Source organism: Cupressus sempervirens, chromosome 2 (assembly GCF_028749045.1).
Source record: "Cupressus sempervirens isolate cs-2001-9-10 chromosome 2, ASM2874904v1, whole genome shotgun sequence".
NCBI lineage: Eukaryota > Viridiplantae > Streptophyta > Pinopsida > Cupressales > Cupressaceae > Cupressus > Cupressus sempervirens.
In genome coordinates, this window is record NC_143119.1 from 9414852 (window position 1) to 9486940 (window position 72089).

The following is a 72089-nucleotide window of genomic DNA, read 5'->3' on the forward strand; positions in this document are numbered from 1 at the left end:
GTACTCAAATCAACTAAAAAATTGTCTCTCCAACTAGTAGTAGGTTTGACATTAGTGACAAAATAATGATTGAAACACATTCTCATACATGTATCAATCTTTGATCAACACTACATTTTTGCATCATTTCTTCCTTGATCTCATCTTGTATGACTAAATATTCTTCGTCTAGCTTCATAGCTTTCCTTTTACTACATCTTTCCTCCAAGTTTTCAATATTTATTCCCCATGATAATTGGTAAAAGGATTTTGAATTTATAGAATTGTCATCAGATAAGAATTCATGGCTCACCTATTCTATCAACACACTCATTCGTGGCCTTTAATATTAAGAAAATGTTAACTATTCACATCAATATCTAGATTAATGGTTTTATGTTAAACATTTTCTTGACCTTGATCAAAAAATGTTATGCAAGCAACTATGGTTGGTAGAGATGTGAAATTTTTATAGAAGCACAGGTCAAAAATAATTAGCTCTATGGCCAAGAAGCTTATCAAGTAAATCAAACAAAATTTAAAATTACCAACATGTTCTCTAATTCACTAAAGTTGTAGAAAGTGAGATAGATGGAAGCTATTTGATATTCATAACATCTTTAATCTAAAAAGATTGAAAGGTTTATAATTGTGTTGCTTTACTTGTATGGTGCATTGCACTTTGTCGAAGATGGAGACAAGTTGTAGATGAATAGTTGAAAAGTGATGAATGGCTGCAACTACAGGTGTGCTCTCAAACTAATTAATTTTTCTTCCTTTCATTTTTTTCTCTTTTCATTCTATTTGGAGTAACATGCATAAATTGTTTCCTATTTCTAGTTCAATTACAAGTCCAGGTAGAAGATGAAATTTATTTGAAAGTAGATGGGAGTGAGCCAAAAATTGAGAGAAATGTGTTGGTGTTTAAAAGGAATGCTCAAAATCAATTTTTACTAACACACTCATTCATGGCCTTTAATATTAAGAAAATGTTAACTATTCACATCAATATCTAGATTAATAGTTTTATGTTAAACATTTGCTTGACCGTGATCAAAAAATGTTGTAGAGGAAACTATGGTTGTCAGAGATGTGATGTTGTTGCAGAAACACATCTAAAAAACAATTAGTCATATGGCCAAGAAGCTTGTTAGATAAATCAAACAAAATTTAAAACTACAAACCTATTCTCTAGTTCACAAAAGTTGTAGAAAGTGAGATAGATGGAAGCTATTTGATACTCATAACATCTTTACTATGAAAAGTTTAAAAGGTTTATAATTGTATTTATCTACTTGTATGGTGCATTGCACTTTGCAAAAGATGGAGACAAGTTGTAGATGAATGGTTGAAAATGTAGAAGTTGTGAAAACCAACTTCACAGATCACCAAGAACACTTGCATGTAGATAACCTGTGCTAAAGAGAAACTAGAGAAGGAAAAAGAAGAGCTTGGAAAATTTCAACAGTGTGAGAGAAAAATTGTATTCCAAGTTATGAAAATGAAAAGTACAAAAGTTTAATCTTAAAGGTGAACAAAACCCTAAAGGGAAATAAAACTAGGTTTGCGCATTATAATTAATATAAAATATTAATTATATGCACCTAAGAGATAGCTTAAGTAGACTAGAGTAATACATGACTTAATTAATTAAATCAACATGATCTAATTAATAAGCGTAAATAAATAATTACTCTAACACCCCCCTTAAGAAAAGCTCAGGAGGCAAGCTAACCTAGCAAAGCTATGAAAGTAGGAAAATGAGTCCCAGCAACAAGGCCTAATCAAGTACCCAAAATAAGGAAATATCTATAAACTGGAGACAAAGGAGAAAAATCAGTGGAAAAAACCCCTCTCCAAAAAGAGATGGAACAAACATGCTGAAAAAACATGAAGGAAGGAAGGCATCAACAAGACCCCCAAGGACAACCTCTGTAACCCCAAGCATAGACCACAACTGAAGATATCATGGCAATGTAAAAGGTTTGGTGAAGATGTTAGCTACCTATGCATCAATGGGGACGTACTCCAAAGAGAAAACACTAGTTTGAATCTATTGATGGATGAAATGCATATGAAGCTCAATGTGCTTAGTACATTTATGCTCCATCAAGTTGCAAGAAATATGAATAGCACTCTGATTATCACACCACAAAATAGTAGGATGATCAAGAGGAAAATCAAACTCAGTCATCAACTGTCAAAGCTATAAGATCTCTTGATTGGCAAGCACTACTTCCCTATACTTAACCTCTGTAGATGAAAGTGCATGAGCCTGTTGCTTCTTGCATGACTAGGTGATAGGACTAGAGCCCAAACAAAAAAAAAAGCCAAAAGTAGACTTTCGATCATCAAGAATGGCCTAATTTGAGTCAGTGCATCCAAAAATGTGAGGAGCCCTTGAGGTGTAATGAATACCATACATAAGTGTGCCCTGAATGTATATCAAAATATAACATCACCAGCCTAATTTGAGTTAGTGTATTCAACAATGTGAGAAACCCCTAAGGTGTAATGAATACCATACATGAGTGTGCCTTGAATGTATCTCAAAATATGCTTGGCAGCTTTCCAGTGAGTTTCATGAGGCTCATGTGAAAACTAAGAGATAAGACCAACTATAAAGGAGAGATCAAGATGAGTGTAGTTAGGTACAACAAGTTGCCAACAAACTACCGGTACAAAGTTGGATCCACTGAAGGCGAAGTGCAAGAGGTAGAAAAAGTTACACCCAAATGAAAAGGTGTAGGAGCAAGCTTGTAATCAATCATTTCAAAGTGTTGAAGCAAGTCAAGAGCATAATTTTGCTGATAAATAAAAATCCTAGTAGAGGACTAAAAAATCTGTAGACCAAGAAAATAGTGTAACTGACCAAGATGATTCATCTCAAACTATTCCATCAATGCATGTTGAACATACTAAAGCATAGAGGATGAGCCACCAGTGAGGATAAGATCATCAACATATAGAACAAGGATCAAAACCTCAGCCTCAAGATGCTGAATGTACACAAGGGGATCAAAATGGTAGTGAGTGAAGCCTGTAGAAAGTAGAAAGGAGTCCATCTCCTCATACCAAGCCCGAGGGGCCTGTTTGAGACCATACAATGCACGTCAATGTCTCCAAACCAAGGAGGAATCCTCTGCAAATCCCTAGGGCTACTCCACGTAAGATCACCATGCAAGAATGCACTCTTCACATCCATCTGAAAAATGGGTCATCCCTATAAAGTTGCAAAGGATAAGACAAGGTGAATAGAGTTCATCTTGGTGATAGGGGCAAATGTCTCAATTTAGTCAATACCCTCAACCTGTGAAAAACCCTCTATGATAAGATGAGCCTTGTACTTATCAATTAAACCATCAACAGAAAACTTAGTATGATATAACCATTTGCAATGCACTAACTTTCTTCCCTTAGGAAAAGTATAAAGATCCTAAGTATGATTCTTCATCAAAGAAGAGTACTCCTCCTCCATGGCACAATCTCCCCTATAATGTCCTATCATAGCTGTAAATGTCTAAGGATCATCACAAATAGCATGGCTCAGAAGACTAGAACCCACAATATGAGACTGGGTGTGACGAAAAGTGCAAGGATCACCCACTAGAGATCTTGCAGCCTCAACTATAAAATGAGCCCATTTTGGCATCTATGGAGGATCCTATGGTGGAGGTAAATGGGGATCACAAAGATCATCATCCTCATCATCTAGAAAAGAAACTAGAAGGGATGAGGGAATAGTGCTAAGTGAAGTGGACTCTGGAGACAAGGTATCTACTACAGGAAGGCTATGATCAAACTGGACATCTCATCGAAATAGGACCTCTCTAAAATTAGGATCAAATAACCTGTAAGCATTAACATCCTTGCAGCGGCCAACAAAAATGAGGTGTCAGCTCTTCTGCTCCATTGTTCTCCTCTAAGCATCGAGTATGAATGTCCATGTTGCACTACCAAAAACTCAGAATGAAGATACATCAGGCTTGACATGAGACCAAGCCTCCTCAAGAATCATATGTCAAACTACCTTGTGAGGCATCTAATTCTAAATATAGTTGGCACAATTGACTACCTCTACCCAAAAACATGAATCCATGGACTTGGACTAAATCATACAATTTTCCATCTCTCAAAGTTTTCAATTCTTTCTCTCTATCACACCATTCTACTAAGGGGTGTAGGGCACTAAAAATTGATGTTGAAGACCATGTTTAGAGAAAAATTCCCTGAAAGATTGGTTCACATACTCCCCCCATTATTTGTGTGTATCTACCAAATAGAAAGACTACATTGCTTCTCCACAAATTTCTTGAAGACTCAAAATGAATCAAAGACATGGGACTTGTACTTCAAAAAGTACACCCATTTGTGTATGGAGAAGTCATCAATGAAAGTAAGCACATATCTGGCACTAGAAAAAGGAGTGTGAAATGACATGAGGTGGCTATGAATCAACTCCAAGGGTGCCAAAGCACGAGTAGCTTGTCCATGTGGAAAAGGATCCCTATGTTGTTTTCTAAGAGCACAACCTTGACGAACACCATCTATGCAAGAAATTTGGGGAAGCCCAAGAACAAGTGCTTGTGTGCTCATCTACTAAAGATATCTATAATTGACATGGTCTAAATGCTCATTTCAAAGTTTACTTACTAAATTTTCATGTGCTACAAGACATGAACCTATGTCATTAGAAGACTTTCAAATTCATCAAATTTGTAGAGACGAGATGCAAAGTCAACACTCCTAGTAGCCACAATCATCTCAAAATCATGTAAGTCCCAGATAACCATATCATGTGGTGAGAACTCAATTGTCTTACCAGAGCCAAAGTGGAAAATTTTAAAAATATATAATAGCTTCGTTGAAATTTTCGTGACAAAAAGAACATCCTGAAGAGAACCCCAAGCTAACGCAATAGAACCATAACCCAAGATTGAAATATGTGATGAGTTCCCAATAGTAATCTATGAAGTACCACAAGGAGAAAGTGAGGTGACCAAATTTTGAGTATTTTTCATATGGTGAGAGGCACTAGAATCAAGAATCTAGGTAGGCCTAGACGTCATAGCTCGACCAGTAAGAATTTGACCTTTCCTTCTAGGGGGGATGATGACTTAGGAGCTGAAATGTGATGCTCCTACATGGCTTCCTCTAAAGCCTCCAAACATTTCCACAACCTAGAAATAGGATGTACATCCTTTCTACAAAAATTGCAGGTCTCAATTGATTTCTTCTTAGTCTTGGAGATAGACTCGGTAGACTTCGAAAAAGGTTTACCCTTGGAAAGGTTAGCTAGAGGTTTAGAATCATTTTTTGGTGTATCTTTCTTTAGTTTTTATTTCTATTTTAGTTTCCCCTAAGAAGACTAAGCAACCAATTCTTGGTTGGAAGAGCCAGAGGCATCCACCTATTGGATCTTTGCCTGTTCCCATGTCAACTGATCACAAAATGTCTCAAAAGAAGGAATCTGATGTCTATTACCCAAGGCATCCCTAATGGAGTAGAAAGTGGAAGAAAAGATTTGACACTATCCTTAGAACTTTGAGAGTATCAAAAAAATACACTCATCATCTATTTTATTTTTCCCACATCCTTGCAGAATAGAATATAGAGATTTGAACTTCATCAAGAAGTCCTTAATGGTGGGGAAGTTGGTAGGTGTCAAAGAAGTCAACTCTACATCAAACTGAAGTGCCCAAAACTCATTCACTATTCTAAACAAGTTGTAAAACTTGAACCAAATAGCTTGAGGAGTTGTCAAACCATCCAAGTGAAATAGGAGACTATCTAAAATATTTAGTGCAATCAAACCCATGGCTTCATCCATTTTGTTCCTATGTTGAAGAAACTCAAAAGGGCACTACATAATAGCTTGATTCTCATCCAGACATGACCATAAGCCATGTGACATAAGAAGTTGATTCATGTATGCTTTCCAATTGTGATAGTTTGTGGTGTTAGCTGGGCCATAGAGGGGTTTGACATTGAGGGAAGAAGATGAAAATAGAAGGGTCAATTTTGAAGTAAATTATAGAAAAGAAAATGCTCCCCCCCACAACATATATATCCCTTGAAAACCAAAGAAACAACTACTAAAAGCATAAAATTTGAGAAAAAAACTTGGACGCCAAATGCAAACAGGGAGGAAACTGAAGCCTCTACTTCAACACCAAAAATAGGAGCTCAAATAGCCTTGAAAGAAAATTAAACATGCATCATCATCTCCATCTTGTGACCAACTTTTTGATGCTTCTTTCGGATCAAAAAAAGACCTTTGTATGCTCAAGTTATGGCCAAAAAATGAACTGCTCCTCCAAAATTGAGCTCACTAGAAAAATACAGTCATGGAAAAAAATTAGACTAAAATCCCATCGCCAAAAAAAACTAGCTGCCAAAAAGATGATTTTAGTAGCTAGAAAGGTGACATTAGTAGCCAAAAAAAGACATTAGTGCATCCAAAAATGATGTCAGCAGGAGTGAAAAATGGTGGCAAAAATGTAACATTAGTCATCGACAAGGTGATGTTGATAGTCAAAAAGGTGACCTCGATAGTCAGAGGATGATGTCACTATATCATGTTCCTACATAAGCTGGCCAGGCAATGGCCAGCTTCTAACAATGGTTGCCAAGTGGAGCTGCAGTGGTAGCGGTGGTTGTCGAGTAGTGATAAACTAGCAGAGGTGGTTGGAGGGCACCCCACCAATGGTGGCAAGCCCACTGACATTGCACTAGCCGTGATGGAGCTCTAGTCAGGCATGGGTGATGCTCTGATGGCCACTCGATGGAGCAGTTAAAAATGGATTTATTTTTTTAAAAATTATTTTTACATCCGTACAACCTTCCAAGAAGCCAAAAAATATTCGAGAAGCTACAGTGTCCAAAAATCAAACTTTTATATGATTTTTGATAGTACCAGGCCTTCTAAGCATGATGGCAGTGTCCATTTTTGCCCAAGGTGCATCAAAAAAGTATGCCTCCTCCGATTGAAGAAAAAACCTCAAAAAAGTGAGGGTTTCTATCTCTAAATCATGGCTTCAAAATCTCCAAACCAAGAAGCAGCAGGGACGGTATGATACCATGTAGGAGTTGTGAAAACCAACTTCACAGATTGCCAAGAACACCTGCATCCAAATAACCTGTGCTAAAGAGAAACCAGAGAAGAAAAAAAACCAAGATTGGTAAATCTCAACAGTTTGAGAGTAAAATTGTATTCCAAGCTATGAAAATGAAAAGTACAAAAGTTCAACCTTAAAGATGAACGAAACCCTAAAGGGAAATACAACTAGGTTTGTGCATTATAATTAATATAAAATATTAATTATATGTACCTAAAAGATAGCTTAAGTAGACTAGAGTAATACATGACTTAATTAATTAAATCAACATGATCTAATTAATAAGCATAAATAAATAATTATTCTAATAGAAAAGTGATGAAATGGCTACAGGTGTAGATGTGCTCTCAAACTAATTAATTCTTCTTCCTTTCATTTTTTCTCTCTCCTTTCTATTTGGAGTAACATGTATAAATTGTTTCCTATTTCTAGTGTAATTACAAGTCTAGGAAGAAGATGAAATTTATTTGAAAGTAGATGGGAGTGAGGTAAAAACTGAGGGAAGTGTGTTGGTGTTTAAAAGGAATGCTCAAAATAAATTTTTATTCAATCACAAGTAGAGTAATACAATTATAAACCTTATAAACTTTTCATATTAAAGATGTTTTGAATATCAAAAAGCTTCCATCTTTATCACTTTCTATAGCTTTAGTGAATTAGAGAACATGATGATAATTTTAAATCTTGTTTGATTTACCTAACAAGCTTCTTGGCCATATAACTAATTATTTTTTACCAATGCATCGACCAACACTAGTGGAACTTTCAACCAATCTTGATGGAAATTTTGACCAATGTATTCACTAGAATGTATTGAAAAAATAGTTCAATTTCAACCAATAAATCATTGACATTTCAACCAATACAATATTTCATCAAATTTTTTATGACAAAAATAGTGACAAACCAATTGGTTGAATATTAGACCAACATGCATAAAAAATTCAACCAATTTTCATCAGAAAATGAATCAAGTTTTACTAGTGATGGTTTTCTAGATATTTTTGGTCGATACATGAACCTAACATTGAAAATTTGCAAGTTTTTTGTACACTTACAGGATCAAGTGAGATGCATTCATTTCAAAGTTCAAATATAGCATCACTAGCTATTTCTACTAGAAAGCTTGCATGCTTTTTATCTTTGTGTATGCATCATTTATGGGATGAATGTGAATCAAAAGAGTGGGTTGACCAATGATCTTGCAGACCTTTGCATCCAATTGATTCATATCAACTTCCTAAGTTACTATAACTCAACCAGATTGAAGCATCAATAGATGTTGAGCATGTATCTGACCTAGTCGAACCAAGTACTAAGTTATCAATTTAATACTTGGTTAAAATAGATTATTATCAATTTTACCATTAACTTATCCTTCTATTTAATGCAAGTCATGTATATGCAGTTATTGCATATCACAATAATGATGAACATATTACTTTCTATATCTCTATATTGAGCCCAAAAAGAAACTGATAGCTACAATCATTAGTGGTGAGGATATTAAGTACCCAATAGGATATGTCATTGTGATAGGCGCATGGCTTAGAAGGTAGTATATTTTTTGTCCACTGCCATGGAGATCTCTTTAAGTCAATTTGTCATGTATAATGTATCAATTTTGACTTTAAATTGTCTTTACAATTAAATGTAGGTACCCTATCAAGAATTCTACCACGTAGTTATTTGAGGATTTTGAGACACGTGGACATATTCTTCATTACTCTAACCTTATTGTTACAACAAATATTCAATTGATATTTGTTAGAAAGGTTAATCTTTCCTTGGATATATATTTTAATTGGGATATTCCAAGGGTCCCTACATGTAGTTTGTCCACTTGTACACATGTGGAGGACATGTCATTGTTTGTCCTTTATTCCACATGTAAGGACAACTCTTGTTTATTTATTTATTTAGTTTATCCTCCTTAAGAGGATTGCGACACTTTGCACACACCTATTATGAATGTGGCATTCATAGAAATGGGAGTTACAAATGCAACTCCTCTCTCATCTCTATATAAGAGATGCTCCTCCTTCTTTCTTCAACAACAACAACACTCTTAGCACTTGATGTTATTGTATTAAGCTACTTTTGCTCCAACACTCTCTCTCTCTCTCTTCTCTAGGCATTTTCCTTCATTCATAATACTCACAAGGGGTTTTCTTTTCTTTCCCCTTATAAATCCTTGTCTCCATTATTGAACCATCTTGGTGTATGCTCTTGAAGTTGCTTATCTTATGGTAACATTGTTTCACACTTAACTTACTTGGATTGTTTCTCGTTCCTTGCTCAACATTATCATTTCTTACATGGTATCAGAGCTTGGTTATCTAATCCTTGTTTTATGTTTTGTGGTGAAGGTTGCCATTCATTGGAGCACACCTTATTTGGAGACGTTATTGAGAGAAGAAGTTTGTGTTGTGATTTTAGCTCTTTTTAACAAATCTTGTGTATGCAGGTTTCATATTTTTTTTACTAACCCTCTTTGGAAGGCTTGCCACCAAAGGGTTTTCTTGTAAAGTTTCATATTTTTTACTAACCCTCTTTGGAAGGCTTTCCGCCAAAGGGTTTTCTTGTAAAGCTTCATATTTTTTTACTAACCCTCTTTGGAAGGCTTGCCGCCAAAGGGTTTTCTTGGTAAATTTCAATTTTTTTTGTTTTGGACGGCATGCCGCCAAAACAAAAAGTATTCCATTAGTAAAGTTTTATATAACTCTGTAATTATTTCTTACTTCATTTATAAAAAAAATAAAAATTTTTTACTCTTTAAAAAAAAAAATTTTAAAAAATATTCCAATATATTGTGTTTTTTGTTGTATGCTCTTGAAAATTTTTAACATACAACATAGATGTTATCATTTCTCTATTATCATTGCATCTTTTTATAAAAATAAAAAATAAAAAAATCTTGAATTTTGTTGGGCAGCCATGCCACCCGCGCGCCACCCCCGCGCCACCTCGCGCAACCGTCGCAAGTCTACAGAGCCGCCGCGCCGCTGTGCGAAACCCTCTTGCCGTCACGAGCCACTCGCACCGCTGCGCACCGCCACCAGTCTGCATCACGGCCGACGCCCTCTACACTACGTCATCGCTTGCCTCCGCCATGAGATTCGCCACTTCGCCACCGCCGCTTGTTCTCATCGTCGCCTAAACCCTGCAAATTCAATGTCGATGTTTGTTTATCCCTAAACGCCCCTTCCACCGCTTCTTGGCGTGGCCCACGTCCCAGACATGTGGCAACTACCGCCTGCGCAGGCAGAGCCCACATCCTTATCTTCGTGTTTTTTTAAATTCTCGAAACCCCACCTTTTTTTTCCACCGACCTCCACCAACAATCCAATTTTGCCAATTTTGCCATGCAGCAGTCGCCGCCAACGCTCCGCTCTTCATTCATATCTTCGCCCAACCTTTTTAAAATAAGAAAAATCTTATTTTATTTATTAAAACAAAACTTTTATAACGTTTCTTTTATCACATTTTTTTTTCTTCTTTATTTTTTTTAAACAAATAAAAATATTAATTCAAACAAAAAAAACAAAATATATTCTTAATCTTATATAAAACAAAAAAAAAAGAAAAACACCAAATTTTTTTCAATTAATAAAATTTAATTTTTTTTTTCTCATTTAACAATTTTTTTAATTAATCTAATTTTCAAATTAAGGAATTTTTTCAAAAAAAAGAACAATTTTTTTTCTTCATCATGTCAACATTAATTCCAAAAATCAAAATTAATTATTCTAATTATCATTCTTGGAAAACTCATATCTCATTTATTTTTCGTTTTAAACATATCTTCGAAATCGCCACTGACCCTTCTCTTGAACCCGGTTCAGCGGCTACTCAAGACGAGAAAGATACTTGGAAAGCTAAAAATGAAGAAGCTTTAGGGTTAATTGGTATTTCCATTATTCCAGATTTATATGTCTTAATTGCTCACTATTCTAAAGCTCATGATGCATGGTCCATCTTGAAAACCAAGTATGACAGTGGCAATGAATACCGCAAAATACAATTGCAAGATCAACTCGAAGATCTTAGGTATGCAGATTTTAAAAGTATGGATGAATTCCTCTTAAAATTTGATTCTCTTAAAAGTCAAATTATGGCTTTAGGTGTTCAATTAGAGGACATTCGTTTAATTTATCTTATTCTTAAAAAATGTCTTCCTAGACAGTTTCAACAGTTTATTACTAATATTCATGCACAGCTTGCTATTCCTACTTTAACTTCTCAGTTAACTTATGTTATTTTTCAAACTTTATTAAGACAGGAAGAAGCTAAGCTAATTCAGTTTGGTACCCTCAAATCAACTGAACATGCATTTGTGTCTAGAAATTCAACTAATAATTTTCATTCCAATAATAATAATTACAAACAATCTAATTCTAATTCAAATAACTCCAACAATAAATTTCATGCCAAATATAATAATAATACCAATCATCCTAATAATACTCGTAATACTAATAATCAAAGGAACCATTCCAGTTCCAAACCTCATTGTTCTTATTGTGGCAAAGATGGTCATCTTGTAAATAACTGTTTTAAAAAGAAAAATGATAAAAAAACCTATGAATCATAGGAACAATCATCAAACCTCAAACCATAAAAAAGGTAATTTGACTAGTTCTAATCCTCATCATGCTTTTACTTGTAGCTTTAATCTTTGTAGACCTTTAGAATGGATTGTTGATAGTGGTGCATCACAACATGTCACTTCTCATAAAGAAATTTTTGATTCTTTACAACCTGATATTGCTAACATTCCTATTCAGTTAGCTAATAATCAAACTTGTAAAGTTGAAGGACTAGGTGATGTTACTATTACTAATGGTAAATTGCATGATGTTTTATATGTACCTGACTTGAAAACTAATCTTCTTTTTGTTTCACAGTTATGTCAGAACTATAAAGTTGAATTCTACAAAGATACATGTTATATCATAGATCCTCAAACTCTCAAAGTGATTTCTCATGCTAAAATGGATAATGAAAATTTGTTTAAATTCCATGAATTTGCTAGTTCACGATATTCTTTACATACTTCTATTGATTTCAATATATGGCATGAAAGACTTGGTCATTTAAATTCTGATTATATTACTTTCATGCAAAAGCATAATATGGTTGATGGCTTGCCTCACATTATTCCTTCCAAGATTGCCTGTACAGGTTGTATGAGTGGTAAGATGCATAGGGAGCCCTTTCCAAGTGGAAAATCATGGCGAGCAACTCATAAGTTGCATCTTGTCCATAGTGATCTTTTGGGCCCCATGGAGAATACCTCCATCCAAGGTTCTCGGTATGCACTTACCTTTTTTGATGATTTTTCTAGACGAACTTGGATCTATTTTTTGCATAGCAAGGATCAAGTTCTTGATATATTTATTGAATTTCAATTATATGTTGAAAGGCAATCTGGGTATAAACTTAAAATTCTTAGAACTGATAATGGGAAGGAATATGTGAATAATGCTTTTAATTCTTATTTGAAATCATGTGGAATTAAGCACGAGCTTACTATTCCTTATACACCACAACAAAATGGTGTGGCAGAAAGAAAGCATCGGACCATTGTTGAAATGGCTAGAAGCATGTTGCATGCTAAGAATCTGCATTATAAATTTTGGGCTGAAGCCATGTTTTGTGCAACTTATATTCTTAATCGGACTCCTACCAAAGCTCTCAAGGCTATCACTCCAGAAGAGGCTTGGTCTGGTAGGAAACCGAATTTACATCATTTACAGATATTTGGTTCTATTGCTTATGTTCATACGCCTAAACAAAAAAAGCATAAATTAGATGCTAAGTCATCTCCTTATATGTTTGTTGGCTATGATGAAAACACTAAGGGTTATTGTGTTTATGATTCCACTACTAACAAAGTTCAAATTGCTAGAGATGTTTGTATTGCAAAAAATGGAGTTCATGATTGCTCTACTACACAGGATGAAGAATTCAGTGGCACTAAAATTGTTCTGGTGGAGGACCAACCTCCTTCTCTTAACCCTACTCTTTCTCTTAATCCTTCAAATCAAGTACCACCGATTATTTCTCCTCCTATATCTCATGATACTCAAGTAGATACTAATGATACTTTTATTACTCATGATTCTTCCTCTAGTGATAATTCCATTACAACTAAACGTAAACCTAAATGGGCTCAAAACCTAATCAATGAAGCTGATGATTATATTTCTAAATCTGGTGGAATTAAACATAGAAGGATTAATTATTGTAATTATGCTTTGATGACTGCTGTTATGAATTCTAACGATCCTAAGTCTTTTGATCAAGCTAACTCTCAACCTCATTGGCAGAAAGCCATGCAAGAAGAATATGATTCTTTACTTGCTAATCAAACTTGGGACTTAGTTAAATTACCTCCTGGCAAGAATCTAGTTTCATGTAAATGGTTATACAAAAAAAAATTGAATACTAATAATGAAATTAGTAAATTTAAGGCTAGACTAGTTGCTAGAGGTTTTTCCCAAATTGAAGGCTTAGACTATAATGAAACTTTTGCTCCTGTTGCTAAAATGCCTACTATCAAATTAGTTCTTGCTTTAGCATCTAAAATGAATTGGCCCATTCATCAAATGGATGTTAAAAGTGCCTTCTTAAATGGTGATTTACATGAAGAAATCTATATGGCTCAACCTCCTGGATTTGTTCAGAAAGGTAGTGAAAATCTAGTTTGCAAATTGAACAAATCTATTTATGGTCTTAAACAATCACCTAGAGAATGGTGTTCTAAAATTAATTCTTTCTTTATTTCTCAAGGTTTTACTAGAAGTAAAAATGATCCTAATTTGTATATTAAACATACTAACGATGATATTATCATTGTTATTGTTTATGTAGATGATCTAATACTCACTTCTAGTTCAGACGCTTTGATTTCTAATATCAAATTCCAACTTAAATAGAAATTTCAAATGACAGATTTAGGTATCTTACATTGTTCCTTAGGTATGCAAATTTTTCAAACTCCTAAAGGTATCTTTGTTTCTCAAAGCAAGTATGCTTATGATCTTTTAGAAAAATTTAAGATGAATGAATCTAACCATGTTTCAATTCCATGTGAATTAGGAACTAAATTAATGAATGATATGAATACTCCTTTTGTTGATGAAACTTTGTATAGACAGTTAGTAGGAAGTTTAAATTATTTAACTCTTACTAGACCTGATATTGCTTATAGTGTTGGTTTAGTTTCTCGATTTATGTCTAAACCTCAACAAACTCATTTTAAAGTTGCTAAACGCATCTTAAGGTACATTAAAGGAACTATTAATATGGGATTATTTTATGATGCAAACTCTGAATTTATTTTACATGGCTATACTGATTCTGATCTAGGTGGAGATCCCAATGATGGGAAATCCACTTGTGGTTATTTTTTCTTTCTTGGTTTAGGTCCAATTTCTTGGAAAAGCAAAAAAGAACACTCTATTTCCCTATGCTCAACTGAAGTTGAATACAAAGGTTGTACCAATGTTGCTAAGGAAGCTTTTTGGATTCGAAGACTTCTTGACGATTTGGGTCTACCTCAACAATCACCTACACCTATACATTGTGATAAGCAAAGTGCTATTGCCTTGGCAAAGAATCCAGTTTATCATGCACGCACCAAACATATTTCACTTCAACATCACTTCATTCGAGAAAAATTTGAAGACAATCAAATTATTCTTCTTTATTGTAAAGGAGAAGATCAAGTGGCTGATATTTTAACCAAACCACTTTCTAAAGAGAGATTTCAGTTCCATTGTAAAAATTTGGGTTTACAACCCGTTGAAGTAAACTCCCCAAGTAAAGATTAAGGGGGGGTGTTAGAAAGGTTAATCTTTCTTTGGATATATATTTTAATTGGGATATTCCAAGGGTCCCTACATGTAGTTTGTCCACTTGTACACATGTGGAGGACATGTCATTGTTTGTCCTTTATTCCACATGTAAGGACAACTCTTGTTTATTTCTTTATTTAGTTTATCCTCCTTAAGAGGATTGTGACACTTTGCACACACCTATTATGAATGTGGCATTCATAAAAATGGCAGTTACAAATGCTACTCCTCTCTCATCTCTATATAAGAGATGCTCCTCCTTCTTTCTTCAACAACAACAACACTCTTAGCACTTGATGTTATTGTATTGAGCTACTTTTGCTCCAACACTCTCTCTCTCTCTTCTCTAGGCATTTGCCTTCATTCATAATACTCACAAGGGGTTTTCTTTGCTTTCCTGATGCAGGAGCATCCAGAGGTATAAGGGCAATCCTGTGTCACCCAAAAAAATGTACTTAGACTTAGTTTCTATTTTATGTCTTTGCATTTTTGGATACCCATTTGGCTCAAATAAAGGTTCCAACTCTCATAGTTCAACTATCAGTGCATTTAAAAATCCCAAAAAAATAGGAGCATGCAATTTGACCATCATTTTGGTGACCTAGAAGGTGTGACTTGGCCAGATGAATGTAATCAAGATTTAGAGCATTCCAAAAAAAGAATCAAGTCAAAAGGCCCCACGGTTTGAAAGTTATTGCAGTTTTTCGGGTTTTGGAGACCCCCTAAGAATGCTTCAAAGTCAGGTTTGGGGCATTAAATGACCTTGAAAAGGGTCGAAAAATGGGGGACAAGTGTAGCTTGTCCATAGGGCTATAGAGCGCTTCGAGAGCTTTCCGAAAATGTAAACGGTTCGTCAATCGGAGTTACGGTTCAAAAGTTATGCCTCCCGGAAGTTCGGCTACCGTTTCTGGATTCTTCTAGAATTGCACCGACTTCTAACGCAGCTTCCGGAACCTTCTATTTTGTCGGTGGATGTCTACTAGCACTTTCTAGAATGTACTCCTAGTCCTTAACCCTTTGGGGTCTATTTAAGGAGATTTCTGGCATTGTAAAAGGCAGTTCGGATTGGAGCTTGAGAGGAGGTGCTAAAAGGAGAAATATTCTCCAGATTTATGCTATTGTAAGCCCGCAGGGCATGTTTTGAGTTTATTTTCTCTGCACTGTTTGTACCAGCTTATTCTCTCATTTAATATAATTTCCCCTTTCTATTGTGTCTATTCTGGTTGTTGGGTTGTGTCCCCATCATTTCCCCTTATAAATCCTTGTCTCCATTATTGAACCATCTTGGTGTATGCTCTTGGAGTTGCTTATCTTATGGTAACATTGTTTCATACTTAACTTACTTGGATTTTTTCTTGTTCCTTGCTCAACATTATCATTTCTTACAATATCATATCATGGTAGGCATCTTAACAAGAAATTTTGGAAAGTACGTAAATCTAATCATGAGGAAATACTTGATACAATAAGGGTTAGAGCTGATCCAGAAGGTTCCCTTGATTGAGTGTGTGATATATAGTTGAATCATTCTACATATGGTAGAATAATTTGTAAAATTATATATATATATATATATATATATATATATATATATATATATATATATATCTGTTATGTGAAATGTTGCAACTTCGCAGTGATGTGCATATGTAGATGCCAAATTATGTATATAAAAAAGAGAATTCATGTAACATGTGCATATTTATATGCCACAATTTGTATAAAAATTCAATAAGAGATGACATATGTGAATATTTAGATGCCAAATTTTGTATATAAAACTGATAAGACATGTAACATGTGCATATTTACATGCCATATTTTGTATAAAACTTTGATAAGAGATGTCACATGTGCATATTTAGATGCCAATTTTTTAATATAAAAAAGAGAAGACATGTAACATGTGCATATTTAGATGTCATATTTCGTACAAAAATCTGATAATAGATATCACATGTGAATATTTAGATGTCATATTTTGTATATAAAACTAATAAGAGATGTAAATATTGTGCATTTTTGTTATAAATTTATATCTTGAACTCTTTTTTGTGGGTTTGATGATATCCTTTAAAAAAAAAATCAATTAACTTCAACTTATATGGATTTAGATGGTTTTCCTCTTGCATTTTTTCTCCCACATTTCCCAAGATGTCAAGAAAATAAATGATATATTTGGCTACCCCTTTGGCTTCTCTACAACATATGCAAAGCTTGGATAGGGGCTTTTTAGACCGCATCCTTGCTGTCACACTATGTCACCCCTTTTATGCTTAAAATGGCCCTCTGATTGGCACAAGGCATGATGATGAAATCATCATGAGTTCAATAGGGTCTACAATGCATTATGGTGAGGTTTTTACCATAGGTAAGGTATTTGGTTAAGTTTGAGATGATAGGACATTCGTTTGACCAAATTGGTGAAAAGTTGCAAAAAAATGTAAAAGTTGCATCGTGCAACTTTGTAGCTTTTAAAAGTTGCTTGAGAAACTTTTGGCAAGAAAGTTGCAAAGCATTGAAAAGGAGTCCTAAAGGGTGACTAACCACCCAACCACCCTATATAAATCATGATAAGAGCATTGATAGGTCAAATTGCATAATAGTGCAAAAAGTTGTTAAAAAGTTGCAAAGTAAATTTTTCATAAGTTGTCAAGAATGCACAACCAAGTGCAAATTTTTTTTGGGAAATGACCAAATGACCTAGAGGAGTTTATATGTGTTGGAGATAATGATGTAGAGGCTAATGGAGGATTTTCAAAATCTTCTTAGGAGAATGCTAATGTTTTCTTTTGTTTTGTAACAACACCTTATTCTTCCTTCCAAAAGAATAAACTCTAGGCCCTCAACCCACACTATAGACCTGTTAGTGGTCAATTTCATCATTTCATACCCCCACTAGACTCCACAACCTCAATCCTCTTCCTCTACTCCATATCCATCCATTCAACCCTTCCCCATGCTCTATGGTTGTCTACAAACCAATCAACCCAGCACCCCTCAATCTCTCTAGTAGGTGTTCCTAACTTCCAAATATCCTCAATACCTTCCAAATAACATATCCAATAATCCCCAAGTGATATTTTTGAATGGTTAATCAACCACAACAATATTGCCATCTTCTAGGACTATCCTACTAGCCCTACCCAACGAGAAATTTGTAGATTTCTCCAAATTTTCCCAAAAGAATTTCCAAAAATATTATAAATTCAAATACCCTTTTCCAATTTATTAAACATATGTAGAAATAAACCCCAGTTGTTTCACAACATCCCTTCCAAAATTTGTTGATTTACTTTTGGATTCTAGGCCTAATACCCCACATTTTTAAAGCAACCCTATCATGAGTGTACTCCTAGACCTGTCCACTTTCATAAATATCATGAAATGAATCTAACTATAGGAATATGCATCCAATTTGACTCTATGACACCTCTGGATATGAAAGCCCCAATTTGTATCCCAAAACCCCAAAATCTAGGGCTTGCTCAATGTCTAACCTCCCAACACCATGCTTGCAAAATGAAAGTTGTTACACCATCCTTAGACTATTCTAAGATGGACTCCATCATAAAAAAACCCCCTCCAATGGCTAGATCTTATGCTGCTACACCTAAATCTCCATTTCATGACCCCAAAAGCACTCCAAAACACCATCAAACTCTAACACTCTCCACCTATAAACTCTCATCCATTATTGTATTCACATTGTTATAATTCTATAATACAATGTTAGGATCCATCCCCAAGTGACAACATTTACAAAAAGGGGATGAAACATTCAATTTACATCTTGAACCAACACAAAACCTCTACCTTATTTCAAACTAGTCAATAGAAAATGCACAATCCCCATGAAATGAATACAATACTAATTCAAAAATAGATATTGTGAACATGTTTCAACTATCCAAGTTAGTGAATCTCAAAGACTCAATCAAAAACTCTAATGTAAGAAAACTAAATTTTTGTGTTCTTTCCTAGCAACTAGGGTTTTAAAGCTTCTAATGCATTCCTAGCAATCTACAATTGCTTTGTTAGCTCTGGTTGGTTGGGTTTAGGCTAGGAACAACCTCATTTCAAACACAACATACCTCTGACAGTAATGACCACACTGAACAAAAGCATCCCTAAGGGTCTCTAAGCACAATTGGGTTGTGATATTTGATCAGCCATTTCTCTGAGTTCGTGTGAGATATTGACAAACTGTCAGGTGCTATAGGATTGCATTTTCTAGGCCTACAAAAACCTGTCTTAGTTTTTAGAGATTTGAATTTTTTTTGTATTTGGCATCTATATCTCACCTATTGTCAAAAGTTACAATGTTGCTTAATTAAAATGAGCAAGGTTGTGTATATTTCAAACTGTTGGTCCTAGGATCAAATCATCTACTCTGTTAGCTCCAATTGATCGAGTTTAGGTTAGGAGCAACCTCATTTCAGCCATAATGTCCCTCTGACATTATCAATCACACTAAATAGAAGTGTCCCTAAGGGTCTCTAAGCACCATCAAGTTGCGACCTTTGATCGATCATTTCTCTGAGCTCGTATGAGGTATTGTTGAGCTATCAAGTGCTACAGGATCATGTTATCTAAGCCTACAACAACCTATCTCAATTTTTGGAGATTCGACGTGGTTTGGATTTGGCATATGTATCTCACCTATTACAAAAAATTTTAATGTTATTCAGTTAAAATGAAAAAGGTTGTATATATTTCAAACCATTGGTCCTAGGATCGAATCGCTTCTATGTTAGCTCTAGTTGGTCAGGTTTAGGCTAGGACCAACCTCATTTTAGCCACAATGTGTTAGAATATATAGTCCACTGAAATAACTAAGAGGGAGGATAAATTATTTATCCAACTACTATCACAATCATTAACCTTAAACAAAATTAACCATGTAAATAATATAAATTGGAACCAGAACAATAAACTCATACACAATTAACACTAGATACTTTAACTAGGGAAACTCTTGATCAAAGGGAAAACCCTGATGGGAATGGTACCCATAAGATGATGTACTAATATAAATATTCTTTGTTAGAGGATATACCCTATTAGGATTTTATTACAACATTCAATAGATATAAGTCCCTATTAGGAGACTTTGAATCCCTATTAGGAGATTCCAAACCTATTAGGAGTTGTGGAAGATACTGCCCAAATAGCTTCAAGGTTAAGATCACTGAGCCCACTATCCAAATGGTCTTTGTATTATTCCTTACAAAATAATAGAACTAAAATGTACTTCTTCCTCTAGATTTATCTTGTCAACCACACTTTTTCTCCTTCAAGTCTTGTAACCATATCTCATACTATGCATCCAATAATCCCTTGGATCGCTTACTCGCATCCTCCAAATGCACTTCTCATTTTCACACTTCACACTACTTCTCAGTGATTATCTTCAAACTTGGATACCCTTCCAATTAAGGAAAACATCTTTCCTTTATACCACATCTTCATAATAATTCCTTGAGTCACTCTTGAGGTTTTCACAATTAATTAGAATAAGATAGTTAATTAATTCATAATTACAATAGTATTGTTGTCTCACAGTCTATACAAAACTTCACACATGCAATACCAGGACTCACTAACATCACCACATGACTGTCCTCTATCATTGTGTGACTATGCATCTCTTCATTACATCTCAAATGAAAGATAGTGATAAATCATTAGAACACTATTTTCCAATACTTTGTTTCTTCACTACTCTCAGTAAATCAGGTGTAACTTCCGTATGTCATCAACTTAGACTTAATGCATTTAACCACATCATCAAGGTATAGTCTAGAGCATTTCCTTAACTGAGCATCACTTATACCTTTCATAGTTACTATTAGAAAATAAAGCTTAGAATATTTTTGTTTTTATCCATGCTTTATTTGATAAAGCTTCATTTCTTAGTATGTAAGCTCAGGAAGGAATACTTCTAATTTTTTCAGTTTTATTCTTGTTTCTCCTCTGCTTTATGCTTTGAGGAAGCCTATATTATTGTAATTCTTTCATTGTAATTAATGAGAACTTCCATTTTTCATCTTATTTTCTAAATTTTTTCTTTCTATAGCTACATATTTTGTTCTATCATTCTAGTTAGATTATTTGTTGGTTAAGCTAAAATTTTATAGGGCATCAGAGTTCATGGCCACTAGAAAGGAGAATGAATTTTTTTGTTACAGGTATTGAAGAAACTTAGAGCTTTTGAAGAATGGAGTTTTTTACCTTTGCTTTCTTGAAGCTATAATGGTATTTTAAATGGAATTCATAGAGTTTTCTTCAACTCAAAAGTAGAGACTTGCATGGAATAGTAATGACAACAAAGGTTGAACTGAATTCCATTGGCCCATCATAGATAGGCCAAGATCGTGCTCTTTTTGCATGGGTCTTGCCTTCATCTTTTTCTTAGTAATATACAATTTTAGTGGACCTGTCATGCCTTTCATTTGAATATTTTGTTGGGTTTCCTACTGTTCATATTGATGCTTCCTTGGTTCCATAGTTGATCAATTTTGTAAACAATTGGCACCTATATTTTCAACTAGCAATTTATTTTTGCATGGTTGAGTAGTCTCATTTGGATCACTCATATAGATTTATGTGTCATCTACATCCTTAACTAGTAGATGTTTTTTCTTTTTTCCCATCTATTCATTGTTTGGGGGCTTCTATGTAGATTATTGTCTTTTGTATCTTCAATTGACAGATGTTTTTCTTAGTTTTCCATCTACTCATTGTTCGAGTAGTGTTGTTGGGGGCACTCATGCAAATTGATCCTTATTTTCATCCTAGTTTCAAAGGAGGGTTTTTTAGCACTATGATAGTTATCATTTGATGGCCGTCCATAGTTTTCTTCTGTCTCAAAAGATGCTTTTCTAATGCATATTTTGAGGGGGGCTTTTATTCCTTCTGGGTTTTTCCTCTTTCCTATTCTTAGGCTTTTGTCTCCTTAGTTAGACTTAAGGGGGGTGTTAGAAAATAAATCTTAGCATGTTTTTTTTTTAATCCATGCTTTATGGGATAAAGCTTCTTTTCTTAGTATGTAAGCTAACTAAGGAATACTTCATATTTTTTCAGTTTATTCATCTTTTTCCTCTATTTTATGCTTTGAGGAAGCCTATATTATTGTAATTCTTTCATTGTAATTAATGAGAACTTCCATTTTTCATCTTATGTTCTAAATTTTTTCTTTCTACAGTTGCATATTTTGTTCTATCATTCTAGCTAGATTATTTGTTGGTTAAGCTAAAAATTTATAATCTCTATGCAACATAAGATCTCTGAGTACTATTCTTCCAGTCTTTAACAAAAACACTGCTATGTTGACATCAATGAAAAAATAGTCATGAATGCAATATATCAAGACTTTGAAATTCTTAGGATACTCTCCCAATGTAGTATCATTAGCATTCATGATGACACAACGTCCCTTTGATAGTATCGACCACACTGAATGGAAGTGTCCCTAAGAGTATTTAAGCACTATCGGGCTGTGATCTTTGTCACAAATACAAAAATCATGACATATTTTTACTTTTCATGTCTTATTACATCAAAATAAGTGACATATGATTACATGCTTTAATGAATTTGATAAACATGTTACATTTTTTGTATAAAATAATGAACGTTCATGTGTTTGATTAATTGCAAGAAAGTAACTGAAATAAAACTTTGTATGCACACATTGAACAAGTTGGATGGAATTACAAGTTTAATGTATATCAAAATGAACAATATATTATGTCATATCAATCATATAGTTACAAAAAGATGTTATGTTTGATCAGTGCAATACAAAAGTTGAATACCTGAAAAATGTCAAATGGGTACAATAGAAATGTTTAATGTGCACAATATAAATCTCGAATATATACAATACAAAAGTTGAATACCTGACAAATGTCGAATGTGTGCGATAGAAATGTTGACTGTGCACAATAAGAATCTCAAATATATACAATACAAAGGTCAAATATGTCAATATCATGTGATGACCACAACTAAATATGCATATCACTATCAATATCTATGACTATGTAGGACCATCAAAATTGAGCCTCTTTGACATAGTTTGTGGCTCGCCAGGTGTCTGCAGAAGAAAAATTATAATACACTATCAAATATCTTATCTATAAGTAATATGAAAATAACTAGAAATTGGGTTCTAAATTGTGGATAGTTGAGTTATTCATTACCTCATCCTTGTGTCCCATAGTTGGATTGAATGATAACAGTAATGGGCTCCTTCGTCGATGGGTGGGACTCCTAAAAAAATGATGAGGTAGAGTGACGATGGGAGACACAACTACCAATGAATCAGTGCTCATGAGAGGCACAACCACTAATGAATCAGTGTTGGTATGAGGCACAACCTGTATTGTAAGCAATGAAATTTTAGCATTATAGAGTGGTATTAGGGATTCCCAATAGACTTTAAAAATAAAAAATGTACTATAGCCTAAGATAGATCTCTCATACTAGTAGGAGGTATAACCATTGATGGATCAGGGCTGGTATGAGGTACACCATGTATGGTAAATGATAAGATGTTAGCATTATAGAGTGGCATTAGGGATTCCAAATAGAGTAAAAACAAAAAAAAATACTGCATCTTGAGCTCTATCTCCCATGCTAGTAGGAATTACAACCATTGATGAATCAATGTTGGTATGAGGCACATCCTATATGGTAAGTAATAAAATGTTAGAATTGTAGAGTAGGCGTTAGGGATTCTAAATAGAGCAAAAAAACAAAAAAATGTACTACAACCTGAGCTAGATCTCATGTGCTAGCAAGAGGTACAACCACTAATGAATTAGTCTTGGTATGAGGCACAACCTATATGGTAAGTGATAATATGTTAGTATTATAGAGTTGAATTAGGGAATCCAAATAGAGTAAAAAAAACAAAAAAACATATTACAGATTGAACTCAATCTCTTGTACTAGCAAGAGGCACAACCACTGATGAATCAAAGCTAGTATGAGGCATAGCCTATATGGTAAGCGATAAAACATTAGAATTGTAGACTAGGCATTAGAGATTTCTATCACACACGCAAGCAATCCAAATTGAGATCACAAGAGGGCTTCAACTAAGACTCTACATACATACCTCTGGCCTCTATTGTGTTTGACCCCATCTTTGACACTTGGGACTCCTAACAAAATGAAATGGGAAAGATTTTGCACAAAGTTTCAAAGAGTGTTGTAATAGGTAAAAGATAAATAACACATGTTAATAAGACAAATTATTGATAATTACTATCAAACTGATAAAAAAAATGTACTCCTTTGTAAATTTAACTATTTAATATGTATATAGAACAAATTCCTACTATAATCCAAAATTTATGAGAAGTAAAATATGAGATTTTACCTCTTTCATTGCCTCAACATTGGTAGTCTCAAGTGCATTCATCAACTCTACAAAACTCAATTGTTTCTACATATATTCAAAAAACAAGTCAACATGTATTCATCAATATTGAGTACATGTATATACATTCATTCATAATAAATTTCAAAATATAAACTTGACTTGTATTTAATACCTTTTATTGTTTCGGTGTTCTTGTTGATTTCCTTCCCTTTCCTCTAGACCTCAAGCTATGTGGAGTACCCTATAGAATAAACAAATATAACATAGGAGGAATCAATAAGACATGTCATGAGTTCAACTCAAATCATTAACTTGATAGGTATGCAAGTTATGATACCACATAGCTCACAAGGCCAAAGTTAAAAGCAAAAAACATGGCATAATCAATTTGAGAAATTTCAGCCCCCAACAAGCCCTCTAAAATAGTAGAGAGTATTGTTATAAATATGAGATAATTTTGTAAATGGAAAGAAGGAAAAATAACAACAAGAATATTGTAGGAGAGAAAGAAGACACAAGGACTTGAAGGAAAATATTGGAATGATAGTACAAGGCCTATATTGAAAACAAAGAGACCAAGAAGGAGAAAAGAGATGCAAATGAACTTTTGGCACCTTGTCAAGAAATAAAAGTGGAGATTCATGATCTCCACACTCCTACAAGACACCCTATGTGATATGGAGGTTCCTCTATGTGGATGGGTATATGGAGGATGAACTCATGAGGTTCATTAGATGGAGTTTGGGTATTCTAGGAGCAAGATATGTGGATGAGAATTGGATGGATTTGATGAATTTGGGAGGGTTTCAATGATTGTAGGAGATGTAAAGGTATTGTTTTACTTTTAAGAATACCGATTAAGAAACAATATTTCAAAGACAATGTATTATTGTACTTTTAAGAATATTTTAAAAATATTACCTCGAGTGTTCTTGCTCCTAGCCTTGCACCTCTAGAAGAATGAGTACTATGTGGTGCTCTTGTACCACTTGTTGCACCATGCATTGCATATTGTTTGAACATGTCAATCTAAAGTGCTCTATAAAATAAAATAAATATTTACTTTTAAGATATTTAGGTGATTAGATAATATCATGTCAAAACTCATGAGTTTCATTAGATGGGGTTTGGGTAGTGCTAGTGGATGGATTTGATGAATGGGAGGGTTTCAATGATGGTAGGAGATGGAAGAGGATCTATAAGTAGGTTGTTAGTGTCATAAAAATTAAGAAACAATACTTTAAAGCTAATGTATTATTGTACTTTTAAGAATATTTTAAAAATTTACCTTGGATGTTCTTGCTCCTAGCCTCACACCTCTAGTAGAATGAGTACTCTGTGGTGTTCTCATACTACTTTTTATACCCTGCATTGCATATTATTTGCATATCAATCCAGAGTTATCTATAAAATAATTATTTTTTTACTTTTATGATATTTAGGTGATTAAATAATATCAGGTCAAAACTCAAACAAAAAAACCTGTGTCCCCTACTCATTGAAGACCATTACCATCAAATCATCTATGAGTGTGAAATCCCCACCTTCATATGAATAAGTATGCCCACAATGTACACATGGATGAGATGACACTCCATCCTAAGATGCCTCCATATCCATCCCATCACACATGTTTTGATAGCTAAAACAAAAATGTTGATTGGGCCCCAAAGACTGTAATGATGCACATGATGATGATGTAGGTGGCACAAGTGAAGATGACACTAGTGGTGTAGGTGACACAATTGGAGATGACACTAGTGGTGTAGGTGACACAAGCAGAGGTGATACTGGTGGTGTAGGTGATGTTGATGGAGTTTTCATAGGCTTTGATGACTGAGGTGACATAGGTGATGATGATGGAGTTGTCACATGCTATGATAATACTAAAAGTGCATTTGATGATGGTCGAGGTGCCATAGGTGAAGGAAAACTACCTAACTATGAGTCATGCTCAATGATAACATCTATTGATGCAGCTGCATGAAGAGTATATAAATCAATAGACTCCTTTACAATTAGTGGGAGCACAATATGAGGCATGGGTTTTTGTTTCATACGTCTCCTCTCATGTTGTAGTACCACTGCACAAGCCCCAGGTCTATCTTGTGTAGAGCCTCTCCCTCTACCCTGGAATTGACAAATGTTAAAGTAATTTGGCTTCTCGCCAAGGATGAACTCACAATATAAATTTCTCAAAAAATAGAGGCACCTCATAATTATTACATGGTGGTAGGTCAAATACCATATACCATCTATCCCAAAAACATGTTCTCATCCTAGCATGAGTGCACCAATGAATATGAAATTTTTTGGTTGTGTGTAATAGGGAGTTCCCTGGTGTATGATCGGTGAAAAGAAAACATATAGTACCTTTATTTATGTCTTTATCTTTCATTTGTTGATATGATAACCCATTGACATAAAATGCACAGAACCTATCCCTTCATGTACCCCATTTCATAACCTTCCTGGACACCTCATTTGCATTTTGGGTCATCTATTCACTAGGGTTGAGTAGTGAGAAAGTGTAGATGGCGGCAACCTATTGACCATTTGGGTAATGTTAGCACTATTTTGTGCAAGGCAATTTATGAGGTCCTCTTGTGTAGTAGTTAAATGATGTAATTGTATGCACAGAGGGTTTATAGGAGGCAGTGGTTGTTGAGCAGGAATATTGAGAGGAGGTTTTTGTGGTTGTGTTACTATGGGTAGAGGGTTTTGTGGTTGTATCACTATAGGTGGAGTGTTTTCTGATTGTGTCATGATGGGTGGAGGGTTTGATTATGTAGGAGGTGATCTTAAATCTCTCCCTCATTTTCTTGGACTCCTTGATGCATCTATATTAGAAATAATTAAAAATAATTACAAAACTTATAAATTACAAAACCACATTACAAAATTTGACTAAAAAATACACAAATGACAAATAGAATGAAAACCTACCTCATTTGTGAGGTGCCATGGATGAAAGTGCAATTAAAATTGAATTTTATCTCAAAGTCGATCAAGTTTTGACCTTCTCCTCTGCACTCCATGTTGTTGCTATCATTTGAAGTTATAAAAAATCCCTCAAACATAGATAGCAGACAAAAATATATACTTCACAAAACTCAATCGAGTTTTGTAAAGTATAATGGCCAGGCTTGGATACCAAGCCTAGCCCAAGGTTATTGAAATTTTTTCTTTTTCTCTTTTGGGTGTCCACTTTTTTGTATATCAACTTGGTGCATTCACCCTCCAATGGATTAAAATTTACATAGTAGATATCCTTATATAGGAAGGGCGATAAGAGACAATGATAAGCAGAAGATAAGTTATCACCTACACAAGGTGGAATCACATATAGACCAAAGGTGGATCATCCTCCATTATACAATGAAGTATGTGCAATGATGAGGATGATAATGTGATATGTGCACTAAAGGTGGATTGAGATAACAACTATGTGTTGGAATTACAAGTAGGAAAGGTAAACTTCTAAAGGGGGGGGGGGGGGGGTGAATCAGGAGTTTAAAATTGAACCCATAAAACTTTCACCATTCACACATGCATCAACATACTAAAACAAAATGTAAAGATTATGTGTCAATTATGTAAACATATAAGCAAACACACACATAATACCAGATATGATTACTCAAAAACCCTCCAAATGAGAAGGTAAAATTAGGGTGGGGATGACACACATAAATCTTCACTACTACAGCAATAAAGTGTAGCCAATTAAGGTTACAATGGTTTGACCATGAATCATAGTTTGCCTTGTGAAAGGCCTACCCTATTAAAGGCTTACAAAAAATAGCTTACAAAGACTATTAAGTCCCACCTTGTTAGAGGATTTCAACACCTTGTTAGAAGTGTCTCTAGTTAGAGGACTTTAACTTAAAATTAAGCAAGCACCCTGTTAAAGGATTTAATACAGCCTGTTAGGACTACTTTGTTAAGAGATTTAATTGAAATTGCTTGCTAGAATGTCTTAGCATGGATCTTGTGATTGGCATTTTCTTTCCTGATAATAGATCACCTCTGCATAATTTTTTATTGATCCTTTACAATCTAATGTATCAATGTTGCATCCTTCTCTATCCTTTGTTCTTTACTATTTGATTCTGCAATACACTCTTACTACTAAGTCACCTTGAATGCTTTGCAAACTATCTTATTTGCTCCTTTAATTCTATCATTCACCCCTTTTACACTATGAAAATTTTAGGGCTTCGTCCTCCTTAAGAAGACTCTGGTGGCTTAGGGTTAGGTATGAATCTATGGCTTAGATCCATCCATATTATCATTTGAACCTTCCTATTTTCTGATTGGTTGCATGCAATTGCATAGGGAATCCAAATATAGATTCATCCTTATCTCTAAAAGATTGAGATCTATCCTTAAGTTGGATTGAAAAAGGTTTACATAGTTGATTGTGCCATTACAAACAAATATGTCCAAACTATGTCAGTCAGCATATGAAGTTACTGATGCTTGGCATGCATTGTATTTTTGCTTCTGACTTGGCACCTAAACTACTTGGCATCAATTTTTTACTCAACACTTGAATTAATCATCATGGTCTATCTACTCAGCACCTAAGTGACTCAACATTCATTGCAACTTGGCATGTTCTAATATTTATATGTTGTGTTTGGCATGTATTACTAGTTTGGCATGAACTAAGTAAATGGTTTAAAAGTGTTGACACTCACTTGTCAAAACCAATCTTAGATCAAAAATCTCCCCCTCTGACATGAGTGTAACACTTAAATATACATAATCAATCTTAGTTTCCTTGAGCATAATATATCCATGACTAGACATTTTATACAAAACTTCAAAATTTTCAAAATTCTGCAATAACCTATATACCTCAAAATGTATAACTCCCCCCAAGTTAATTTATCTATTTTGTATCCAAAATATGTGCTCCTCTCTGAATTCAATGTGTTGTATCTAATACTCTTTCATCTAATATGCTCTGTTACTTTCATTTGATGTGCTTTGCCATAGCTGTTATATGTATATGTTTACTGCCTTTGCTTTCCAAAAATAAATCTCAAAAATGTATATCAATGGGGTGCTCACATGGTTTCTTATATTATATCTCTTCCTTTCTTTTATTCTTTTCTCCCTCTTTGTTTATGCTCCCCCTTCTATATTTCTCTATTTCTGGCTCCCCTTACTTTTTATTCTCTCCTTGTTTCTTTATCTCTCCCCCATGGTTTATCTCTCCCCCTTTGATATTTCTCCCCCTTTTTTGACACTTATGTCAAATGTGTTATACATGTATAGTGTGTCCAAAAATGATTTATGGACTTCCATTATGGTTTTAAGAGTTGCATCCTAGTTTTCATATTCAACATCCAATGATTTGATATGGATAGCAAGCTCGATGGCAAGGTGTAATAGGCCATCTAGAGTAGAAAGATTGGGGTCTTTCTTCAGTAGAGTCTCTATGTAACCTAGTTCCTTGTGTAGTATTTCCATGTTTGGGGTGAGGGATGCCTGTATACTTGTCAATTTGGCTCTTATGTTAGCCTCTTCTACTGTTAACACAACTAATTGACTTTGTGTTTGAAGCAATGTAAGAAAATTCTTCTCACTCTAAGTTGTGTTTTGAGGTAGCTGAGTACCTAATATTTTTAGGTTTCTCTCCAGGCTTAGAATACAATGTCTAGTCTCTTGGGTGAAGAGTGTAGGGTCACATAATTTGGTGTAAAATGAGAATTTATTCTCAAGTACCTTCTTCACCTCTTCAATCTTAGTTGCCAATGCAACTTGAGTCAGTGTTATCTCACCGGATATTTTTTCATTCACTTTTCCTTGAAACTTTCTCTTAGACCATTCTAAAAGTTTTGCAATAGTATCAAGGTCTTCATTACTGACCTTTTCCACTATATCTATGAATTGATCTATCAGTGGCTTGGTTTCTTTAGTAGTTGGTAGGCTGAATGCATCTAAAAAGATGTCCTTAATGTCTTCAAGAGCTTGCTTTTGCCTATGCTCTCTCCTAAGCATTTCTTGATGCTTCTTTCTCTGAGACTTGTTGCAAAATTCCTATTTTCTCTATTGTCATTGTGTTATAGTCATATTTAGGAATCACTACTTCTTCATCTAGAGTGATATCTCCATAGTGAATTACCTTTTCAACTTTTGAAGAGCTAGAGCCTACCACTGAAATTTGCAATGGTATAGCTTATGTGCTCGACTTCTAAAGAACTTTTGTAGAAGTGTCGGATGTTGGTAGGGTTACCAATGCCTGGATGGATTTCTGCTACTTTACCTTAGGTGTTTTCTCATCTTCTTCAAATTTTCTCTTGTCTATCACAATGACTTGACTAGTATCTGGTCTTTGTACTTTAGGTGTAGAAGAATCTATCTATCATGTTTGCTCTATTGTTGTCCCTATTTCTTCTGTAGTCTACCTCTACTTAGTTGTTTCTACTTTAACAAATGTATCAACCTTAGTAGATGTATATAATGTTGTTTGATGCAAAGTTTTTACTTGAGTAACTAAAGGGATGGTAGAAGCTGGTTCTTGTGGATTCACCTTGTCCCTTGTGACCTCAGTTATTCCATTTTGAATTTCTTATACACTGACCAAAATTTGATTATTGCATAGCTTGGCTTGCAACATAGATTGGCCTAGAATCTTCTTCAAATCATCTACAGTCAGTGGATTGATGTTATGAGCTAATGCATTAGAAACATCCTTGATAATTATGGTCTCTATTACACGTGTATAATAAGGGGGACTAGCACTCGGCATTTGTGTGTCTTGTACACTCTGTTCATCTTGCTATTGTTTAGTTACTGTCATGTCATCATCTTTTTTTTTAGTTTCCTCCTCAACTCTATATTCTTCTTCTTTGTCATCATCATCATTCTTACCCTCAAAGGGGGTCCATTTCTCCTTATTTTATAGTGGTCAGCCCATAAATAAGTTTCCACATTTTTGTTGACTTTTTGACCACATCTTCAATGTTGTTTTGAAGAATGTTGAAGGCTCTATATTTTGGTGTGAACCTTCCTCCATATTTCTTATTTGCCTTAGAAATCTGCCCTTTTGTTAGCTCTAGCATTACTTGGGCTAATGTTGATTCTCTAATCTATTTTTCCAAATTTAAATCATAATGCCACTTTTGGTCAACAACATCATATAAACTCTTTGGTATAGTGTTGGAAAATTCAACTAGAGTGTTCTTAAATTTAGACATCATTGCATAAATTGCCTCATCCACTAGATTCTTCTCTTCTTTCCCAAGTTTCTCAAAATTAGTATGCTCTAAGCTAGATAAATCTGCATTATTCTTGACATTTTCACAAAAATTTTCAAGATCAGAGAGTGGTTTGTGACTTACCACTTTGAATTGGCTTATAGCATTTGATTTAGTCCTTTCTTCATCTAAGTCAATTTGTGCAACATATTTCCTTCTTTTTTTCTTTTGCACTTGGCCACCTTTCTCAGTTTTCTTGGTTTTCTCCTTGGCCTTCTATGTTGTGGCTTGTGTGGTTTCTCTGGTGGTAGGTGCACTCAGCTTGGCTAGGCTTGGTTTAATAGTTTTCTTTGCCTTATCCATTGGTTGTGCCTTATCCTTTTTCTTATTTGGCTCATCTTGAGTAGGTTATTCCTCAGCTTCTTCTCCCTTGGAATCTTATGTTTCCTCTTCTTCCCTATCCTCTCCCATGTCTTGAGTCAATGCAAGAGGTTCTTGAGTTTGTTCTTGTTCTTCCTTGTTGTACTCTCCCTATTCTTCCTCATCTGCACCTTCACCAAATTTTTCTTTATGCTTCTTCACCAACCTATCCTTCTTCTTGAGTGTAGAGGTTGTTTTCAATTCCATTTCAACCTATGATTTCACTACATCATAGTTTCCAAATATTTTTTCATTTTTGTCAACTTCCTCTACTAGGAGTTTTGTGATGATTGTCAAAGCTTCATCAACATTAATTTCATAACCTAGGGGTCTTAACCATCTAACCCATGGTGTGGCAGCTTGCACATATGTATAGTCAATGTCAACAAGAAAACATATGTCATTATAATATCTTTCAACTAAGGAAACAGTTATCTTGAGTCTCTACTTCATTGACTTCTTAAAGTCTTCAAAATAGCTAGTCATGATAGTTTCAAAATTTTCTCTCATCTATTAAATGTAGTCATTGATCTATACTATTATTGACCTATTTGTTTTCTAGGTTACTATACCAAAGGAGGGAAATGTATTATGCACATAAAAGAATATACAAACAATGATTGGACCAAATTTACATTGAGCACTCTTGGTTTTTTTGATTGCTCCAAGATTTTCCATCAATTGTTATAGTTCAAGCTCAGTAAAATCATAAGTATGATCTTTCTTCATAATCTTGTAACCAAAATTCACAGCAATACAGGGTACACTATTCAATCTTCTAGATTGATAGAATTTGTGAGAGATTAACCTAACAACAAAGTTCAAAAATGGATCAATAATAGTATCTATTGTCATGCCTCCTTTGTTCTATTTTTCTCTGGTGTTTTTCTCTATCACTTCCTTGGAATCACTCCTCAAAGTCTTGGACCAATCTAGGGTTGGGTAACCAGTAACCTTGTGAATTATTCTTTTGGTAATCTTAAACAGTCTACCTTCCATCCATAAAGAAGTGTCATGTATTCGACTCAATACAATTCTAATCCATTTAGTTTTAAATACATTGGAAAAATATAGGGCGCGTGTTAAACCCTTCTTCTCAATGATTTTGTACTCTTCCTTCAGATTACCATTTTCACATAACCTATCATATGCTTCTCTAATTTCCATGTCTCCTATTCCTCATATTTTGCAATTATAACATTTCCTAACATCTTGTACCATAATAACTTTTGGCAAGATCATTGACAAAGTGCTAGAAGGATCTTATTTGTAGTCTATGTTAGGGATGGCCTTAAATATTGGTTGTTTTACTTTGTTACTAACAAGTTGAACATTTAAAACCTCTTTTCTTTCTACATTTTTTGAGCTAGATGCCATTTTGTCAAACTACAATTTTTGTAAAATAAAACTGCATGGCTCAGCTTGTGATAAATACCTTTTGAAATCTAGAGAACTGGTGTTAGATCACTATGAAATTCTCTACGAATGCCATGAACAAGTTTCTAAATTGCCTTTCGCTATTCTCGCTCTTTTCTCAAATTTGAAGTGATGAATAATGAGTAGAAATCAATCAAATATCCTTCAAAAACCTTGCATTTAATGCTAAGTGTGTGTACAATTGTAAGTTTAGCATCAACATGTTTTTAGAATCACTCAACATTTATAGATATTACCATCACTCGGTAGCTACTATAGACTCGGCATCAACTAACTTAGTCTAGCAGCTCGGCATCAACTAGCATTCCACTCGACATACACAGGGAACATTTCATGCTTGGCAACAACATGAAAGACTTAAAGTTGTAACTTGAATTTTTAACAATATCTTGCATCTTTATTCATGCTAATGTAGTATTTTCAATATTGTCTCCTTTAGAACTGATGTAGGATATAACTCTTAAATATCAGTCCCACATACCTCTTGGTTGTCTAGTTCGATGAGGTGTGTTCACTTGCCTATTAGGTGAAGTGATCCCTTCTCCATTTGATGTGTTGCAAACATCTTTCTTTTTCCATGTCTTTTTCATTTCATCTCTAATGTGTTCAACATTTGCCTTGCTTTTTCCATTGTTGAATTCACAACTTGGTGGTTTTGACCTAGTTGGGCAATGCTTACTGATGTGACCAGTCTTCAAGTAGTAAAACATGTAGTTTGACTTAACAATCTACTATAGTTACCACTGAAGTGTGTCCTAACGCAATTCTCAGGAATATTTCCATATTCTTGACAATAATGACAACTTTTTCTTATGTTGTAATCCCAATTATAAAAGTTTCCATGGCTTCTTACCTTTGCTAATTTGTTTGATGACCATATGGATTTGGATCTACATTCAAAATCTCTATGTCCATACTTCTGACAATTGCAGCAATATCATTCAAATCTTGGTACATGCATGGTCCTAGTTCTACATTCATGTGCCTGATGACCTTGTTTGTTGCACTTATGATAGTGAGTCATGTTCTTAGGCTTGACATTTTGATTTGCATTATTTCTCCTACACACATTAGCATTATGTCCTTTCTTACCACAAAAACAATAGGTAGGTTTGGAGTCCTTACCTTTGATGTTCCTTTCTTCAGCAACTTTAGATGATTCTCCTTCTTCAGTGCTTATGTAGCCTAATCCTGATGCATCATTGTTAGATCTAAGGGATTTCAATAATTGCTCAAAGTATTTGATGGTTTCATTTGGCTTATTGAGACTTTCAACAATTTCTTTTTCTCTTTTCAAATCATTCTATAGTTGTTCATTCTGCAACTTCAATGTAGTTATCTCAATGTCTTTGACATTCAACTCATGATGAGCATTCATCATTTGGCTTAGAGCATCCAATTGCATGTTGGAGATCCTGGTTAGCTCTATTGACTTCTCTTCCAATCCATTGGCTAGATTTCTTTTGTCTTCCTCAATCATGGCTTTATCTTCATGGATTTCTTCTTTTGTTCAGTTTCCTCACATAGCATCATTGCTTGAGATTCTTGCTCTAGCTTGAGATTTCTTATTTCCTCAGCTTTTACTTTGTTCTTTTCCATTAGCTCTGCAATTGTTGCATCAAATTCATTGGAGTCACCATTGGAAAATAGCTTGGTAGTGTCAATTTCTCTGTATTGTGTGTCATTCTCTGCAATGGCAATTTCTTTCCTCCTCTTTAAGGATTTCCTTAATTCTTCTTTGGCTTCATCAAGTTGATGTAGAATGAGTTGTATCTCAATTCCTTGATTCTCAATAATCTTTCCCAATTTGTAGACTTCCATTTCAAGATATTTTCCTCAAAGCTATAAAGAATTTTCTTCTAAGAACTTAGCTCTGATACCAATTGTTTGAATTACAAGTAGGAAAGGTAAACTTTTGAGAGGGAGGGGTCAATCAAAAGTTTAAACTTGAACCCATAAAACTTTCACCATTCACACATGCATTAACATAATGCAACAACATGCAAAGCATATGTGCCAATCATGTAAACATATAAGAAAACACACACATAACATCAGATATAATTACACAGAAACCCTCCAAGTGAGAAGGTAAAACTGGGGTGGGGATGACACCCACAAATCTTCACTAGTGTAGCAATAAAGTGTAGCCAATTAAGGTTACAATGGTTTGACCATGAATCATGGTCTGCCCTATGAAAGGTCTACCCTGTTGAAAGCTTACAAAGACTGTTAATTCCCACCTTATTAGAGTATTTCAACACCTTATTAGAAGTGTGCTTGGTTAGAGGACTTTAACTTACAATTAAGTACGCACCATATTAAAGGATTAAATATAGCCTATTAGGACTACTTTGTTAAGAGATTTAACTAAAATCGACTGCTAGAATGTCTTAGAATAGATTTTGTGATTGGCATTTGCTTTCCTGATAATAGATCACCTCTACATAATTTGTTATTGATCCTTTATGATCTAATGTATCAATGTTGCATCCTTCTCTATCCTCTGTTCTTCACTAATTGATTTTGCAATTCACTCTTACTACTAAGTCACCTTGAATGTTCTACAAACTATCTTGTTTGCTCCTTCAATTCAATCATTCACCCCTTGTACACTATGAAAAGTTTAGGGCTTTGTCCTCCTTAAGAAGACTCTAGTGGCGTAGGGTTAGGTATGAATCTACGGCTGTGATTCATCCATATTATTGTTTGAACCTTCTTATTTTCTGATTGGTTGCATGAAATTACATAGGGAATCCAAATATAGATTCATCCTTATCTCTATGAGATTGAGATCTATCCGTAAGTCAGCTTGAAAATGGTTTACATAGTTGTTTGTACCATTACAAACAAATATGTCCAAACTGTGTCACTCAGCATATGAAGTTACTGATGCTTGGCATGCATTGTATTTCTGCTTCTAACTCAACACCTAAACTACTCAGTATCAATTGTTTACTCGGCACTTGAATTACTTAGCATGGTCTATCTACTTGGCACCTAAATGACTCAGCACTCATTACAACTCGGCATGGTCTAGTATTTACATGTTGTGCTTGGCATGTATTACTAGTTCAACATGAACTAAGTAAATAGTTTAAGTGTGTTGACACTCACTTGTCAAAACCAATCTGAGATCAACACTATGACCACCTAGAAAAGAATTCGCCTACAATATGTGCTTAATTGAGGTGCAAACTCCTAGGCATTTCAATGAAAAACTAATATGCAATGTATTATTGTAAGATTAAGTAAGTGTAATTAGTGAATATTTAATTACACCAACAAACATGATTTGTCATTATTATATTTTATCATATATTAAATGAATATATCTCTTCAAATAAGAGATGTAAGTCCATTGATTTTAATTGTATCTTCATATGATTCATTTTACTAAATTATTTTGACAAATCCTTTTGCAATTTTATCATTCATGACTAACAACTTAAGGATTTTTTTTATTAGATTATGCACACTATGTTTCTTACACAAATCATTCTTGATAACTCTAGACATCACAATTTCCATGGTATGTTGGTCCTTGTCATTAGGAAAAGATTAAGTTTTTAGTATGCATTTACCTATGAATGTAGGTTTTGGGAATTGTGCAAAAACAATTTAATCTAAGCTTCTTCTCCAGTTTTCTATTAAAGTGAACTTAAGATTTTCTATTTCTTTTTTTCATTGGATAATGTTATTTTTGGTGGTAGTCTTTTTAATTTTTGTTGAAATTTTTAAAGAATGTAGCATTTGGTTTTTAAGGTTGGTTTACCTAGCAACTACATACCCATGTGCCTTAACTATTATGCATCATTTTGCATTCATTTTGATGATCTCTATTATTGTTTTTTAGCTAATATTTTTTATTTAATTCAATAGATTGATAGTAGGAGAAGAGAAGAGTAGGAATAATGGGAACTTGATGTAGGAGCCTCCAGAGGTATAAGGGCAATCCTGTGTCACCCAAAAAAATGTACTTAGACTTAGTTTCTATTTTATGTCTTTACATTTTTGGATACCCATTTGGCTCAAATAAAGGTTCCAACTCTCATAGTTCAACTATCAGTGCATTTGAAAATCCCAAAAAAATAGGAGCATGCAATTTGACCATCATTTTGGTGACCTAGAAGGTGCGACTTGGCCAAATGAATGTAATTGAGATTTAGAGCATTCAAAAAAAAGAATCAGGTCAAAAGGCCCCACGATTTGAAAGTTATTGCAGTTTTTCGGGTTTTGGAGACCTCCTAAGAATACTTCAAAGTCAAGTTTGGGGCATTAAATGACCTTGAAAAGGGTCAAAAAATGGGGGACGAGTGAAGCTTTTCCATAGGGCTATAGAGTGCTTTGAGAGCTTTTCCAAAATGTAAACGGTTCGTCAATCAGAGTTACGGTTCAAAAGTTATGCCTCCCGAAAGTTCGGCTACCGTTTCTGGATTCTTCTAGAAGTGCACCGACTTCTAACGTAGCTTCCAAAACCTTCTATTTTGTTAGTGGATGCCTACTAGCACTTTCTAGAATGTACTCCTAGTCCTTAAGCTTCCGGGGTCTATTTAAGGAGATTTTTGGCATTGTAAAAGGCAGTTCGGATTGGAGCTTGAGAGGAGGTGCTAAAAGGAGAAATATTCTCCAGAGTTATGCTATTGTAAGCCCGTAGGGCATGTTTTGAAGTTTATTTTCTCTGCACTATTTGTACATGATTATTTTCTTAGTTAATATAATTCCCCTTTTCTATTGTGTCCATTCTGTTGTTGGGTTGTGTTCCCATCAAGTGGTATCAGAGCAGGTTTTCCTGAGTGTGTAGACAGAGCGCCGACTGTGAGGTAGTTTGCACCAGGACTGTGTGGTTGTGGGTTCGAGTTAGAAGATGCCTCCATGAAGAGAGCATGGCGGAAGGGCCAAAGCTATTGATCCTGAGGAGGTTAGAGCCCTCCAGAGACAGGTACAAGCATTGCAAGAGGAGCTTCGTAGAGGAGCAAATATTGCCGCAGATGACAATAGTGAGGATGACAATGAAGAGGAAGTAATGGAAGTTGACGGGGAAGTTCTGAATCCTATAGAGGAAAGGCTTTTTAGGGCCATTACTAGGTTTGGGAAAAGAGCTACAATTGAAGTGGGTATATTTTTGAGAAATTTGAAACCAGATGAGTTGATCGATTGGATCAATGAACTGGAAGAATACTTTGAGTATGAGGATATAAGGGACCCAGATAGGGTTAAGTTTGCAAAGGCCAAACTGAAAGGCCATGCCAAAATTTGGTGGCAAGAGATTCAACTGGAAAGACTTAGAAGAGGAAAGGAGAAGATCACAAGATGGGATCGCATGGTGGACAAATTGAAGAAGCAGTTCATTCCTGTGGACTACGAGCTTGATCTGTTTAAGAAGATGCATGGGTTAAAACAAGCAGGAAGATCAGTCCAAGAATATACAGAGGAGTTTTACTGACCCCTAATTAGAGCAGGTCATGCAGAAGCAAATAAGGAGAAGGTTGCTTGTTATATCAGTGGGTTACGACCTAGCATCCAGGAGGAACTAAGTCTGGTAAGAATGACCAGCATTGAAGAAGCATACCAGTTTGCCCTACGAGTTGAAGAGAAGCTGAGTAAAAGGTTTGAAGGAAGACAAAGAGGGCATAGTCAAGGAGGAAGGGGAAGCAGTAGATCATCTAGAGGCCGCAACAAAACTCAGAAAAAAAATGAAGATGAGGGTACTAGCAGGAACCAGAGGAATGAGGGTTTCAACCGCTCCCGTGATCAAGATTTTGGAAATCAAAGAGGAAGAGGACGTGGATAAGGAAGAGGAGGCTTCTGTGGTACCTATTTCCATTGCAATGAAGAAGGTCATCGTGCCTTTGAATGCCCCCAATGACAAGGAAGGATAGATAGGAGAGCTGAGGGCCAAGCTAGGGTTGCTCAAGTGGATGAGGATGCACAATCATCACATTCAGAGGATGCAGAAAGAGGAGAGACCTTGGTAAATGAAAGAGTCCTACTAAGTGGTGAAAATGAACCAGGACAACGGAGGAGTTTGTTCCATACCAGATGCAAGTGTGAGGATAAATGTTGTGATGTGATCATTGATGGTAGTAGCACTGATAACTTGGTATCCGAAGAGATGGTCTCTAAGCTGAAGCTCAAGAGGGAGAAACATCCCCAGCCCTATCGGATTTCTTGGGTAAAAGATGATCATAAGGTCCTGGTAAGTGAAAAATGTTTAGTAAAATTCAAAATTGGGAGTTACCATGATGAAGTTCTCTGTGATGTTATTTCGATGGATGTTTGCCATCTATTGTTGGGTAGACCATGGCAGTTTGATAGACATGCAATACATGATGGACATGCGAACACATACTCTCTGACAAAGGATGGAGTTCGCCACAAATTGAAGCCCATGAAAAAGGAAGGTGAAAAGGTATGTAGTAGTGCTAGGATTTGTCTTGTTGATGGAAGGAAGTTTTTAGATGGCATGAAACATCAGCGTATGTGCTATGCTTTGATTCCTAGGAAAGATAAAGAAGGTAGTAGTGAAATACCATTTGAAGTTTCAAATTTACTAGGAGAATTTGGAGATATTATCTCTGATAACATTCTAGATGGATTGCCACCAGTAAGGCAAATCAGTCATCAGATAGATCTGATTCCAAGAGCTAGTTTGCCTAACAAGGCTGCTCATAGGATGACTCCTACTGAAATAGAGGAGCTAAATAGACAGGTTTAGGAGCTGTTGAGGAAGGGCTTGATTCGAGAGAGCCTGAGTCGATGTGTAGTACCTGTAGTACTTGCACCAAAGAAGGATGGAGAGTGGAGGATGTGTACAGATTCTCAAGCTATAAATAGGATAACCATCAAGTACCGGTTTCCTTTACCAAGGATGGATGATCTTATGGACTACTTGAGTGGAGCTCAGTACTTCACAAAGATAGATCTGAAGAGTGGCTATCATCAGATATGAATTCGAGAAGGAGATGAGTGGAAAAAAGCCTTCAAAACCAAGGAGGGTCTTTATGAGTGGTTAGTCATGCCCTTTGGATTGATGAACGCCCCAAGCACCTTCATGCGGCTCATGAATGAGGTACTTAAGAAGTTCTTGGAAAAATTTGTTATTGTCTATTTGGATGATATTTTAATTTTCAGCAAGACTTTGGAAGAACATTTACTACATATTCATAGTGTCTTTGAAAGGCTAAGGGAAGAGAAACTGTTAATTAATCTAAAGAAGTGTGTCTTTGCAAAAAGGGAGTTAGTCTATTTGGGATTTTTTATATCACCTGAAGGTCTCAAAATGGATCCAAAGAAGGTAAAAGCCATCTTGGAATGGCCTACTCCAAGGTTTGCTACTGAGGTAAGATCATTTCATGGTCTGTGATAGTTTTTACAGGAAGTTTATTAAGAATTTTAGTGGCATATGTGCACCTCTAACTGATACAATAAGAGGGGATAGAAAAGAGTTCAAATGGACTGCAGCAGCCGTGAGAAGTTTTGAATTGCTGAAGAAGAAGGTGACTGAACAGCCTGTGTTGGCACTTCCAGATTTTAGAAAATTATTCCAGGTGGATTGTGATGCTAGTGGTAGCGCTATTGGGGCTCTATTAAGCCAAGAAGGTAAGCCTATTGCATATTTTAGTGAAAAATTGAATGATGCAAAGAAGAAGTATTCTGTTTATGATCAAGAGTTCTATGCAATAGTTCAGGCCTTAAAGAAATGGAGGCATTATTTATTGCCAAAGGAATTTGTTTTGTATACTGATCATCAGGCATTACAGTACCTAAATAGCCAAGGTAAATTGAATCAGAGGCATATGAAGTGGGTAGAATTCTTGCAGAGTTATACATTTGTGTTGAAGCATAGAAGTGGAAAATCTAACAGGGTTGCAGATGCATTAAGTAGGAGACAGTTGTTGCTTACAACAATGCAGGTTGAAGTAGTTGGGTTTGAAGAACTCAAGAATTTGTACCCCGAGGATCTTGATTTGCTAAAGCATGGAAAGCTTGTAAAGAAACTATTGCTATAGATAGAATCAAGTGGTTAGATTATTTGATTCAAGATGGCATGTTGTTCAAAGGTAGTCAATTGTGCATTCCAAGGAGTTCCATGAGGGAAAATCTGATTAAGGAGAAACACAGTGGAGGGATGGCAGGACATTTTGGTCAAGATAAGACCATTTCCATTCTTAGAGAACATTACATTTGGCCTCAAATTACACAGGATGTGAAGAATTTTGTACAGAGTTGCCAGGTTTGTCAAGTTGCTAAGGGGTTTAGTCAAAATACTGGCCTATATCAGCCATTGCCTATTCCATCAAGGCCATGGGAGGACATAAGTATGGATTTTGTTCTTGGATTGCCAAGGACACAAAGGGGTAATGACTCAGTATTCGTGGTGGTTGATAGGTTCTCCAAAATGGCACATTTCATTCCATGCCACAAAACTCATGATGCTATCCATATTGCAGACTTGTTTTTCAAAGAGGTGGTAAGACTACATGGTCTTCCAAGGAGTATAGTTTCTGACCGAGATACTAAATTTGTGGGGTATTTCTAGAGGACATTGTGGAAGAAGTTGAGAACAGACTTGAAATTTAGTTCCACGCATCACCCACAGACTGATGCCCAAACAAAAGTGGTAAATAGAAGTCTGGACAATTTTTTGAGATGTTTAGTTGGAGATAAGCCCAAGGGATGGGATTTGATTCTACCACAGGTAGAGTTTGCTTATAATAACTCTGTAAATAGGAGTATTGGAAAATCACCATTTCAAATTGTATATGGAAATAGCCCAAGGACTGCACCAGAATTGAGGAAGATAGAACAAGGAGAGAGAACAAGTGCTGAAGCTGAGGAATTTGCTGAACACATCAAGCATCTACATGAGGAGGTTCAAGCACACATTATCAAGATGAATCAAGAGTATAAAGCTAGGGCTGATGTAAGGAGAAGACATAAGGAATTCCAAGTAGGGGATCTTGTCATGGTGCACTTACGAAAAGAAAGATTTCTAGTTGGTACTTACAACAAGCTGAAAATGAAGAAATTTGGCCCCTGCAAAATTTTGAAGAAACATAACTCAGGAAATGCATATGAGGTGGAGCTGCCAGATGGTATTCACATTTCTCCCATTTTCAACATTGCAGATTTAACAGAGTATCATGATGATGGTGCAAATGAAGAGCTGGTTTTAGAGCCATGTCCAATTCCTGCTTCTAAGAAGGAGGAGATAGAAGACATTCTAGATCATCGTATGGGTAGGAGTACCAGAAACAGGCAGTATGAAGAGTATTTGGTCAAATGGAAAGGATGACCAATCGAGGACTCAACTTGGATTTTAGCATCTGAGGTTTCCCATTTGGGATTTCCTCTACCATCGATAAAGTGACAGGGTCACTTTTCAATCTACCCTGGGTGTCTGATGCAGGAGCATCCAGAGGTATAAGGGCAATCTTGTGTCACCCAAAAAAATGTACTTAGACTTAGTTTCTATTTTATGTCTTTACATTTTTGGATACCCATTTGGCTTAAATAAAGGTTCCAACTCTCATAGTTCAACTATCAGTGCATTTGAAAATCCTGAAAAAATAGGAGCATGCAATTTGACCATCATTTTGGTGACCTAGAAGGTGCGACTTGGCCAGATGAATGTAATTGAGATTTAGAGCATTCCAGAAAAAGAATCAGGTCAAAAGGCCCCACGGTTTGAAAGTTATTGCAGTTTTTCGGGTTTTGGAGACCTCCTAAGAATGCTTCAAAGTCAAGTTTGGGGCATTAAATGACCTCAAAAAGGGTCAAAAAATGGGGGACGAGCAAAGCTGGTCCATAGGGCTATAGAACGCTTCGAGAGCTTTCCAAAAATGTAAACGGTTTGTCAATCGGAGTTACAGTTCAAAAGTTATGCCTCCCGAAAGTTCGGCTACCATTTTTGGATTCTTCTAGAATTGCACCGACTTCTAACGCAGCTTTCGGAACCTTCTATTTTGTCGGTGGATGCCTACTAGCACTTTCTAGAATGTACTCCTAGTCCTTAACCCTTCGAGGTCTATTTAAGGAGATTTTTGGTATTGTAAAAGGCAGTTCGAATTGGAGCTTGAGAGAAGGTGCTAAAAGGAGAAATATTCTCCAGAGTTATGCTATTGTAAGCCCGTAGGGCATGTTTTGAAGTTTATTTTCTCTGCACTATTTGTACTAGCTTATTTTCTTAGTTAATATAATTCCCCTTTTCTATTGTGTCCATTCTATTGTTGGGTTGTGTTCCCATCAGAACTAGTAAAAACGTTTTGCAAAAAACACCAGCCCTTGTAAATATTTTAGATCCAAGTGTATAGTTCATATATAATTTGGGCAATATTTCTGGGATCCTGCAATTAGATTCAACTTGAATAAACAAACTAATAATCCAATATGGATACCTAGGATGAATTATTAGAGGTACGTAAGGTTTAGATTGAAAAGTTAGTGTTTCTCGAGTACACTTAGTCTCCAAAGGATTTTGTAGAATTCGTAGTGTTCATTGAGCTTCAGTTGGTTAACACTAGAAATCATTTTTGGAGCAGTGTCTACCATGCAGAGTTGGCCAATGAAGGATTTTATTATTTTAGGAAATAAAGTTTAATTATTTCATGTAATTATTGTAGCCGACTGATGTAATGATTATTGGCAAATGTAACTTGTAAATGAGCTAACTTTACAATTTATAAGGTATAAATAAAAGGTCAAGTTGTGAATTCAAAATTGTAATGAGCGAGCATGCAAGCGTGTTGATTATGTGAATAGGAAAGTGTGATAAAATTTTGAAGAAGGATCAAATATCCTTAAGGAGCAGAAAAGTTGTATTCGATCAGAGAGGATCTAGTGAAGCAGAACAGAGATCTATATCAGCAATTCAGTTGCATCTCATTCAGGTCAACTCATTATTACTTTCTCACCATTGTAGCAATGATTTCTAAATCTCTTAATAGATTTAGTTTAACAACCATTTTTTAAATCCTCTAACAAGGTGACAGTTCTATTGAATTTTTCTAAAGTCCTCTAGCAAGGCCACTCCTAGCAGGGTGATTAAATCCTCTAACAAGGTGACACCTAACAGTTTGTTTTGTAACCTTTAACAAGGTTGGCTCCTAATAGGGCTCACTTCAAAAGAGTGAAAATTAATAGCTAGTTACTTGGTGGTTTTTCCCATATTGAGTTTCTATGTTAAATTTGGTGTCTCTTGTGTTCATTTTATTTCTTTTACGCATGCATGTTATTCACTATGAATGTTTAAGATTTGTTAAAGATAGCATACACTACATCTACCAAGTTAGAGCATTTTTCTATATGTTTACCGAGTGACAGTAGTAACTATTTTATAAGACATCTAAGGGATCTGTGGATTTTTTTTTTGTGGTAAATGATCCACCCCCCCCCAGTTACTCCATCTATATTTCCAACAGAATAGAATATACTCGAATTGCATAGATAGGAAGCAATGTTCTGATAACTTTACTTCCAATAGTTTCATTCTTGATTTCTGCTCCAAATGCTCTGATTTCACTAACACTTGCTTTGATTCTTTCCACATATTTGGCAATATTTTCATCTTTTCTCATTCTCATCTGATCAAATTTTCCTCTAAGGCTTTCTACTTTAGCTCTCCTCACATTTTCATCACCACCATAGATTTCCTTTAGCTTGTTCCACATACCAAACATAGTTTTACAGTCCTTGATATTATCAAATTCATCATAGCTAAGAGTTGATGCAATATCAATCATCATGGTGTTATGGTTCTTTTTATTGGCAATATCTCCAACAGATAATGTACCAGTGGGAGATGTGTATTCTTCATCAAAGTATTTCAAGCCTAAATCACTAGTGTAAGCTAGATGGAGTCTTATGAGTCCTTTCCATGCTAAAAAGTTATCTCTATTAAGCTTTGGAATCTCTCTCTTGTAAGACATCTTGATCTTTAGCTTAGGTCCTTGAAACCTTTCCTACAAGAACCAAAAGCTCTGATACCAATTATTGAAAATATAGAAGGAGTAACTGAGAGGTGGGGGTGAATCATTTACTACTAAAATAAATCCTAGATCCCTTGGATGTTAGCAATAAAATCAAATTCTGTTGTTATTCGGTAAATACATAGAAACTGTTGTAACTCAGTAAATGTAGAGTGTGATTTACTTTTAACTAATCTTAAAACATTAGCAATGATTAATTTTCAAACATAAGAGAAATAACATGAACACATGAGATACTAGGATTTAACGTGGAAACCCAATATGGAAAAAACCACCAATGTAACTAGTTACTATTTTCACTCTTTTGAAGTGAGTGCTATTAGGAGTCAACTCGGTTAAATGTTACAAAACACACTATTAGGTGTGACCTTTTTAGAGGATTTAATCACCTTGTAAGGAGTGGCTTTGCAAGAGGTCTTAAAAAAATTCAATGGAACTATCACCTTGTTAGAGGATTTACAACTGGGTGTTAAACCAACTCTATTAAAAGATTTTAGATCACTACTACAATGGTAAGAAAGTAACAATGAAATGACATGATTGTGATGCAACTAAATTTCTGATTACAGATCTCTTTTCTGCTTCATACTTGATCCTTCCTAATTGAATAACACTTTTCTTCTCCACAAGTTACCTATTTATCCTTCAAGTTCACTCTTGCTCTTTCTTTCTCAATTCAATCAGCATATTCAAACACACACTAAAATATCAACTTGACCTTTCATTTATACCATCTAGATTGTCAAGTTAGCTCAATTATAAATTACAATAACCAATAATCATCACCATAGTCGGCTAGAAACAATACTTAAAATAATTAAGCTTCTTATGTCAAAACAACAAGATCCTTCATTGGTTGGCCCTGCTTGGTAAATATTGGTTTTGAGACAATTTATTGTGTTAACCAATAGAAGCTTGGTTAAAACTGTGAACTTGCAAAATCCTTTGGCAACCGAGTGAACTTAGTGAATGTTGACTCTGTCCAACTTTCCTTCACTAACCATGAGAACTCAGTTAACACTATTTCTTGCTAGAATTCCTTTGACACTTGAGTGAGCTCGATAGACACTGTCTTTGCAGAGTAATCTTCAAGAATGCTCAGTAGGCAAGGAAACTGTCTAGCTAACCAAGTGAGCTCGATAAGCACTAACTGACAACTGATATGGCATTTGTGTAACATCAAAGACAACATACAATTAGGCAATTGTATCCAACACTTTCCACATCTTGGAAATCTTCATAAAGAGAAGGATTGCAACAAGCCTCAGATGTGTGGGCATATGTCAAAAAATATTGGAAGATTACAGAATTGAAACTCTAACCCTATCGTTTCTTGTTGACCCTTTTCACCATCCTTGGAATATGGCACATGTCAACACTTGATTGGTTCAACCTCAAAATTTCTTGAAACTGGGCCATCTGCATTGCATGTCCCCCCTCTTGTTATGTCTCTTTGGGTAACCTTCTTGCTTCTTTGGTTAGTGACATAACGACAACCCTTCATCTACCTTCAATCTAATGGTGGAAACCAATAACTACAACATAACTATTTTGGGCCTAGTAGGACATGTGTCCTATTATTCCTATGCTTCCACCCAGTTATTTGGTGAACCATGTTAAATCTTTGTGTCATGTGTTCTCTTCTATGTGATTTATTATTTTTTGATATTGGTTATATTTGCATACAATTTTTATTTTCTATTTATTGTTAATCCTAACACTTAGGAGCCAATCTATAAACATCCTCCAAAACTGAGATAATCAATAGAAGAATTGTATTGAGATGAGGTGAGTACAAATGTATTAAGGGGATTGTTTATAAAGACATAAGTAGATATGTGTGGGTTGATGGAAAAGCATCTTGGGTGTAAGAACAATCTCACATCAACCAAAACTATTTCATTTTAGTTGTTTGAATAAGGCTTGTCTTAATACAGAGTTTCTATCTATGGGACCTTGCTACTTAGGAGGTCATTCATATGAGCTTAGAATGTCCAAATTTCAGAGGAGGATATTCATCTTGGATATATCAACCTACCACTTGAGGCTTAGTGCCATATCATGAGTATTTATGGATTTATTGCAAATTTTTAGTGTCTAATTTTGGTATAAAAACTTTAGGGTCACTAAAGGCCTAAATGTGTTTGAATGGGGTCCAAAAATGTGATGGATGGGTGCTTGCACCAATTTGGGTGTGCGTGCCAATTTCAGCTTATAGATTAGGAGGTGAGGATTTTGAAAAGTGGTTATAATAGCAAATCGAAGCAACATTTCAAAGTTACAACCTTCCAAAGTTGGCTAACCAAAAGTTCTTAAATAAATGTCAAAGATGTATTGGCTGACTCAATATGTATTGTAAGTGATGCAGGAGCATTTAGAGGTATAAGGGCAATCCTATGTCACCCAAAAAAATGTACTTAGACTTAGTTTCTATTTCATGTCTTTACATTTTTGGATACCCATTTGGCTCAAATAAAGGTTCCAACTCTCATAGTTCAACTATCAGTGCATTTGGAAATCTCAAAAAAATAGGAGCATGTATTTGGGCCATCATTTCGGTAAACTAGAAGGTGTGAATTGGCCAGATGAATGTAATCATGATTTAGAGAATTCCAAAAAAAGAATCAGGTCGATAGGCCCCACGGTTTGAAAGTTATTGCAGTTTTTCGAGTTTTGGAGACCTCCTAAGAATGCTACAAAGTCAGGTTTGGGGCATTAAATGACCTCAAAAAGGCTCAAAAAATGGGGGACAAGCAAAGCTTGTCCATAGGGCTATAGAGCGCTTCGAGAGCTTTCCAAAAATGTAAACGGTTCATCAATCAGAGTTACGGTTCAAAAGTTATGCCTCCCGGAAGTTCGGCTACCGTTTTTGGATTCTTCTAGAATTGCACTGACTTCTAACGCAGCTTTCGGAACCTTCTATTTTGTCGGTGGATGCCTACTAGCACTTTCTAGAATATACTCCTAGTCCTTAACCCTCCGGGGTCTATTTAAGGAGATTTCTGGCATTGTAAAAGGCAGTTCGGGGTGGAGTTGAGAGGAGGTGCTAAAGGGAGAAATATTCTCCAAATTTATGCTATTGTAAGCCTGTAGGGCATGTTTTGAAGTTTATTTTCTCTGCACTATTTGTACTAGCCTCTTTTCTCAGTTAATATAATTTCCCTTTTCTATTGTGTCCATTTTGTTGTTGGGTTGTGTCCCCATCAGTAAGGGCCTATTGGCCCTAGGTATTAAGTTTCAATCTCTAGAACCTTCCTGGGTAGCATGAAATTGCATATTTAAGAAATTCTCATACATTGTCTAAGGCAACACTGGGTGATAGTTTGCAACTTTGTCTTGCATATTTTTGTAATGAAGGCACCCATGAGGATTAGCATATTGTAATTATGAATTCTATAATTATGCATTTGTGGTGATAATACGAAGCCTATATTTTGTTCTCACAAATTGTTGTTAATTCCTTGTTTATGTTATGTGTTCGTGGTATTAAGGGGAGCACCCTTCATCATGGGTGTACCATTTGTGTCCTCTCATCTATGGGTTTTTATATGAACTATCTTGATCATCATTTTACTTAGTGATTTTATAGAATTATTCATTTTGTTAAAATATAATTATATTATCATTAAATAATACCTTAATATTAATTCATTATGATAGAATACAATTGAATATTATTGTTAATATTAATTTAATGTAACTTAATAGGCTAACTTGTCTCGTAAAAAGTTATATACTTGATAAATCAATTAGAATTAACTAGTACGACCCTAATTATTAATAATAATATATATTTTATTACTATTATCATTCTATCATTAATATTTCAATTAATTGCATCAACTCTTCAAAATTATAAAATTAATTTTAACTATTACTACATACATTAATAACTTTTATTTATAAATATATAAGAAAATATTAATTTGATAATTAATTTAATTTGTTTTTAAGTGAGAATTTTAATTTAACTTAATAATATTAAATAATAATAATAAAATATTTAATATTTCATCAATTGAATGCCAATTTTTGCAAATGACATTAAATATTAAAAATGAACAATTATTACATAAATGAGATTTTGAACGTATTTCTATGTTTTTAGTGGAGTTAGGTGGTTAGCCTTTTGGATGTTTCTAAATAGATAATAGAATCTTTCCTTTTGAATGGAGTTAGGTGACTAGTCTTTTGAATGTTTCTAAATAGATTATGGAATCTTTTCATAATGGTGCCATTTTGAATGGAGTTTAAGTGACTAGTCTTTTTGATGTTTCTAAATAGATTATGGAATCTTTCCATGATGGTGCCATTGCATGAGTCTATTTATTTGGATTTTTGTGTTTCAAATCTAAGGTAAAAAGAAAACAAAGCTTACCAAAGGAGAATTTTGAAGGCTGATTTCCAATTAGTGGTAGATTACAAGTTTTGAATCTATGAATTGAAGTAAATTAAAGGAGTTGCATGTTCTAGATTTTCCTTCTTACAATGGTTATGTTTATGATACTTTTTTTTAAAATATAAATTGTGCTTATTTAAAATATATTATAAAAAATAATAAGGAAAAATATTTAAGTTTTTACTCTTGTTACAAGAACTTATTATCTAAAAAATTCTTTGATTATTTATTGGTTTTTTTTTTTTTCAAATATTTATTTTAAATTAACTTATAATAACCACTCTTTATAGATTTATAATAGAAATTATCAAATTCTTTCTTTCTTTCTTTCTTTTTTCAAATATTTATTTTAAATTTTCTTTTAATAAACACTCTTTATAGATTTATAATAGAAATTTGTAGTTTAAATCTTAAAAAGCTAAAAAAGATCTTCTATAATATATTTTCTAAGAAGTTTTTGTAATTAAAACTGTTTTTTTATTTTAAATAGAAAATTCAACTTTAGCATGGGATATTATTTATTAAATTATTCTATTTTTCTAGTTACTTAAACATATATATTCTTTGAGTTTATACAATTAGTTTTCATGAAAAAATAGTATTATATATATTATTTTTATTATACCTTTTTATTAACTAATATTGTTTACAGTTAACATATATCATAGAAAAATAATATGCTAGATTTAAATTAATTTATAATAACATGGCTTGAAGAAATTTGTATTTTAAATCTTTATAAAACTAAAGTTTCTTCTTTTATTATATTTTTTCCAATGATATTTTATAATTAAAAATACATATCTATTTTAAATAAAAAGCTACTTTAACATATAATATTTGTTTATTGTTAATTATTGTCAAACATTATATGTTAAAAATAGTTATATACTTGGATTGACTTAAACATCTAATATTATTTGTTACAAATATTATGTCTTAAGTAAGTTATGTATTTGATTCTTTCATACTTATTACAAAATTGAGTTATTTATGCATTTTGCACTTAGTGCTATTATTTAAAAAAAATAAAAAATAAGTTTCATGTACTAATTAATAACTATCATAGATAAAGAGCCTACAAAACACAATGATTAATTTAAAAGAAATACAATTCACTTTTATTTGTTTGATGTCTTTCTTAATTAGATTAAGAATGGAAAAAAAATGATTATTATTTATTTATTTTTCAAAAAGTTAAGTAAAGAGCAATGAGATTTTTTTATTTAATTTAATTCCTTCAATTGATGTAAATTCAATTTCTTTGATTAATATGAATATGATGAGTGTATTAATCTTATTCATTTATAATTTATAAACAATAACTTGGAGTGATGACTCATAGAAATTCAATAAGGATGTTAGTGAAATTCAATCATTGATATATGAATAAATTAGAATGCTATTTGCTTTTTTTTTTTTACTTCTTGTTGTCTTTTTGTGTTATGACATTTGAAAGTTGATTTGTTTTGTAGGAAATTGATCATTCAAGAAGCTAAAGTTTGAACTCAATTATGACTTCCAATTTTAAGGTTTTGGAAGAGATAGATAAAGGTGGTAAGAGAACCACTGTTTCTAAAGGAACTTACGAGTATAGAAAGAATGTAGCTTTAAAGTACACGGAAAAGAAATATATTAATAATGTACAACAAGAGATTAGACTTTTATCTAGATTAGATAATCATCCAAATATTATAAGATATTATGGTTGTACAAAAGATGAAGATTTTATGTATATTGCATTGGAGGGGTGCAATTGTAATTTAGGAGAATTTATTAAAGTACAAAAAAGATATATATTTCTCGGTAAAGATATAAATGAAATAAAAGATGAGCTAAAGAGTAAAAAATTCGAATCAATAAGAAATTTATGTCAAAATAAATAAATTGAAATGCACATTATTGATGGAAGTTCAAAGAGAGTTCCTAGTGACCAAACGTTGAGTATACTGAGGTGAGTTCTAACAATTTTATAATATTTTGATTTTATGTTATTTAACTCTTAAATTAGTACTGATCAATTTTTTTAAAATTTAATATAGAGAAATAAAGGAGGGTCTTATTCACATACATAATGCATCTGTTATTCATGGAGATTTGACTCCCTCAAATATTTTATTAAAATTTGAGCACAATTATCTCCATGCGAAAATCGGAGACTTTAATTCTAATGGTAAGATCCATTACTTGAGTTCCTTTCTATTTATTAAACATTTTTTTTTTTAACAATAAGACTTCAAGCATTATGAGTTTCATAATATATTATCAATATAATTTATGTTTCATATATGTGCATTCATGAATTCTTAAATTTTATTAAACATATATTTATGATTATATTTAAATATAAAAATATATCAATTGTGATACTATATATTATGATATATCTACGTTATTTTGTAATAGGTTATGGAACATTTGGATGGAGAGCCCCACAACAAATTAATAGAAATTCACAAACTATATTAATAGACGCATTCACTTTTGGATGCATTGCTTTCAATTGCATTACTGGAGGACAACATCCTTATGGTAATAATCTTCAACAAAGAGAAAAAATTATAAAAAGTGGTGGTCACTTTGATCTTTCTTCTATTGAACATATTCCAGAAGCATATGACCTTGTGTCTCGACTTCTATCTGGGTAAGATTTTTTTATATGCAATACATATTTGAATTGATAAATATAAGTATTTCTAAATGTGTTTATTTATATTTTATTGAAAATTAATTATTGAAGTGTCTTAATTCTATTTCAGATCAACAATATATCAAGTGAATCGACATCCGTTCTTTTGGAATTCAAAAAAGCGTCTTGAATTTCTTTGTGCTACAAATAATCGAATATTTTTGGCACAAAAAAGGAGCTGCCTCTCTCGCCAATCGTCGGGCCCATCGAAAGGAAACATGTTTCATTTGGTTCGGGTGGACGTAAATATATTGAGTGGTTTTAGAAAAGCTATAATGAAAGTTTTAAAAGGAGTTGATTGGTATCAAATCTTAGATCCTATGATAATAGAGCAGCTTTACAACCCTGTAAATGACCATATTCCCAGTGGAGATGTAAATGCAGATGACCATATTGCCACTGGAGATGTAAATGCAGGACTAAAGTTAACTACTTTGCTTCGAGCAATTCGAAACTTGTCAAATCATTATGAAGAGTTTCCTGAAGATGCACAGGTATATAAAAATTTAAACTTATAATTATTATATATAATATTTGAACTATTCATATTTTCTTCTTTATCTATATTTTTCATAAATAAATTTATAACATGATTAAAATGGATGACAGCATCTTCTTGGTGCAAAAGATGATGGGATGCTGGAGTATTTTCGTTGTAGATTTCCAGATTTATTCTTCGAAGTTTATTGTATTATACATTATTGTTGTTCCACTAAAACTTCATTTCTTAAATATTTCAGACAATAACTTGAGCAAGAATTTTGCTACCTGTTAAATAAATAATAGCAAGTGATTTCTATTTGTATTTCTTGCTATATATTTACATACCATTTATCGTAATTTGCATAGAATTTAAAATATTATTTTTATACTTTGATTTATTTAAGTTTTTTAATGTAGTAAAAATAGAAAATATGTTTAGTTTAAAGTTAAAAGTCATATTATGAATAATCTAAAATATATATAAATCTTGTAAAGAGGGTCAATAATGGATATAAATTCTTTGCATGTATGAAAGGGAAAAAAAAAACAATTTTAGTTATGTAAGATATTATTGAAAAATTGTAAACTTTTTAAATTTTAATGTGTAAATTTTTTAATTTATTTTTTCTATTATTTATTTTAATTATCATCGGTTCACTTAATTTGATTCTATAGGATCCTCCTTTTTAATAAGATATACAATTATTATTAATTATAAATGAGAAATAATTTCCATTAAATGTCTTTTAAGTTACATCATATTTCTTCAATGCATTCTATCAAGCAATTCTATATGCTTTCACACTTGGATGGATTTTTGACCAAATTCTTTTCAAAAACCCCCATTTTAGAAACCAAGAGCATGTTGAACACATTATAGAATTTTTCTCAACTAATCGTAATTGATTATTTTTTAGATTAATTAAATAGTGTGGGCTCCTTAAAAATTTCTTGTTTTGACTGTATGTAATATGGTGGGAAGAATGTGTTGGGCCCAATGAATTTAAAAAATTTGTGGTATAAAATATTTAGGGTTTAAGATTTCTACATATTTATTAGGCAAGGTTAGATTTCTAAAAATTTAGATTTCTAAAAAATTAATCTAAATTTGGAAATTCTTATTTTAACTAGGGTTTAAGATTTCTAAATAGACTTTGAAATTAACAATGACACTATTTTAGATTTCTAAAGATAATCTACTTAGTTGTGGGCAAGGTTCTAAATATATTTGTAGATGTTAATGAGAGGGGTTCATAATATCAATAGACTCACCAAATCTAGAGATTAAAAGTCTAAAGGATTAAAATTAAAGGGTAATGGGAAGAAGGGTATTATGGGGAGTTAAGGAGGGTCAAAAATGAAGGTGCCATCAACTCATATATTAGCAAGGGAGTCTTCTTGGGTCTTTCCCTCTCTATAGATGTGGGTAATTTTATAGAGGGAAAAATGATCAAGTAAAACTAAGGCTCTATCCAACCTCCTATTCAAAATCCAATAGGGGAGGATTTCTTGCTTAAAGCATCGAGGAAAATATGAGAATACCCTTCAATGATAAGGATTTTCACATTAATCATTTTACATAACAAAAGACATTCCACCAAAACTTCTAATTTTGCTATGTTATTGAAGGTCATTCCGATTGGCTTAGCGATTTTCCCACAAATCTTTCCATCAAAATCATGAATAATACATTTAATTCTAACAAGGCTTGGATTACCTCTTGAGGCTCCATCAAAGTTGATCTTAAATTGATCAGGAGGGGGGGGGGAACCAGACACAATCCTATCATAATTGTTTTACATTGTTCCCACCAGATCCCACACAATGAGGATTGATAAGTCTAACCCATTCTTTCCTCATTCAAGCATCCCAATATGAAATAGTCCTTTAGGTTAGAAAATGGTCCTCAATTTATTGTTAATATTTTTTACTATACTGGCTTCAATTTCATTACAAAGAAATTCATGAGACATAGCAAGATTCTTGAAAATTCTTCTATTACGTTCTTTCCATAATTTTTGTATTTGCATAGCAAGGGTAATTAGCCAAAGAGGACTATAGGAGCTCTTGGGAGCACTAGTAGACTAATCTTGGAGGTCACTCAATAGGGTATTAGGGAGGGCCATGTGGATATGAATTTTGTTTCATAACCATACCTAGAATTTATTGGCATAGGGACAAGTGAGAAGGAGGTGGTCCATTGATTCCTCATTTTGTTTGTAAAGGTAACATCTAGATAGGCCAAAGAATTCAATTTTCTTAAACCATTATGTTGTGAGTGATTTTTTTGATATACTACCTAAAGGAACATGCCAGCTTTGGGAAAGCTGAACTTATTCCAACAAAGATTGAGAGGGTGAAATTGGTCTAGTGAACCAAAGAGTTATACCCTTCCTTAATATTTTAATGTCCTGACTTGGCCTTGGTCCATACTTTTCACAAATTGACATGTACATGTTGCAACTAGGTGGCTCACTCATTTTCAAGTTATAGTTAGGGTTTTTGGTTAAAGGAGTAATCATCAATTCTTTAACATTTTGTATTCAACCCATCTCCTCGAATATTGCTATCCAAATTTGAAATGATACCTTAATAGTTGGTTGAAGGTTCAACTTCATTGACATCGAGCATCAAGGAAGTAGTTTTTTTGATACTACATCATAAAATGATTGTAAGAAAATCAGCTTTGTTCAACCCTTGATGCTTGCATATATTAGGGTTTATTAGTGTTGAATGTTAAACTAATCAACTGGGTATGAATGTGAATTCTACATCTAAGGTAAGATTACATTAAAGGGTAATGCTTATTCAATATGCAAATGTATATTAGTCACACGCAATGAATATGAGTAATGCTTAGAACATCAAGCATTTTGAGTTGACAATTAAGTTGCAATACAAGCATGAAGGGCTCATTATTCTATTCAAATTGGAGCATAATAGTACAATCCATTGGGTAGATAACTATGACTATGCTCCTACATTTACAAATTCATTGATGAACTCAAGAACCTTTCCTTCCTAAAATTCACTATATAATTGGGTTGGATTGCTAGACCCTCCTATTTTTCCTAAGAACTACATTTACTAATATTTCTAGCTAAACATTCTTATGTTAAAATTCCCATGGTCGTATCCACTATAAGACTCCTTATTAAAGTAGCATCTTGAATATTGACTTACTAACACACATAATGGTATTATCACAAAACAACCCTCACATTTCAATATAATCACCTCTACACATCTATTTACTAAGTTATTTCCTATTAAGTCCTTAGTATTACATTTTGATAATTATTGAATTTTATTTTATTAAAAAAAACCTATGTTCTATCATGATCCTCTAACCATTCCATTACAAACATGGATATCCTATAATGACTTTATACTTTAACCACTCAATGTTAACTATCTCCCACAAACAACTAACAATCATGTTATATATATATATATATATATATATAGTTTGTCTGAGGGTGAGTGTCTTATGGTTTGATTCTAAGAACAATCAATAATGGCCTCCAAGGGAGTCCCTTGAGAGTGTTTCCACACTACTGTGATGGCCTCTAAGGGAGTTCCTTGAGAGTGCTTCCACACTAGGTTATCTTGGGAGTCCCAAGTGCATTATTCTTCATTATAGCCTCTAAATAGTGACCCATAGAGTGTCTGACCAGGACCTGATCCACACACATTGTCTCATGATCTTGGTTGTATTCCTCTTTATTGTTTGGTATGAGTGTTAGCCATGGACATTTTCTTTATGTGTGTTTGTGGTTGGATCACTATCTCCATCAACATGGCAGGATTGGACCTATGGGTTCCACATGGTTGAGAGGTGTAGCTACCTATTCCACTACTTAGGATTGATGTACAAAGATGGTTTACTATGCCAGTGCACCCGATGCTTGATGCTTCACTTAGTATTTTGGATTTTTGTAGTATGTTTCCTTGTGATTTATGCTTTACTGAAATGCTTGGATATCATGTTTAGATGATGTTTTTTTATTTTATGCATTCCTATTTTATGATGTCGAGCACATGGTTAGATGATGTGATTCAATTAGTTGGAGTATCTATTACTTTTTTGATTAGCATTTTAGATCTTTTTGTTCATATGATGTTATTACATTGTAGTAGTGATGCCCTCATAAGATAGCTCTGACTGTCTAGTTGGCAGTTTGGAATGTTACATGTGGGAGATGTCTAGGACCTTTGAGGTCTCACGATGTTATTACAATTAGGAGGAACCATGCAAGAGTTTAGCTATTTTTGTACATTGTGATGTTGCTTTTCACATGTTTTCATTTATTGCTATGGTTTAGATGGTTAATTGTGTTTTTGTCATGCTTCTCTTCTATTCAAGTGTCTAAGCCTCAATTTGGGTATTTGATACTCCCCAATGTGGAGGAATTACTTTTCCTTCTTTTTCATCCTTCATTTTCCTTGTTTACTATTTTACTTCCTCACATCATAGAAGTGTTTCCTCATGCGAGAACACATTCTCTCACACAAAGCATGGTGGAAGCTTACATGAGATTGTACTCACTTGTGTGAGATAGGGAACTTCCTCACATGGATTTGGGCATTCTCTCATGCAAAACTCAGAAGCAAAGCAAAGAGAATTTCTGGTTGATCTTGTCATTTCCTCATTTGGTAAGGTACTTCCTTGTGCAAGACTATGGGTGTATTTCTATTAGAGATAGATAATATTGAGAGGGGGGGTGAATCAGTATTTTCAATCTTTTTAACCACAACTGAATATTTTTAATTACTTTTCCATAGGTATAAGAAAGAGAACCAATAGTGCTAAAAAAAATAAGAAACCATATATAGAGAGACCTCATAACACCATATTTGGTTAACTAGGAAAACCCTGGTGGGAATGGAACCCACAAGATGATTCACTATATAAAGAATCTAGTTAAAGATATTGACCTTGTTAGGATTCTATGAAAAAATTTATAGTGTCTCGAGTCCCTATTAGGAGACTAGGCCTTGTTAGAATCCTCAACCCTATTAGGAATTGTTTCAACCCTATTAGGATTTGGTAGATCATATACAAATGTGTGCAAGAAAAGCCCACTGCACTAACATGCAACTATATAATTGAGTTCTTAAAGAGAATACATATATATACATAATTGGATCACTTGTTGTACTTCACAATTCTTCTGATTATCAGTAACTATGCATAACTAAATTACTTATTTTACTTCACAATTCTTCTAATTGTCAGTTCTTCATACAAGGGGTAATTGTGTATATATCAAATTTGCATCATAAGATTACTTCACATAGAATTTTTTTCATCATTCATGTTACACACTAACTTTGCAATTGAATTTATTTGCATATACCAAACACATTAATAATTTCTTCCTTCGTTAGCTCACATATCATCCTTAGAGTTGGATCAACAAGATTTAATAGTCAAAACAATTTTGAAAGTCATTTAAGTCAATTTGCTGACATGCTCTATTCTACACTATGAGGTATCTACATCAGTATTTCTTCCATAACTTGAACTTAGTTGATCATATAGACATGTACACTAGGATGCATCATTAGGATGACATCATGCATCTCTAGTTAACTACACAAGAGAATATTCCAAGGGAATATTCTACTATCAACAAATATTGTCATGCTGTTGTAACATTGTCTAATACTTAGACAATTTTCCTTCACAAGTAAACATGACTAAACTATAAAAAAATGTTGTCATAAATGACAACCCCATATCTCACCTTATTTGATTTATTGGTCATATTGCCAAAAAACTCCCCCTTTGGCATTAATGGCAACATTTTGGGAAAATTGGTTAAGTCCCAAACATGCTGTCATACCAATCAAAGTAAATAACCATAACATAGAAAAAGAACATTGTATTCATGTTTTGAAAGGATTACATCCCTTATAACTCTAATTACAAATTTTTCTTAAAGAAAAAATTACTACTATACTTCAAAATATAACTATATAATTTACAATTACAATTTTCCTTATTTCTCCCCCTTTGACATCAATGTAAAAGGTGTTAATAGAAGGGAAAATCTATTAGAATATGTTAGCTACATCAAAACTTGGAAAAAAAAATTACTGAAGTTAGTCTTTAACTATACAAGGTGTTTCTTCCAACTATCTTTTAGTGCATTAGACACATTGATTAACACACATAAAGCATATGCAACTAACTCTATTGTATTCAAATCTATATCCACAAACTTTTCATATGAGGACTTGGCAACTAAGTAGTCCTCCAACTAATTTTCTAGCACTGTAATTTGTGGGGATAAGTGATCTCTCAAAAGAGTGAATCTTTTCAGAACTTTCTCCTTCTCTGCTTGTGTATCCCTGATGCTATCATGGAGTGCTTGCATTTATGCTCAATGGTTTCTAACTTTTGATTCTATTTCATAAAGTTGTCAGTGAGCATCTGAAGCTTAGTTATCTTCCCTTTGATTTGATCATCAAAACCTTGATGGTAAAGGTATGCCAAGTTGCACTTACAATAACTCTATTTTCCTTCTTCTATACTTTTTCTCAATGCTTTAATGCATACATTCAAAGTTTCTATATCATTCCTTATATTTGTACACATGGTATTAAGAATTTTACCATTATGCTCAGTCTATGCTTGAATTGTAAAGACATTGGTAAGTGTTGTAGACTCATTATCAAAAGTTTTGCACAAAATTGTCTCTCTCTATTGGATATATGTAGGTGTGTCAATAGGACTTACTACCTTTTCCAATCTATCCAAAATTGAAGTTAGTGTCTTCTCAATAGACTTGATAGATTTCTTCTTTTCAAGAAATTTACTTAAAGATATGAGATTTTGTGCCTCATCTTCTTCATCTAACTGTACAACTACTTCTGAGATCAATATTGCTTGTGAAGGAGGTGTAGTGGGTGTTACTGCTATTGTTTCTAAGGGCACATTTGAAGTAGTTGTTTCAATGCTAGATTCAATTTTCTTAGAAGGTGCATCTTCTTCCTTAGGCTCCTGACCTTTTTTTTCATTAGATGAGCTTTTGTAATCAACACTATTGCCAACAATGTTGAAACCAAAATCTTTTAAAGGGTCCTTATTTTCATCCACTATCACATTGGTGTCATCCACTCACATAGATTTACACCAATGGTAATAAATGGTGAGTCAATTAGAACTAGTGTTTCAATTGGTTGCTCAAAACTGTGAGGTGGACTAACTATAGTAGGACTTGTTTCCTTTGTCTGAACACTCTTCTTAGACTCCTTAGGCACAGGGTTTCCCTTCTCTAGCTGCACACTCTCCTTTGGCATAGTAGACATATATGTGACTATTTCCTTTTGAGTTTCCACATTTACTTTCCTCCCACGAGGAGAATGGATCTCCTTTTATTCCTCAATAATGGTGCTATTCCCTTCAAAATTTATGTCATCTCTTCCTGATTATTTATAATACATAACTTTTTCACCATATTAATCCTTATTTACTTGTCTTCATCAATTGCTCTACTTTTTCTATTTAATATTCTATTGTGCAAATCTTTAGGTATCTAACTTCTTATACTATCAAACCTTTTATCTTTTAGGATCATATTTCTAACTACAACATTCTCTAGTTATCTCCTATCAATATTATTATACAATTCATAGTACTTATTTAGTTGCACAAAATTGTTTTCATTAATAACTTGAATGCTAAGATTCTTTACTTTTGGTTTCCATGCTTTTCTTCCCGTTGAAGTCTTTGCTTCCTGATCTGCTAGTTCTACTAGTCTATCACCAATTTCTTCTTCAAATTTAGAGGAACTATTGTATAGGGTTCTTCTCCTCTCGCTTGGGTCACTTGTAGTTTGTTTGACTCTCTTCTCAGGATGGGGTTTTCTCTTTTCAAGCCTTGTAGACTTCCTTGGTTATGGTGCTTCTTTTGTCTCCTTTGGATGCCTCTAAGGTTACTATTGTGCAACTACTACATAAGGCACTATAGATTCTTATGCACTTGACTATGCAATTGTGACCTCTTTAGTAGGTATGACCATTGTAATAGGTGTAGAGGTCAATAATTTAGATTGACCACTGGCTTTCATTTCCATGGCTATCCCTTTTACCTCTTCAAATTCCTTTCTTGTCATTCTTGATTCCTTTAAGATAGAATTAATCACTTTTTCTAACTTCTTCTTGGAGTCCTTGATTATTTGACTTAATTTAACTTCTCTAATCTTCTCAATATATGTCCTCCATCTAGGACATTCAAAATCAACTTCATACTATAGGATTATTTGCATATATCCTTCAATAAATTTCTCACTCATTTCATAACCCATAGGTTCAATGACCTTAACTTAAGGAACTACTGTCTCCATACATGTGAAATCCATTTCCACCATGAAGCATAGTTCACTATTATATTTTTCTACTAGTGCAGGAGGTATCCTATACCTTTGCTTCATTTTAGCTTAGAAATACCTCATCATTTTGCCAATATCATTGTCGCTGACTATTGCTAGGTTGGCTCTATATGCACGAGTGATAATCTAAATTGTGCACTCACTTCCATCCCAATTAGTGATACCATGAAACTTCTTTGTTGTGTAGAAGCATATATGTGTTAGTAGGGATTCAAACCTAAATATTGCACTCCTAGACTTCTTGATTCTTGATATGTTGTCCAAAAATTATGTTATGATAATGTCACATAGATTAACCTCTTCACCCTTTACTGCCATGTAAGCTGAAGGAAGAAATCTTGTAGGGATTGAATCTATCCTAGATCCATGGTTGAACTTGTATCTCAAAATTTTACTAATGAATCTGCCTCCATCATCTTGAATGGTGCTGAACTTCATGTTTTTTCCATCAAAACATGTGTTGAGATTTGTTTCAACTAACTTGCAAACATTCTTTATGTTTCCTAGATTGCATCCTTCATTACTAAAACCTATGACATTGTGAATTAGGTCATTATCAATATATATGATAGAATCTCCTAACCATAGAAGGTCATCATGAACTCAGCTCAGAATTATTCTTGTCCATTCATGATTATAAAAGTCCATGTAGAACATATGCTTAACTAGGTTAAGTTTTTCTAGGTATCCATATTCTAGTTTTAGTGACAAATCATTTTTGCACATTTTCTACAATTCCTTATGACTCTTTCTACCTCCTATGCTTTCAATTTTGCAGTGAATATAACCTCTTATATCTTCGACATGAAGAACATTTTCTAGAACTTGCAAAAATGCACGAATAGGTTCATCAAGCAAAGAGACAAATGGGTGTTTCTTGAAATTATATCTAGTTCTATTGCTTACATTAAACACTTCTTGTCTTGCCATTTCTAAAAAATATACATAAAAATTCAGAAAATACCTCAATTTTTTATTTTAGGGTTTCAGCGAATTAGCACTTCAAATTTTGCTTTGATCTCACACATAGGACTTCATATAAGAAAATGATTTTTGGAAATCAATTTGTGTCCTTTAAATATTTTGCAATCTATACTATGCATTAAATGCATATCTACCACTAGTTTTGTATATTGTCTCTATATAACAGAGAGGTTATTATTCTTATATATCCTTATCTTGATCATATTAAGCAACACACACTTTATTCTAGACTCCTCTCAATACCTAGTAGATATTTTTAACTACAAAACCTATGATATTCTCTCTAACATTAGTTACTGATAACTAATGTGTTGTTTCACTGAGAAAGCTTAATTCTAGTAGGATGAGTCACAGATAATAAGTGACTTTACTATCTTGTCAAGTACATATTTTAGAGCTTTATGAGAGCTTTCAGTTTCCTTGAATTCTTCTATCTACTCCTTCATTTCTTCCTTCAGACTATCATTATTTCTTCTATTGTTTCTTTTGTAATTCTAATTCATGTTTAGGTCTCTTTTATCCATTCTAAAAAATTTCACTATGTGTCCAAAGTTATTACACAATTGGTATATAGGTACATTCCTTCTTTGTTCATTCTACTGGTCATTACGTGCTCTACAATTCCTTGCAACGTGTCCAAGATTTTTGCATCTATAAAAAATAATTTGTCTTCTTTCTCCACTTTCACTATTGTTATATCTTCTTCTATTTCTTGCATGGTTAGTGTTCCTAAACATTCTACTATTTGTATTATTACTATCAAATTTATGTTTCTTACAATCTACTGCATAAAGTCCATATCTGTGACAATTATGACAATAAAATTTTGAAATAGGTTTGAAAGACTTACCTTTGCAATCATCTCCAATATGTTCAAGTTCATCACACTAGGCATGAGATTCCTTTCTTCTGTTATCCTCATCTTGATCAGATTCTTTAGATTTCTCAGAGTGAGTAACATTCTCTTTGTCTTTAGATGTATCATTTTTTTTTCTTAGATCCTTCTTGACTTCAAGAGTATCAAGTTATTTTCTTTCAATAGATTTCTTAGCAGATTGTCCATGGAAAAATCCAAGTCCGATTTTGTCATAACTAGGTCTTTGTACAGATATTTGTTCTTTAATCTTTTCACTACTGGTATATTATTTCTCAAGTTGTTGTTTAGTTTGCACCAACTCACCTTTAATAATAGTGTTGTATTTTTCTAATTTTGCATGTTCTAACTTGATAGAATCCAATTTAGATGTTACCTTGGTTAACTGGGATCTTAGATCTGCATTTTCATATCTTATTTCTAAGTCATTATTTTCTCCATTTTTCTTAAGACTTAGCTTGAGTTTAACTATTTTTAAATCATGTTTCAAGATCTCATTTTCTTTCTTTAGATCTTTAATATCATCATCACTGGTTTTCTTACTATGTCATTTTTTCTTTAGGTCATCTATCTTGTCGTTAAGTCACCAATGTAGGCTTTTGCATCTTTATATCTATCTTTTAGGCCATCTCTTTCATTAGTAAGGAGATTAATTTTCTCAAGAGATTCTTCAAGATTCTTCTTCAATTATTCCATATCCACAGGGATCTTATTCAAGTTTTTAAGCCTCTTTTGAATAAGTAGGATTTGATACCAATTATTAGAAATAGATAATACTGAGAGGGGGGGTGAATGAAAATTTTTAATCTTTTTACCCACAATTGAATATTTTTAATTAATTTTTGACAAGTATAAGAAAGAGAACCAATAGTGCTAAACAAAATAAGAAACCATACATAGATAGAGCTCAAATCACCATATTTTTTTAACTAGGGAAATCCTGGCCAAGGGAAAACCCTAGTGAGAATGGAACCCACAAGATGATTCACTATATAAAGAATCATGTTAAGGATATTGACATTGTTAGGAGTCTATGAAAAAATGTATAGTGTCTCAAGTCCCTATTAGTAGACTAGGCCTTGTTAGAAGCTTCAACCCTATTAGGAGTTGCTTCAACCCTATTAGTAGTTGGTAGATCATATATAAATGTGTGCAAGAAGAGCCCACTACCCTAACATGCAACTATACAATTGAGTTCTTCAAGAGAATAGATATACATACATAACTAGATCACTTGTTGTACTTTAAAAATCTTGTGATTATCAGTAACTTTGCATAACTGAATTACTTATGGTACTTCACAATTCTTCTGATTGTCAGTTCTTCATACAATGGGTAATTGCACGTATATCAAATTTGAATCATAACATTACTTCACATAGAATTTTTTTTCACCATTCATGTTATACACTAACTTCACAATTGAAGTTATTTATGTATACCAAAAAAATTAATAATTTCTTCCTTAGTCAGCTCAGATATCATCCTTAGAGTTGGCTCAACAAGATTTAATAGTCAAAACAATTCTACAAGTCATTCAAGTCAATTTGTTGACATGTTCTATTCTGCACTATAAGTTATCTACATCAGTATTTCTTTAATAACTTAAACTCAGTTGATCATACATACATGTGCACTGGTATGCATCATTAGGATGAAGTCATGCATCTTTGGTTAATTGTGCAAGAGAATATTCCAAGGAAATATTCTGCTATCAATAAATCTTGTCACGCTGCTATAACATTGTCTAATACTTAGATAATTTTCCTTCACAAGTAAACATGACTAAACTATAAAACAAATGTTTCCATAAATGAAAACCACATATCTCACCTTATTTGATTGATTGGTCATACTTCCATCAATTTCCTCATGCAAAAAAAGGGGGGTATCTCTGCTATTTTTTTAGAAACGTGTATTGGTGATTTGAGTACCCTTTTGGTTTTCTCATCATTCTAGGATTTGATAGGTTAGAGATTTTAGGTTTTTTTGTTGTCTCTTCTCTCATATTTCAATTTGAGTGTGTTAGTTTGGTAGTGGCACTCGAAGATTCATTGTCTACCTTGATTTTTGGTTAAGTGTTTCATTGTGATCTTTGTGATCCTTTTATGTTGATTGTTGTGTGCATCCATACTTGTTTAAAAAAAATTATCTTTTCTTTTATTTATCCTTGTTCCAAGGATCTTTTGGTGGGGCATTACATGTCATCTCCACATGGATAACACAAGTGTCAAGTGACATACTAAAACACATTACAATTCACAATGACACATCTCTAATTGATCATGAAATTAAATCCATCATACACATACAATTTACATTTACAAAATAAAACACATTACACTAGGTTAAAATCTTTCCAATTCAACCTTGGCTATGTCATGTTCACATGGGTTTGACCTTTGATTCCCCAATTAATCCATGGTTAATTTCCTACACACTAAAATCAGGTATCAATAGTCCAACAAAAATCATATTAAAATACATGTACATGTGCATGACAATTTAGTATTGCATAATTCACAGTAATTAGCATATTGAATTATCACATTGAACTTTCCTTTTTCTAATCATTTCATATAAAACATTAAAAATGTTAAACTATCAAATTATGCATATCCACATTATGTTGGTATACATTAGAATAATTTGGGGGGGCGGGGGGAGGGGGGGGTGCAGGGGTGTGAATTAGTTATCCAAGGTCTAGATGTATAAATGAAAAATTTCTTAGCTTAGTGAACCCATAAAAAAATTATACTCATGCATGCATCCATTGGATTATGCAATCATCTAAAACTTCCAAGTTACTATCAAGTCAACTTGTAGAAATGTAAAGCATGGAACATAAAAAATTCATCAACACACTTGACATAATGATTTACATGGAAACCCAATTTGGGAAAAACCACAAGTAACATGCTACTCTTTTCACTCTTTTGAAGTGATGCCCTATGAAAGGCCAACCTAGTTAAAGGTTACAATATGCACTATTAAATGTGATCCTATTAAAGGATTTCAATCACCTTGTTAGAAGTGAGCCTTGTTAGAGGTCTTTAGACCATTCACTTGGAATGTCACCTAGTTAAAGGATTTACAAATGACTATTAGGTCAACCTTAATCCAAAGGATTTACCCTAGACTAATACAATTGTTGGAGAGTAACAATAAGGCTTGATCTGATACAACTTACAACTTCATTTGTAGATTATAGATCATTGTTCAGTCCTCCATTCTACTTGGCCTTCATACATTGCAACTCTGATAGCTTGTTCTCTCTTCAAGAATTCATATCCTTAAGCCTTCTTGCTTAGCATGCCAATGTAGTCTCCTCTTAGGTCACTTGATGAAGAAGATCCCTTGAATATTTGTCTTCCTTAGGTTCTTGCACATGACTCTCTTGTTCATGACCAACCATCCCTATAAATAGGAAATTAAGATTTTTTTTGCACATTTTCCATTTTCCAATTTAGGGGTAGAATGGATTAGGTAGGATACAATGTATCTACCCCACATTCCATCTCTCTTCTAGAAACTTCTCCTTGAATCCTCATTAGATTTTCCTTATAATGGTTTACCTTCAATTCTATGCCACCAACTCATCATCCTTATCTTCCACCTAGTTCAAACAATCCAAGAAAAAAAGCTTGTTAGCTCAGATTCATTAAATCCACAATCTTTTAAATAATGCAGCAGCTCCAGATTATCAACCTTTTGATGCTTGGCACATATTATGTTTCTCAACATCCACTGTGAAATTACTCTACACTAACTAAAGTTTACTATTCTTGACATCAACTAAACTTTACTTGACATCCATTATTCTACTCGACATATATTAGAATGAACTTTTACTTGGCTCCAACTAATTTTCTACTCAACTTGCACTAAATTTTCTTGGCACCTACTATCCACTCGGTCAAGTTTGGTAGACAAACTTTGTGTAACTTGTTCTTCTAAACTTTCTTATTGTAACCAGCCTTTGTAAACTTATGTATATTATCAATGCATCATGTCATAACTATCCTAATTGATCCTTGTACTTTATTACATAATCATAACTCAACCTTTCCTCTAGGTGTCATTGTTACATCTTTTGATCAAATCCTCTTCATCAATCAAATAAGTGATAGTACTTAAATTTTATAAGTAGTCATCTTACTAGCAAATAGTAGGTTTGACATAAGTGAAAAAGAAATGATTGAAGCATACTTATATGTTCTCAACACTCTTCCTTTACAATCTCCCTCTTTGAGTGGATTCTTCAATCTATTTTCAACAATCTCCCTCTTTGGCATTGATGGCAAACCAAACTGATCAACCAAATCAACCAAGTGGTAAACACCTTGTTCAACCAAACTAACTAGGTTAAAATAGTAAGACAATACCAATAGCAAAAAGAAAATAATTCTTTGTATTGAAATCTCTCCCTTTATCAGCAACTTCCGTCTTCTAAAAAGGTTACAAAAATTCTTTCTTATAACTCCCTTTGATTATGATGTGTCTACCTCTTACTAGGTAGATGTTAGGATTTCTCCCTCTTTCATGCATTTGTCTCTATCTCCTTCATCATACAAGTATAAAAGTTCTCCTTTGATTATCAATATCATCAATTAAGTCCTTCTAAGATCAATAACACTCTCCATCTCTTTGAAAAAAATCTCTTGATATCTCCCTCTGATGATGACCAGTTTAATATTCTTTAACAAGTGATAGTACTTAAATTTTATAAGCAGTTGTCTCACCAATAAATAGTAGGTTTGACATCAGTAAAAAAACAAAGATTGAAGCATACTTGTATGTTCTCAACACTCTTCCTTTATAATCTCCCTCTTTGATTAGCTTCTTTAGTCTATTTTCAACAATCTCCCTCTTTGGCATTGATGGAAAACCAAACTAATCAACCAAATCAACCAAATGGTAAACACCTTGTTCAACCAAACAGACTAGGTTAAAATAGTAAGACAACATCAATACCAAAAAAAGAAATTCCTTGTATTGAAATCTCTCTCTTTATTAGCAACTTCCATCTCCTAAATAGTTTACAAAAATTCTTTCTTATAACTCCCTTTGATTATGATGTATCTACCTTTTAGGACTTCTCCCTCTTTTGTGCATTTGTCTCTATCTCCTTCAACATACAAGTATATGAGTTCTCCTTTGATTAAAAATATCATCAATTAGCTCCTTCTAAGATCAGTAAAACTCTCCATCTCTTTGACAACAATCTCTTGATATCTCCCTCTCATGATGACCAGTTTAATACTCCTTCTCCCTCTTTGGAGACAATGCCAAAAACTTGTCATCTTAAACATGTAGATATAGGATTTTTTTAGTTTCTTTAATTTCTCCCTCTATCACCCTTCTTGTGACTATTCTAAAATTTCAGCTCTTTGATTACTTTAGGCTATTCCTACAGTAAGATCCCCTGTGTCAATTTGTAACATATTGCAATCAACTTGTTTGATGTAGGGAACTCCTTCTATTACTTAGTTAGCCTTTGATAGGGGTATAACCCCTAGTTTATCTCTTAGATACTCATGAGCATCCTTAGGTAATGCTTTTGTGAAGATATCAACAATCTTCTCTTTTGTGTTAACATATTCCATCTTCACCTCTTTATCTTGAACTAATTCTCTCAAGTAATGATACTTGATTGCATTGTGCTTAGTCTTTGTGTGCATCATTGAATTCTTTGATATATTGATAGAACTTGTATTATCACAATAAAGTATCACTGGTTCTATGATTTTTTCCTTCATTCCTTTGAGTATCTATTTGATCCATACAATGTTTATGCAATTTAAAACAACAACAACATATTCAACTTTAGCAATAGATTGTGAGGTACAATTTTGTTTCTTGCTAGTCCATGTAACTAGCCTCTTGCCTAAGAAAAATGCTCCTCCACTAGTGCTTTTTCTATCATCAATGTTTCTAGCCCAATCTGTTGGCCTATTTTTTCACCCTTTGTGACAAATTATTCCTCACTATGAAAAACCCTAGATAAAATTCCCTAAAACTTCCATAAACTCTCATTTGTGTGCCCTAGCCCTCAAAAGTAATTAAATATAATTTTCAAATAAAATGCATAGGACATGCTTATCCTAAGTATTATTTGCTCCAAGGTCATTTTATTTTGTTCTACAACTTAAAACTTTTGTTAAGTATGCCCTAACCATGACAAATTATCTTTATGCCATTTGTGTAACATCTTGACTATGGTGTTTTGCTTTGATCAACCATTGATCTTTCTAAGACCAATGGTAGGCACATCCCTACAAGGTAAACTTGTTCAAACTTTAAGCAAAGTGAGCAAGTGCCTTTGTGACACCCATCCATTTGGTGACATGGATTGTGACTACATTACACAGACCCAATTTTGTTAGAACTTGTCAAAGCTTTTCATAATTGTTAATGCACATTCCATTTTCTTGCAATATCATTAGTTGTCCCATGCGATGGGGTTTTTTTGATGTCATGTTAGATGAGTTGTTGATCTTTTGAAGATCAAAGGTGGGCATATTACTGCTTTATGGAGATGTAAGGATTTTAACCAAAGTAGGGAAGCACCTTGGTGACACCTATCCAGGATGATGCCATGAAGGATGTTACACACAATTCAAAGAAAGAAACCTTTACATCATTGATCTTGATAAGATTTATGGGTAGCACATGCCCATAATCTAAAAGTCAAAGGGTTTTAACTAAAGTCTAAAAGCACCTCATTGACACTTGACATATGATGATGTCATGGACACAGTCCTTAAAGGGTATTCCATAGTCTGTACTAGTGGCAGAGTTTTGAGACATGTTGGCACAAATGTAATGCATTTATTGGTTGGTGTGGCTAACTCAGCATTAAAATCAATAATTTTACTACACCATTGATCTTGGATAGATCAATGAATGTTGTTTACCCGTAATACCAAGATGACTAAACTTTAAGCAAAGTGGGGAAATATCAGCATGCCATGTGGCATAGTGAGACCTGTTACTGAGAGATTTGTCAAGTCGTGCCAAGTTGGAAATAAAGATGCTATTTGGACAACATTTTAAGAAATCATTTTCAAGGTTATAATGGTTTTCCATGATTGTTGATCTTTGGAAGATCGATGATCGATGCTTCACTGCATTACAAAAGTGGTCAAAATTTAAGTAATGGGGGAATACGCCTATTTGATGCATAGCAAACTTCATAAAGTTTTAATACAACTTTTTAGATTTTAAAGAGGGTCATCTGATGCTTGAAGATCAATAGACAAAATTCAAATTTCATAGTATGGCACAAATTTGAACTGTGTAATATCAATCTTGATCAATGCTACTTCATGTGAGTTTAATACTATAGAATAATTTTAAATTTTCCACTATTGAGTCATACAATTGCAAATTGTCAAAGCACAAGGGTTTCCAGAGCTAGGGCACAAGTTTCTACAAGGGTTTCAATGATCTATAGAGCAATTCATAGAGAAAATAAAGCAAAAATCAATGGGTAAGTGGTCTATAACTTTTGAAAATTGAGAAATTATAGTTGTGCTAAGTCAAATTGAGAAGATCCCTCCTCAAAAGGAATTTTATAGCATGAAGGATTACTTAAAATGGTCTGTTCATGATGACTTTCTTGAAAAAATACCTCCCTCTATGAATGAATTAAAAAAGGGTAGAGAGTTCATCCCTAAAAATCCTAGGTTGGTGGTTAGTGAGGGTTTTTATGACAAGGCCAATTATTTAAGAGTTGCACAAGTTTTGGGGGGGGGGGGGTTTAGAATTAATCAAAAAATGGTTTGTAGAATGTAACTTGGATACTCCATTCAGCAATGTGTGGGAGTTTGACATTGGAAAATTGGTTGTTCCTGGAGTGTTTTTTGATACTGACCTATTAACTAACATGGCCAAGACATATGACCCAATTACTAGAATTGTAAAAGCCCATGTAGGGGACAACCTCTTTAGGGTTTCACCTACCTTAATCAAAGAGGTATTCAAGCTCAACCCCAACCATGCAGTCCATGAAAAAATTGATATGGAATACTTTCAGTCAAGGTATGATGCATAGAGGGTATACTTGAGGGTAGGACCATTACAACAACATATTGCCAAATTTGGGTCACTGCCTTTGGTTACACTAAATACCCTAGTGCCTTTGATGAAGAAATAATTTAATCTTAGGGCACAAACCCTATATTTTTCTCTCTGCAAAATATTTGGAATGGATGGACAAGATTATATCCAAGTCTTTATTGTTCTCATCATAACTCAAACCCTACAGTTTGGAATGAGCTCAATTCTGGATTTTGCTACCTTCTTAGTTGAGGAAATTCATAATTGTTTGATTGGAATAGCTCAAGCTAAGGTAAAAAGGCCTTTATGATGGCATTCTCTTTTGATGTATACATGCCTATACAAAGGAGTTACCTTATTATCAAAAGAAATGAAGTTTGAATTGGAGAGAGATGGAGAGAAATTCCCAATTTAGTTATGGAGGACTGACATGACAAGAAGTCACAGATGCCAGTTATGTCACATTTGATAGGTATTTTTCTTCAAGGCTTAGACTACTTTTGAGAGGAGATAGTTTGAGGATCCCATATCCTTTGTTAGAATTGGTAATACCCAAGGACCATGCCAAGGGGTTGTTGGTCAGGCATAATTGGGGTGATATCATCCCATAACCTACTTCCACTATGATCAGCGTTCATGGATATTTGAGAAAACCCCATGTATTACCCTATCATGTGCCTTTAAAGATAGGAATGGCAGAGTTATTATGGCAGATCAGATAGATTGAGGAAAGGGATATACTGGGAAAAGGTAAAGGCACATTCTTCCCTGTTGTTACTATTCTACATG